Genomic DNA, 72,089 nt, shown 5'->3' on the forward strand with positions numbered 1-72,089 from the left:
TGGGAAATATGTCATCAACCAAGGCAGCTACTGCACCAAATGGGATACATATTAATGAGATTCTTAAGTTGAATGCAGGAGAGGTGTCTAGAAATGGCCAGACTTGGGGGAAGGGGGAGAGATATGCTGGATAGTAGTCTGGAATGAGAAAAGATAAAAGCAAGAGGTGGCGGATGTCATGGAGGCAAGGAGAGATTAGGGATGCGAGGGTATTTGCAAACAGAAAGGGTGAAAGGTTGACACTGGGGATGGAAGGAGGTTAGGGAGAAACACTAGGTTTTGAGGTGGAATGGAGAGATGGCATGTAGGTTCCAGCCTCCCCCCCACCCCACTGGTATGCATCAAGGAAAATAACTGAAAAGAGAGGGACAGATGTTGATGCATAGGGAGCTAGGTTGTGAAAGGTGGGATAAGAGGATAGCCCTAATGAGCATGCATGAGAGACCAGCATCTAATGGAGGTGTCAGCCATCAAATCTACCACTATGCATATCCATTAGGGGTATCCTCAAACCCTAACTGGCCTAGTGGTCGTTCATGACACTGTTGGGACATACCTCTGTAAACCATATGATACAGCAATGTAGCTCCGTGAAGCACCTAACGAATACAATATAAGCTGAAACACAAACACACTGTCAGCTATATATGTTTCATTTATTTGATGGATTTCATTGTAAAACATCAATCCATTGGCTTGCCGTTTTACATGATAGATGGTAAAATGCATAATACAGGATGCAAAGAGATGGCACAGGTAGCAGCTGGCTGAAGTGAGGCAACTGTCCAGGGTGCAAAGAGATGGCACAGGTAGCAGCTGGCTGAAGTGAGGCAACTGTCCAGGGTGCAAAGAGATGGCACAGGTAGCAGCTGGCTGAAGTGAGGCAACTGTCCAGGGTGCAAAGAGATGGCACAGGTAGCAGCTGGCTGAAGTGAGGCAACTGTCCAGGGTGCAAAGAGATGGCACAGGTAGCACTTGGAATGGTGAATGAAGGTGGCAACATGGCTCCTGGAGAGCTACAGATCCTTGGAAGGGTGTAATAGTTATTATCCAACTATGATGCCCTCGATGGGAGTTGAAGCTGATGAAGATTGGCACTCAGGCCAGGAGGTTATCTGGATGAAAGATCTGCAGTGACTGAACCGTGATATAGAGGCTGTGGCGTGTACATGCAGAGGAGGTCCAGCGGAGCCCCAGGGTCCATGCGGCATGACTGGCCTGGAGTGTTCAGAGGACATAGTGGGTCCTAATGGGGGTCCTTTCCTTTTCCCTTTCCCCAGCCACGGCCTCGACCCCGGGCATGGGTGTCCGGGGGGGAACCCTGCCTGGTGGGGGCCTGGCTGGAGGAGGTCTGGGAGGTGGATTGAGCTCCAGGATCCCCAGGGGAGGCAGTCTGGGTGATGAGCTGGGGGAGAAGGTGTGAAAGAATGCCACACATGTCCTCCAGAGCACGGCGTGTCCCAGCCTGCTCCTCCAGCATGGCAGCCTGCAGGGCTCGTGTCGCAGCCAGCTCGGCACGTGTCGCAGACTGCTCTGCCACCAGGGAGGCCAAGTGCTGGTTCATGACATGTGTGGCTTCTTTTATCTCAGCCACCTCCCTGATGAGCAAAGTTTGTCTTTGGTGGATGTGGTCACCCACCTCCACCAATTGACGAGTGACCTCATCAGGGGAGCCTCCAGCTCATCACCCTGATGGAAATCCTCCTCCCCCAGGGCTCCGACCTCACCCACCTCTTCTTCCCCCTCCAACTCTTCCCCCTCCTCTACTGCCCTGTTGTCATCGTGGGGATGAAGGGGGGGCGCCGGTGCAGGTTGCATACCACTGTTCTGAGGAGGAGGGGTGGCGTACGATGTGCCAGCCACTGCTTCCTCCTCCTCCTCCTCCTCCTCATCCCCTTCATCCCTATCAGCAGCAGAAGGAGGATGGGACGCCTCTGCAAAAAGACAAGAAAATACACATTGGTATTAGTTGAAAGCGGTAACATCTGAGAACATCATTTGAATTGCATCACAGGTCACAATACTGTACATCTGATCATTTACAAGGTATTATGCAGGCTAACATATGGAACATTAGCAACTTATTCCACATGTTAGGCTTCCAAGAGTATCAAAACAGGCAATGGCTTTTATTGTATTACTATGAATTGCATTGGTTGTATAGTACTGTTGTAGTTTAGAAAGATATAAAATATGAGTTAAAACACCAACAAGTCAATGACTTCTATGTAAAGTGATTTTACCTTGGTGCCCCAGGGAAGTATCAATGGCTCCCACAACAGGTGCTATTCCAGGACCCACTATGTCCATCACCTCACTCTCCAGGACAGTCAGTTGGAGGTTGCCGCAAGGACCCTGCGCATCAATCAGTTCCTGCTTCCGCCGGACCTCTCTCCGCAGGGCACGCCACCGTTTTTTCAGAGCCTCTATATCACGGCCCTGATGGTGTACTGAATCTATGTCACTGCAGATTCTTCTCCAGATAGCATGCTGGCCTTCTATCCCAATCCTATCAGCTTCCCTCCCAAAGAGGGAATCATAGTTGGCCCCAACTTGGGCCACAAGGATCTGCAACTCTCCATGCAAGAAATTCGATTTCCGTTTTGGAGCCATGTTGCAAGGTGTAGCCATCTTTTCAGGCTACTTGTAGAACACGTTCAAACACCCCCCCATAGGACACCCAATGAGGTGTGATGGGCGTGGGTAGGAAGCGGGACAAGCAACCGCACCCGAACGGTGCCCAATAGGCATAGAGAAAGTTCCCGCCATACTGACGTCAGACGCTACATAGGCGTGCATGGGTATAAGAAGGTCCAGGTGAGCAATGTTTCCTTTCTATTCTGTCCTATTGCTTATGCAGATGTTTGAGACTTTACTCTGTCTTAGTCTTTTACATTTTTTTTCCTATCTCTGCCTCCCATTTCTCTCTATTCCACAGAGCCATTAACAAGCTACATGTCATTCTAATATGTTGTTTTATCTTTTCTAGAAGCAGCTCAGATAGTAAGTCCAGGTGAGAATGATATTTTGTAAGCTACTTAGGTGTCCTTATGATAGAACCAAAGAAACCAACCAGCAAAAACTGACTTCTCTTTATGGGCTTTCATTGTGTGCTATTGTTTATAATAGTTATTTTATTTCTGATATCTCCTACTCTCCATTCCACAGGGCTGACAAAAATGACTGATAAGACTGATAAAGACCATGCTGGTAGAAATTTTGCTGGTAGAAAAATGGATATGTAAGTAAAATGGATGTGTTCACACATCTGAGAGGGTTTACTCATAGAGCTAAAGTTAATTCTTTGTAGAATCAAATTACAGGCAAGTTAAAATCAGGTGAGGATTGGTTCTGTGTACTAACTCATTGATAAGAATAGGTCGGGTGTGTTGGGGGGGGGGAAACACTGCCATTCAGTGGACATCCAATCAGTGTACATGGTTCAGGTGGAAAACTCCTAATGAGTGCCTAATGGCTGCCATTTTTAATAAAGAGTCTAAAGGTATGTTAGCACTTCTGTTACTTCTAGGTGTGTGTTCTGCCACAACTTCAGTGTTTAATTTTGGAGACATAGGTCTTTGTTAACAGTTTCTCTCTATTCTTCATTTCAGGTTAACTATGCTCATCACCCCAGTGTGTTTGCCAGAGAGAGACCAGACAAGCAGCTCAGCACACCAGCTTGCACCTAGCCAAACAGTTGTAGGTGAGAATGATATATGGTAACCTTTATTTGCTTACTCTACTATTCTTCACTTGAGTCACTCTTCTGATGAGTGAAATAAATGTTCATAAAGCTTCACACTTCTATTGTTCTCTTCACACAGGTATCCTTGATGACTTTCAGGAACAATAGTAAATTGATAATGTTGGCCTCATAGAACACCATGGCACGCATTCCTGCTGTTATATGCACACAAACTTTGTTTTCAGTTAGTCTATTCCCTCACATGAGTTCTAAACAGTAGCAGTGGAGGATTACAGGTGATATTAACCCACACCATCAGCGAGTTAAGGCTATTGCTTTAACAACTATACCACGGTGACATCTAAGCAGCTCAACATAAATGAGGTTAACACATTGCTTCAGGGAAGGGAGGACAGATATGGACCTTGGGGGTTGAACCCCCTGTTTGTGAACCTTGTGTAAACCAGCTTCTCCTCTTTTCTGTTATCAGGTGTCCTAGACAGGCAACTGTAGTTCTTCCTGCAGTATTGTCAGATGGAGTTTTGTATTACTGAGAGCAGTGCAGCTGTGAGCATCTTTGTGGTTTCCACACCTGCTTAACCAAAATAGTGCAGCTCAAGAACCAGGAGGATAGATTGAGGTATCTGGCCTTTACTTCCATCACCTTCTGCAAAAGTTAGAGGAATGGTCTAATGCCTGGCAACTAAAATTCAATGCAAAGAAATGCAGAGTAATGCATTTGGGGATTAATAATAGGAAGGAACCGTATATGCTGGGAGGAGAGAAGCTGATATGCACGGACGGGGAGAGGGACCTTGGGGTGATAGTGTCCGAAGATCTAAAGGCGAAAAAACAGTGTGACAAGGCAGTGGCTGCTGCCAGAAGGATTCTGGGCTGTATAAAGAGAGGCGTAGTCGGTAGAAGAAAGAAGGTGTTGATGCCCCTGTACAGGTCATTGGTGAGGCCCCACTTGGAGTATTGTGTTCAGTTTTGGAGACCGTATCTGGCGAAAGACGTAAGAAGACTTGAGGCGGTCCAGAGGAGGGCGACGAAAATGATAGGAGGCTTGCACCAGAAGACGTATGAGGAGAGACTGGAAGCCCTGAATATGTATACCCTAGAGGAAAGGAGAGACAGGGGAGATATGATTCAGACGTTCAAATACTTAAAGGGTATTAACGTAGAACAAAATCTTTTCCAGAGAAAGGAAAATGGTAAAACCAGAGGACATAATTTGAGGTTGAGGGGTGGTAGATTCAGGGGCAATGTTAGGAAATTCTACTTTACGGAGAGGGTGGTGGATGCCTGGAATGCGCTCCCGAGAGAGGTGGTGGAGAGTAAAACTGTGACTGAGTTCAAAGAAGCGTGGGATGAACACAGAAGATTTAGAATCAGAAAATAATATTAAAGATTGAACTAGGCCAGTTACTGGGCAGACTTGCACGGTCTGTGTATGGCCGTTTGGAGGAGGATGGGCAGGGGAGGACTTCAATGGCTGGGAGGGTGTAGATGGGCTGGAGTAAGTCTTAACAGAGATTTCGGCAGTTGGAACCCAAGCACAGTACCGGGTAAAGCTTTGGATTCTAGCCCAGAAATAGCTAAGAAGAAAAAAAAAAAAAAAAATTTAAATTGAATCAGGTTGGGCAGACTGGATGGACCATTCGGGTCTTTATCTGCCGTCATCTACTATGTTACTATGTTAGGAAGAAAAACCCACATGTCTCATTTGGATTCTCCTGATGTGGAGCCAACTCTTACTAGCAGTAACCCTATTCCTCAACAACAAATCTACCACAGTGACTTATATTCTCTTCCTTATGTAGCCATTTACTTTGGAACAGGGACTGGCTTACTTTGCACATCATAGCTGAGATGTCATCATCTACCTACAGTTGCATATACCCTTACATTCACTTGCTTCTTTCCTAGATTCTGCAATGATTTTACATCAGAGTGGCTAGCAGGTAATAGAATGAATGATAGACCCCAATAAAGATTGTCAAACTTTCTATATGTCACCTTGTTGTTTTATTGAAAAGGGCCCATTCAGCAGTCCCTCCTGAACCCCTATCTACCTTGGACTCTGTCCACTAAGCTGATGATGCTACAAGGCTAAAACCACACAGGAAAGTTTAAAGTAAATATAAACCAATATTTTTATTAAACTATTAAAACTTTTAAAAACTTAAACTTTTTTAAAAAAACTATTTACATATATAATATAACATATAACGCAGGGAAAGAGGGTGGGTGCCCCCCAAGAGCAGCTTGAGCTACCTCAGGCGAGGGGGGCGAAAGAGGTGCAGTCATTGAGAGGGTTTATGGCTGCTGGCACCATGCCCTCTTTCGGCTACCAGCCGCAAGAGGGCATGTTCCATCCTCTCCACACACCCTCTCAATACCTGCACCTCCTCCAAGAGGGCAGAGAAGGGCTCCATCTCCCTGACCGCCCCCTCCTGAGGCTGGTCGGGCTGCTCCTGGGGGGGAACAGCAAAGAAGGGGGGTGGGATGGGATCAGGAACAGGAAGGGCAGGAGAGTGAGGGGAAGGGCTATGGGTGGGGGAAGGGGAAGGTCCAACAAGGGATGGTGGTGGGGGTCCTGGAGGTAGTGGTGGGGCAGGTGGTGGGGGTCCAGGGGGTAGTGGTGGGGCAGGCAGTCCAGGGGGCAGTGGTGGGGCAGGCGGTCCAGGGGGCAGTGGTGGGGCAGGCGGTGTGGGTGGCTCAGCGAGGTGCCAAGGGGAATCTTCCTCTTCTTCCTCCTCCTCCTCCTCCTCCTCCTCCTCCGCCAATGACCAGGGCAGAGCCCCCTCCCTCACCTCCGGGGCCCAGGGTGGGGTCATGGGTGCCACCTCCTGAGGGGGTGCCTGCGCTGCTGCTAGACAAGAGGGAAACCGGATACAGTCAGATATGTCCACAACACTTTTGAACATGACATTCATTACTACTTTATTTTCTTCAAATGCTATTAACAGGATGCAAAGCACCTACTCCACTGTAAACATCAAAATGTAGCGTAAGTAAGTGAGGCAAGTAGAACACCATAAAGCCATTGTGACATGATATCACAATAGCAGTTTTACTGCAGATTTTATGATTAAGAATGGTTTACAGCTACTCAAGCATTTTCATCTATTTATTCTGGTAGGCTGATCACAAAGAAACACACACTGGACTCATTACTCACTGGCTTCAGCGCGCAATTCCTCCCTCACCCCCTCAAGGAAAGCCCGCCCCTGGCGCCTCAGCAGCCGACCCCGTTTCCTGAGATCCTCAACCTGGATAATAGAGAGAGAGAGAAAGAACGGAGAGAGAGGGATATGATGAGTGCAATCTAGCACTGTGGCATAACATGTTTACTTAAGTATTGACCTCTATAAGCACATAAAAATGGAGTACGCTGCCCTCCAAGAGCCCCTATCCACTTTGCTGCCTGCCTCCACCCCCTACTGCCACATGTTTTACATGAATGTATTCACGTACTCCAGTATTTTCCCCTTTCTGTGCTGGAGGCATCGCTATCTCTCTACTGTACCTGGGACAGTGGGGGGGGGGGGTTGAGGTGACATGGCCAGCATCACAAGGAGGAGTGTGGGATTGAACTCACAACCCCAGGGTGCTGAGGCTGTAGCCTATCAGCACTGCCCCACATTACAGTTTGCATGACTTTATTAATCTAGTCAAGCAATATTTCCTGTCCTGGTGAGCTTACAATCATGCAGCAGGGGCAATAAAATAGTTTGGTCAGAAGGAGCAGCGTGGCTTGAAACCCCTGACGTCAGGGTACTGACGCTGTCACTTTAAACGTCATGCCACTATCTCCCTAGACCAGCAGATTGATACATACGGGAAAGGAAAGTTGTAGGTACTTGAAATGACATAGCAGCACTTTAATATATTTGTTTTCCTTTGGCAAAGTTGATTTCAAGATGTTTCTATTACAAATGTGATGCTCGTGACCCTAAAATTAGTTGTGTGCATGTTGTGAATGGAATAGATGCCTTGTAGGAGCTGAATTTGTCATTTGAAATCCTACTACTGCTCCTTTGGGATGTGCTTTAATTTCAGTATTCAATGTAAAAGATTTATTATGCACAATTGTAGTTTTTAAAAGGAATCAAGATTTACCCACAAAAACATGACCAATTTGATTGAGACAGGTTTCCATCATCATTACTTTTTACATGATAATTTGTGAGGGCCTGACTTGGAATACTTACTTCCCTGGGACATGAGGCTCTTCGATTGTACCGCCGGGTCAGGCGGGTCCAGGAGTTCCTGAACTGCAGGTATGACCTGCAATGGCCAGGCACTACAAAGTAGTGATGCTCGTTTGCCAGGAACAGCCTGGCCAGCAGCCTGGAGTCCTCTGTGGAGAAATTTGGCTGTCTCCTGGCTGCCATTTTAGAAGAAATAACTGCGTATGAAGAACGGGCGATTCTATGACATCACAACGCAAAAAAATGCGATGACGTTTTTGTGCAGCTTGGGCGTGCTTGCAGCGGCCGCTCCGCGCTACAGCAACACTGTTGATTATATCCTAAACCACGCCGATATCGCTGTTATAAAAAAAAGTATAGCAGAACGCTTAGAAGCTTACCATGTAAACCTAATGAAACTTCACCTCCCCCAAACACAATGACAAGTTATAAATGAAATAAATGAAGATTGGGAAGTAATATGCATAATCTCAGGAGGTTCACATATTTTAACTTAGCTATGCATGTTTGGGTGGGTGGAAAAAAAAGAATATTATGTCTTTGGTAACCTTAGTCAGGACTTGAACCCCTGACCTTTGGAAGATACATGCAGTGCTTTTAAGCACTGAGCTATGTTGGGGATTTGGGAATGGGAGTCTCCCGAAATGGCTTTAGGTACAAGCTTTGACAAGGGGCAATCATTGCAAGTATCTACAGGTGTATTTGATCTGAGAACACCCAATGAACGTGCAAACAGATTTCAAAATTCTAACAGCTTCTATGACACCCTCAACTCCTTCAGCTGACACAATACTCATTTGAATAAAATTACAAGATACAGACCAATCACATCTCATTTTCATCTGAAACAGCACATTAACAATACCAGATACAAAACATTAGAGAAGTTGAATTTGCGTGTGATCTAAACAGCACTTTTGGACTATGTATTCAACCATACTTGAGAATATGGATTTCGGGTCAGTGAAAGCAGTGCTTTAAACCATTGAGCTACCACTTTTTTGTGTCAGCTAATTGTGATATGATAGCTAAGCTGATTATACCTTGGCACATCACTAAGGTATGATATGACAGGGGAGCCAGAGACATTGGAGTAAAAGGTGCTATAGCTCAGTGAGTAAAAGCACTGTAGTAATCATCCGTAGGTTGTGAGTTCAACCCCTGGCTTGTCTTTTACTTGTGGCATATCTACCTTCCAGAAGCACCTTGATTATAACATGAGGGGTTTATGCTGCAGGAGTGTGTTGTTGGGGTGTTGCAGGGGGTGTCTAGGATGACAGAGAACAGGCTGCTGAGAATTGTTTTACTTTTGCTTCTGTTTATTCTAGTTGTTATTCTCATGGAGCACACCTTACCACACAGCATGGATGGTGGCAGTGCCAGCAATGCCAGGAGCGGGCCAGGTCCAGGGCGACTTGAGGTGGGTTGAGGCAGCCGGCGTCGGTGCAGACAGCCTCAGAAAGAATCCCTCGAGTTGGATGATGGCCGCCGCAGCTGTGGGTGGCTGCAGACTGTAGTGCCTGCTGGCCGCGGCAAGCCACGGCGCCAGTTGGCTGTGGCCTGGCTGGAGGAGGACGAAGAGCAGCTACAAGAGCTACACTGAGGTAGGAGGTGAGGAGAGAGAGACAAATGGGAGGATGAGGGAAAGGGGGGGTAGGAGAAACACTGCAGCCCTTCTTCCTTTGTTTTATCTCCCCCTGACAAAAAAGGCCAAAAGAAGAAAGGGTCAAAAATGGAAATCTTAGGTTTAACATTCCTCCACTTTCCTCTCCCACACCCAAAACAGAAGCATCTCCCCAAAGTGTTATGAAGTGGCCAATTATTTTCATCCTGATATGTTAAGGCAGAAATGGGTACGCCTGTCTTCCTTGCATACCTTTCTACACCAAGCAAGTGACGGCTCTTACCCAACGGCAAAAGCAGCAGACGTCTAGGGTAAAAGAAGCCCTCGCCGGGTTCTAGAATTATATGGCTGTCTCTCTCCCTGACTGCTAGTCCTTTTGATGTTGGGAAACAGTAGTCAGAGATAAGTGTTCCACTAAATCCACACATATCTCCACCTGCTCAACTGTTCTGCCAATCACTCAATTCTTGCCAAATCTCTATCACGGCAGCCTCAAATTCATAGGTACCTCTTTCATATCAGAGTTTAGGGCACGGAATCAGAAATTGAAATCCTTTAGTAATGACCTCATCATCACTGAACACGCGGGGCAAATCATTGTCCTCTTCAGAATTGGACTGCCTCAATGTCATTTTGTCAGGCCACTCAATTTCTCTCCCAGCGTCCTCCGGTCACTTGCATTTTCAACAACGCATTTGAATTTCTTAAGACGGAACCTTAGTGAGCCAGGGGAGGAAGGTCACCGCAGCCTTGCGCCTCAGATGAAAAGGTTCATTTTTTAGGGACCGTGTAAGCTGATCTGGGACAGTCGTCAGCGACTTGGAGCCCTCCTCCCGGCTGGGCAGAAGGAGGAGGCTTTGGCGGTGGTGGTTTTGGTGGTGAGTGAGGGCAGGAGGGGGGAGTCGCTGGCTGTGCTGTGTGTCAGCGAGTTGCCTGGCTGCTGCATCTGCACTCCTGCAGGCCACAGACCTACTGATCACAGAGCAGAGATCACAGAAGCACGCAGGTAAGTGCGCATGCGCGGCTAGGGTTTTATTATATAGGATATACACCTATCACATCTCATTTTCATCACAAACACATTAGCAAGACTATACACAATACATTACAAAGTTGAGCTTGGGTTTGATAAAATAAACAGCATAATTTTGACTCTGTATTACATTTATTGAACCATACTTAAGAATATGGGTTTTGCATCCATGACAGCAGTGCTTTACACCATTGAGCTACCAGTCTTTTGCCTCAACTGATTGTGATATGATAGCTAAGTAGAGTATACTTTAGCACATCACTAAGGTATGCTATGACAGGGGAACCAGCGACACTGGTATAAAAGGGGGTGTAGGTCAGTGAGTAAAAGCACTGTATTGATCATCCATAGGTTGTGAGTTCAACTCCCGGCTTATCTTTTACTTGTGGCATATCTACCTTCCAGGTGCACCTTGATGATGTCACAATGAGGTCAGCATTGTGCTGCTGGCTACTTCCTCTTCCTGTGAACTAGAAGCCACATTCAGGTCTGATCTGTGTTTTGATTCTGTTTCTAAGTTGGGCCAGTGTAAGTTATGGGATTTACATTTGTTCTGAAGAATGAGCTGATTGTAGCAATGTTTTAAGACCAGGAGAGTGTTCTTTCGAGCAAGATATCACTTCTAAACTATCCTCTCTGAAATAATGTCTCTGGGAAATCCAGAGAAAGCTTATTGGATGACTTAGGGTGCCTTTCCTGCCAGTCTTTATGGAACTTAAACGAAGTTTATAAGAAGTCTATATGGTGTTCAAAGTCCTATCCTTTCCACTTATAATAGGAGGTGAGTATGACATTACTGTACAGCTTTCTGTGTAGCATACATCTACCGGTTCCCACCTTCCATACTGATAATGTAAGTTCAACACCCACTCGGTACATTTCATCTTCTAGCTCTCCTTTGAAACATAACATATTTTTTTACCTTGTATTAATGGTAAACTGTACAATTCTGATATCCTAGAGGAAAAAGATACAACACAGCAGTGTTCTCTGTCTGCCATTCCCTACCTCACTGATATTGCCAGATCAACTAATATATAGTTTACAAAATGGTATACTGTGTTTTGATTATCCTTTTCATCATCCTATACTTTGGGTTAATTATGTGAAAGCTTACAATGCTGAATGACTGATAATAAATCAGTAAAGAATATAAAAAAGTATAATTGAAAAAAAAATAAAACCATCATACCGACGTCTATCTGGCGTCTAGAAAGGGTCCATTGGAGACGTCTAGATGACGTTTCAGAAACCTGCGTCTATCCTGTGCCCAGCGGCTGTAGAGACGTCTACCGCAAAGCTAAGCACCGTTTGATTGACACTTGTGTTTTCCGGACGTCTAAAGCACGCCTAAGTTAGACGTAGTATAGAGAATTTACCCCTAACTGGCTCCACAAAACCAGATATTTAGTGCAGAAGCCCAGGCAGTGGGGATGGAGAGTAGACAACAGCTGGATTTTTTTCCAGGCTTGATCAATGGTAACTATAACTCTGGCTTTCATAGTGTATCAATACATAGCACAGGCTTGCAAACCCCTTGACTAGCAAAGCAATAACATAAGAATGATAAGAAGAAATCATTACAATCAAACTTTTATTCTTTTGCATTGCATATCTAATTCACCATTGTTTTTAAGAAAAATCGGTAGAGATCTTGAGAGCTCTTTATCAGCACATATTGTAATTGAAAACAGTGGTCAGCCTCCAAGTTTCATTAAAATTTGATATCCTGCCTATTGTTAATTCTAAGCGGTTTACAATAATAAAAAGAGGATAAGGCGAAAAGGGAAGTGAATAGGCAAGACAATGATTGTGAGGGAAAAAGTAGAACTATAATTTTTAGAGAAAACAGGGGATGGAAAATACAAATGGGAGGTCTCAAAGCCCAACCTGTGGAGGCAGGAAATGTTTTATTAAAACAGTCAAACATAGGTAACTCTAATTACTAGGGCTGCTATAATTAAGGCTGCAGAAAACCCACTGCATTAATGATGACTTAAACAGACCAGTCATTGGAAACACATGCACCATAATATAGTGTCTATATTTCTATATAGCTACTGTACTGAACATAGTCTATACTATTCAAAGCAATTGCAAAGGGGAAGAAAAAACAGCATCTGATCAAGAGATGAGATGAGATTGCAGAGATGCTTCCTATTGTGTTATGTACACTCCAGTCTCTTCTGTTCAACAATAGTCATCCCTTTCACCACTGGGAACCCAACCTCACAACCTCCAGCTCTAGTGCATCCTTTGATGGCCTGTGGTTGAAATTTTTGACCTGTTCACAGAGAAATTACAGGTTATTTTCAGTGGTTATAGCATATTCAGATGGGATTGGCCACCTGGCTATCAAATTATTCATCCTCTTATTAAATCATATCACTACCGTGTGTTCATTGAGTCAATCATTCAGAAATCTGGTCAGTGTGGTTATCTGTCCATCCGTCTATGATTTATTCAAGATGAACAGCTCATAAAGTGCATTATTCTTTTTTTTTAATCTACCTTTTTTGTTTCTGGGAATAATGTCATTAAGCATATACACTTTTTCGAAGGAATGTACACTCCGAAAGCAGTGGCATCCCTAGACAGAAATATTTGGAGTGGCAACAGGGGGGGGAGGGGTAAACTAGGCATTGAGGAGGCAAGTCAAAGAAACATTTTGGCAAATCATGCCCTCCACCACATCATACACCATGAATTTCTAAGAATAAAGAAACTCTCTCTCTTCAGCTAGTTTCAGCTACCAAGTAGAACTACCATAATAATTGATAACATCATTCAACAAATTCTTCTGTGTGGAGTGAATTCTAGAATTTGTACAGAATTGGTTAGAATTTCAATATAAACCCTGCACCTCCAGTTCTGTATTACAAACTCCATATTTTCCAACAGAGCTAATACATTATATTAAAGATGAACATGTGAAGGATCCCCCTTATGTTGAATGTTTTTCCCATATGAGTAACCATGGGATTCATTGAGATGGGCTTGTACAGTTTGTAAAAGAGTGCAAAGAGAGATGTTACATTAGTGATACAAGCCAGATGCTAAAAATTTAGGATCAACTTACATTGATATCATATTAAAAATTGCAATACCAACCAGGATATCACCTCTGTTGGACAACACTTTGGAAAAACTGATCAAGCCACTGAAGGCAGAAGGAGTGAGTGCGGCTCGAACAAGTAAGGGGGCACAATCTTTTTGGGACAAAGGGGGGGGAGTGCATTGGACCATTAGAGGGGCACGATTCTGGGACAATGGATGGAGGGAAAAGGGGCATAAACTCGACTAAGAAGGAAGTGAGATGGAATGAATATGGGATACAGACTGGAGGGAGGAAGGGGGCATTAACTTGGGACATAGGAAGGATAGAATAGAAAAGGAGAATTGTTGGGCATGAGTGTGTAGGTGAGAGGGAAAGAGATGGTGGCACATGGGGAAAGGAAGAAAGAGGAAAACTGGGTATAGAGAGAGGAGAGAGGTAGAGATGCATGGGGAAGAGAAGGATGAGAGGGAGAAATGTTGGCTATGGTGGTAGAACAGATTGAAGGGGATTGCATGGGGGAAGAATGTAGGACAAAATGATGGAGGGAGAGATGTGGTATTATGCTGGAGAGGGGTGATAGAAGGAAAAATTGGCATGAGGCTGGTGGGCAGTGGTGAAAAATGCTGCACATAATCTGGGGGATGAGAGAGGGAGAAATGTTGTATGTGGCAGTACAGGGGGTGGGAGAGATGCCTGGATTTCTCAAGACAGATAGACAGTGAGAGAGAGAGAGAGACATGCTGCCAATAGGGGTGGAGGAGAGAGGAAGAAAAGTTGGACTAATGGAGGGACAGAGAGATGTTGGTTGGAGGAGAGAATGAGGACCTAAGGAGAGGAAGCATGCAGGAGGCAGAAAGAAAGAAATATTGGATGCACAGTCAGAAGGAAGTGCAACCAGAGACTTATGAAATCACCAGACAGCAAAGGTAGGAAAAATGATTTTATTTTCAATTTAGTGATTGAAATGTATCATTATATCTACTGTCTATATTTTGCACTATATTTGTCTATTTTTCTATAGTTGTTACTAAGGTGACATTGCATATTTTAAAGTCATCTGCCTTGACCTCTTTGAAACCCCCCAAACATAAATGATGATTAACATTTTTTCTGCATACAGTGTGCTTTGTGTTTTTTTTAATGTTTTGGTTACAATTATGTATTAAGATTATATTGTGTGTATATGAAAAATGGATGGAAGAAATTACAATTAGTACTATTATTATGGGGGGGGGTCTGGGGCAGAGTCTGGGCAGGTCTGGGGCAGAGCTTGAGTAGGGGTACTCGGTTGATATTTGTTAGACTTAGGGGGTACTTGGCTTGAAGAAATTGAGAAACACTGCAGTACACCACCAGAGAAATAGAAAAATGTGTTTTTTCCCAAACTGTACAAAATATAGAAAGCAGATATAAATTCTGAAAACTGACATTTCAATCACTAAATTGAAAATAAAATCACTTTTTCTACCTTTGCTGTATGATGGTTTTATTTTTCTGCTCATCTTTTCCCAGTCTTGTACTTCCTTCTGTCTTTCCTTCTGTCTTAACTCTTGTTTCCAGGGCCTTATACATTTGCAGTTTTTTACTTCGCCATCTTTGGCATTAACTTTTAACATTCAACTTTCTTCTATTTTTCTACTTGTCCTCAAATCTATCTACTTTTCCATCTTCCCTTCCCATTTATCCATGCGCACTCTCTCCTCTCTCTCAATGCCCTTCTCCACTATCCATGTGTGCCATCTCCTCTCCTTTTCTTCTCCCTGTATTCCCGTCTATCCATAAACAGCATTTCTTCAATATCTCTTCCCTTCCCTACCTCTCCATTCATGTACTAGAAAACTTACACTGTATTAGACCCCCTAATATGTGATTAGCTAGGAAAAAAACTTGTATCGTAAACTTATACTGAAATTATGGCAAATACAGTGTAAATTGTAACCTAACTTTATACTATGTATGTTTAACATGTTCTGAGTTCTTTGGGATAGAAAACAAATTAAATAAAAAAAATGTCTTCCCTCTCTCTCCCTTTCCCCTCCATCCCTATGTACAATCTCCACCCTCTTTTTCCCTCTGCTGTGGTTTGACATCCCTTTTCCCGCTCCTATGGTCTGGGATCTTTTCCTTTCCTTCCCACAGTCTGGCATCTCTCTTCCCTCCTTACTTTTCCTCCTTACTTTGTGGTAAGGCATCTCTCTGTATTTCCCTTCGCCCACTGCTTTAGTCTGGAATCTTTCACTCTTCCTTACTTTCCCTAGTCTGACATCTCTCTCCTTCCATTCCATCCCTCTCATGGTCTGGCATCTCTAGCTGCCCATTCCCTTCCTTCCCCTGAAGGTCTGGTATCTTTCCTTCCCTTTCCTTCCCATCCCTGTGGTACAGTATCTCTTACCCTCCTCATGCTATTCCCTCCTCCCCTTCCCCCTCCCCCTCCTCCGGGATCTTGTGCATGCTCACCATTCTTCCTAGTGGCGTTGCTGTAACTCTTTGGGCCACCAGCAGCGAGAGTAAAGTAAACATGCTGCCTTCAGCAACCCAGAAACTTTCTCTCTGCTACAGCTTCCCGCCTATGCAGAGATAGGAAGCAGTAACAGAGGAAAAGCTTCCGGGTCACCGTAGGCATCGTGTTTACTTCACTTAAGCTGCCAATGGCTTAAAGAGTTAGAATAGCGCCACTGGGAATGAGGACGATGAGAAAGTACCAGATCTCGGGGGGGGAGGGGGACTCCAGATAGGTGCACGAGCCACTGAGAAGGTCTCTGCTGGCCACCATTGACTCATATGCCTTGCAATGAAGACCACTGGTCTAGTCGCTCCTCAACAACTCCAAGTAGCAGTCAATAACTGACCCCCTGATAAGTCTCTCTCATCCTTCCTCAATGACTGACTCCTGGCTCTCCTTCTTTGTCGAACCCTCAACTCTTCCCTCATTTTTGGAGATTTCAACATTCATGTCGATGACCCAACTTTTACACTTCCAAGTTTCTCAATCTAACATCCTCATACGATCTCCAGCTGTGTTCCACCAACCATATGCACCAGAATGGTCACTGCCTTAACCTTGTCTTCTCCTTCAACTGCTCTACCACCATATTCTGCACCTCTTCTCCTCTCTGACCATTATCTGCTAATGTTCAGAACCCATCACCCTCCCCCCTATACCCAATCAATTACTACCTTTACATGTAATAATAATAATAACTTTATTTTTCTATACCGCCATAGTCAAAGTGACTTCTAGGCGGTTCACATAGAAAGAAGGTGGACAATCAGCGAATTACAAAATGCAAGAAGAAGGATGTTACTTAATAAATTGGAGAAACATGGGGAAAGAATACATGAGAGAAGAAAGATGTTACATAATACATTGGGGTTATAAGGGGAAAGAATACCTGAGAGAGGTCATCTGATTAGGTAGGAACCTTCAGGCTACTGATCCAGACTCCCTTTCCACCACTGATTCATCTCTCCCTTCAACTACTATGTCATACATCTTTCTTGCTACACTGTAAGCCTGAATTATTACGTCAGGCTCCATCTCTTATAGTATTCAAATCCAAACAAAAAGCCCACTTTTTCGAGGCTACTTTCAACTCTTAACTCCCACTCACCGAAAAATTGCCTACGTCCTTTCTATCATTCTCTCTTCAAGGAACTCCCCTACCCCATGTGTTCTATCTGTCTGTTCAATCTAAATTGTAAGCTCTTCAGAAAAGGTACCATCTATTACATGTCAAATGTGTATGCATTTCAGCACTATAAAAATGTTAAATAGTAGTAATAGTAGGCTAACTTGGATATTGTTGCTATCAAAGAGACATAGTTCAATGATCCCCATGAGAGTGGTACTACCATACAACAACCACTACCAGGTTATAATCATTTTAACAAGGGCAGGGACAGCAAGAGGGGCAGGGACAGCAAGAGGGGCAGAGAAGTGGTGCTGTATATAAAAAATAATATTAAAGTGGCTAAAATGCAAGGGAACTGGGGAAAAGAGGAAGTGATGTGTATCATCTTAAAAAGAAGAAGGAACTTCTGTACACACAGGTGTCATCTATAAGCCTCTAACACAAATGGAGAAGCTGGACATAGACCTGGTTGTAGATATCCAAAAGTTAGGACTAAAAGGGGAGGTGGTGTTTCTGTGAGATTTCAATTTGTTGGATACAGATTGGAATGTCCCAGCTTCAGAATCAGAAAGAAGATGGGACTTGATATATCATGTTTCCTATGTGGTTTATGTATTTTCAACAGGTATTTATTTTCTACCTGGGGCAATGAAGTGAAGTGATTTGCCCATTGTCACAATGTGCTGCAGGGGGAATTGAACTTCTAATCTTAGGATGCCAAGGCAACTGCTCTAACCACTAGGCCACTCCTAGTGGTTATGGATTCCTTTCAAAGGACCCTATCAGAAACCATTAGAGAAGAGAGTGATGTTAGATTTAGTGCTCACAATTGGAGAAAGTGTGTCTAATGTTCAGGAGGGTGCCCACTTGGGCAGTACTGATCATCACATGGTATGGTTTGATATAAGTATTAAAGCAAAGTGCAAGCACACAAAAGTCAAAGACCTGGATTTTCAAACATGCTAACTTTAGCAAAATAAGAGTACATGAGGAAAGAGCTGATGGGGTGGGAGAATATAAGAGAGCTATATGCTTGGAGGAAAGAAAAGATGAGGAGCATAGTGCCTCAGGGTTTGGTACTGGACACGATTCTGTTTAATATATTTGTGAATGACATTGCCAAAACTTTAGAAGAAAAAGTCTGTCTTTTTGCAGATGACACAAAGATTTTCAACAGAGTGAATACCCCAGAGGGAATAGAAAACATGAGAAGAGATCTACAAACATAAGCAGAATTTAATGCAAAGAAGTGCAGAGTGATGCACTTGGGGAGTAGAAATCCAAAGGTGCTGTATGGGGGAGGGTGACATGCCACAGACCAGAAAAGGGACCTTGGAATGATAGTGTCAGAGAATCACAAGGAAGTAAAACAATGTGTGTTACAGTCTTTGCAAACATTAAGCTGTTTTTGGAAGTCAGAATATAGAACATCACTATAGAAACTGAACAATTGAACAATCTTCTTTAATGCTAAAATCAAACAGAAAATCATGACTTAGAAAAGCTGAACAAGAATCTTGTCTTTGCAGCTGGGAATCTGTCTAAACCAACTCTTTTTCTAGAATCATGAGAGCTGGGAAGAATTTAACAACAAATTGAGTGATACTATAAATAGTTTTCAATTGGTAAAAAAAAACTTGATGATGTTAAAAGGGTTTGCAGAGTAGCTAGATATTAGGAAAGCAAGCTATTTCAAACTAACAGCTTTAAGGAAGTGTGGGGGGGGGGGGGGAACTTGCAGGCCTAGAGAATCAGGCAAATCAAAAGAATGCAGTAACATAATCCATAGGAGCTGTTTATATGCTCTGAAGGAGCCTATTAAAAAGAGAATTACAATTGCATCATTTAGTAGTCCTATCCTATTTAAAAACACAGGTACTAGAATCTGCTATAGGCAATGCTTTAACATATACACTTAAACATACACAGCCTGCTTCCATGAATATGGGAGCAGTACACTCCCCATATGGTATCTGTAGATACCAATATTTACTTCTTACATATAACACAAGAACATAAGAGTTGTCATACTGTGACAGACCAAAGTCTATCAAGCCTAGTATCCTGTTTCAATCCAGGTCACAAATACCTGGCAAGGTCCCAAATAATAAATCAGATTTTATGATGCTTATCCTAGAAAAAGCAGTAGATTTCCCCAAGTTCATCTTAATATAGCTTATGGATTTTTGTTTTGGGAAATTATCCAAAATCTTTTAAAAACTCTGCTAAGTTAAGTTCTTTTACCACATTTGCTGGCTTTCCAGAGTTTCTAATTATACATTATGAAGACATTTTTTCCAGTTTGTTTCAAACCTATTACTTAATAGGGCAGAAAGTGGGAGTCCTGCCAGTGAGTGGGGTTCACTAATACAATTTCACTAGTGAGGGACAAGCAAACATACAGGATGTCAGAGAACCTGCTTGTCCCTAATGATTGAAAACACAATATTGAAGTAACACTCCCCACTGGCAGCAATGCAGTTGGAGGACTCCCGCTCATCTTAGAGGGAACAGAGGTGGTAATGGCACAATACAGTAGTGATTACTACAGCTTAGTAGAAGATCATATGAACATTTCATGAAACCATATCCTGAAACTTGCAGTATGTACCTGGTAACCTCATTTCGCCAGAAAAATCAAAACACTGCTCCTGAGTTCCAACACACTTGATAGTTTCAGTTGTGGTGCATTCAAAAGAACCAGAAATATAGCAGCTTGGGCACTCCAAGCCATTTTCAGTGGTGTTTATAGGTGGCACTAAGAATGAACAAACAGATTTCAGCAGATTAATGTGTAATAACCACCCTAGGTTTCATAAAGTGAAGGCCAAAGCCTTAATTAGATGTAAGATTTTACAGAGTTCTACTTTATATTCTAAATCTTTCTTTACAGTGCAGTGTTTCATAAGCACATATAGCATGTAGTAATATCTATTGCATAGTATTATTCAACCAGATATTCTTTTTTGGTTCCTTAAACCAGGACACAACCCCATAAGCCTGATGTCTCTGTACCAAACAGCTCAATAGAGCTGAATAGGGGAAAGAATGTTAGCAATCAGGTGGCAAGCTTGCAGACATGGTAGCTGCCTGAGAGTGAAGGTTATTAAAGAGAGCAAGAATAAATAATTGGGAAGTGAGAATGGGGGTGGGATGTTTGAGATCATAATGGGGCTAATATTCAGTCCACAGAGGTCAGCAATTTATGCACTGGCATTGGATATCTGTGCGTTATCCAGGTTCTGGTCAATATTCAAGCCACTACTTTGATAACTACCTAGATAAAGTTAGAACAGCCTTGTTGCTTTCCTACCTAAATCCATGTACTTATACAGTTGGTATATGGAAAATTGCAGCAAATTGGGTAGTCCTAACTCAGCCCCAGATCACTCCAACATTAACCCCAAGATTCTATCTACTGTGCTTGAAATTGTGTTCTCAAATTTCTGTGAATAATTTATTTGAGGGGGAGCGAGGTTGAGGCCACTCGAGCAGCAGGCACTTTCCTGGCCATCCCTGCCTGACATTGGAGGGACCTTTCCAGGCACTACATCTGCCGCCCGTCCCACAGTGGTAGCAGGAGCGGAGTTGAGACCACTCCAGCAGCAGGCACTTTCCTGGCCATCCCTGCCTGATGTTGAAGGGATCTTTCCAGGCACTACAACTGCCACCCGCCCCACAGCAGGAGCAGGGTTGAGACCACTCCAGCAGCAGGCATTTTCCTAGCCATCACTGCCTGACGGAGGGACCTTTCCAGGCACTACATCTGCCGCCTACCTCGTGGGACATGGGTACAGATGAGTGCCTGTGGGTGCATGTCCAAAGGGGAGTGTGTGGTGCAGTGGTTGGATCTACAGCCTCAGCACCCTGGGGTTGTGGGTTCAAACCCCATGCTGCTCCTGTGACCCTGGGCAAGTCACTTAATCCTCCATAGCCCCAGGTACATTAGATAGATTGTGAGCCCACTGGGACAGATAGGGAAAATGCTTGAGTACCTGATTGTAAAAACCGCTTAGATAACCTTGATAGTTGGTATATAAAAACCTAATAAACTTGAAACTTGTTTGTCCAAGGAGCATGCACCTTCAGAGCATTGAGCATAGAGCTCTGCCAAAATTCTGTTTTGATGGGGAAAAGAAAAGGTGTTAGAGGTAAAATTGGACCCAATGATCTTGGGGGTCCAATGGATAAACATCTGACTCCGGTAGATGTTCTTCCTCCGGTAAGTCCCTTCAACCTCCTAGAAACCTCCTCATCATTAGGAGGGCCTACCCCTCCCCCCAACCCTTAAATGATAGGAGTGGATTTTCAAGTTTAAATTTGGATGTTTCTTCTAGAATTGGTAAAGTCAAATTAATTGGAGATTTAGCCCAGTCTTCTCAGGCCAAGTTTCTATAATCCTTCCCCCAATTGCAGTTTCGACTTTTTCAATAGAGGATTCATTTACTGAAACCAGGGAGATATCTTTGAAAGATATGTTAGCCATTAAAAAGATGGATAAAACATTGCATGAAAATTTACAAAATTTCAGCAACTGAAAAGGGAGCACAACTGAAAAGGGAGCATAGCTATAGAAGGGCCTTGGGCGGTCAGGGGTGTTCACTAAAGATGCAAGCAGTATTAAATTTGGGGGGAATCTGTGCTGTCATCATGTGATGGGGCCAAGAGGTCAACTCCCATCACATATCTCCACTCTCCAGGTGTTTCCTGGAGACAACAAACACTATTAAAACATTTATAAATCCCCTGACCAAGTCCTTCCCAGAACTTCCTAGTATCCTCTGAGTCCTCCCTGACCCTCACTAGCCCTCCAGTCATCAGGCAGCTCCCGGTGCAATTACCGGTCCCTTCGCTGGTTACTTGTCAAACCTTCAGCCAATGGTCTCCAGGTCTATCAGGCTGCTTCCCTGGGTACTCTGACAGCCTCCCAGTGCCATTACCGGTTTCTCCACCAGTCGCCACCAGTCCTGCTGGTTCCTCTGCTGGATGTTTGTCAGACCCCCTCAGCCTAGGACCTTCACCCTTCTGGCTCTTCTTGTGGGACCACCACCAATCCCTAGGTTCCCCTGCCATGGATCCTAGAAACTTCACCCACTGCCAGTCATCAAACCTGAGCCCCTCCCTGAACTCCAGGCTCTACCGGGCCCTGCGACTACTTCTTCTGCCAGCCCTCTCACAGCCACTCAGTCATCTTATCCTGGATGCATGCTCTGAGGACTCCCAGACTTCTAGCCAGTCTCTAAGGGCTCTTCCTAGGACTTATTTCCTGTCCCTAAACTGCTCTCTATGAGGACAGCCCCATCACTCATTCCCCTGGTCACTCATACCAGCACCAGGCACTCTGCCAGTCATCAATCCTGGGGTACCCTTGTGATCACCCCCAAGACCTACTAGGCAGGGCTGGCCAGTCTAACAGGCTTACTGCGGGTTAGGCCAGAGGCCAGCATTCCTCCCCTCAAGGGTCACCTAGCTCCCAAAGGAGATTTTGCTTTATGGACTGCAGCTGAATGGAGGAAAAGGATTTTATGCCTCAGAAAAGATCTTCAGATTACCAGTTGGACAGACCCCGACTGAAACCTTCACCTCTCTGAATGTATCCACATGACCGGGGGCAGGAAAATGCAGCCCGAGCCCTGATACCCCAAGGACTATTACTCAGGACACACACAGCCTGTGCTTAAACCTCCCTCTCCCAGTCAGCCATCTGGCTGTGCAACTGAGCACAATACAAAGAGACCTGTGATGCACATATCCATTTAAATTTCAAAGTAAAATACCTTTTATTTACCTTTATTGTCTAGACATTTTACTTTTCCTCTTTTGCCTGTGTCTTCTGCTAACATACATAGTAGATGATGGCAGATAAAGACCCGAATGGTCCATCCAGTCTGCCCAACCTGATTCAATTTAAATTTTTTAATTTTTTCTTCTTAGCTATTTCTGGGCAAGAATCCAAAGCTTTACCCGGTACTGTGCTTGGGTTCCAGCTGCCGAAATCTCTGTTAAGACTTACTCCAGCCCATCTATTCCCTCCCAGCCATTGAAGCCCTCCCCAGCCCATCCTCCACCAAACGGCCATATACAGACACAAACCGTTCAAGTCTGCCCAGTACTGGCCTTAGTTCAATATTTAATCTTATTTTTGATTCTAGACTCTTTGTGTTCATCCCACGCTTCTTTGAACTCAGTCACAGTTTTACTCTCCACCACCTCTCTCGGGAGCGCATTCCAGGCATCCACCACCCTCTCCATAAAGTAGAATTTCCTAACATTGTTCTTGAACCTACCACCCCTCAACCTCAAATTATGTCCTCTGGTTTTACCATTTTCCTTTCTCTGAAAAAGATTTTGTTCTATGTTAATACCCTTCAAGTATTTGAACGTCTGAATCATATCTCCCCTGTCTCTCCTTTCCTCTAGGGTATACATATTCAGGGCTTCCAGTCTCTCCTCATACGTCTTCTGGCGCAAGCCTCCTATCATTTTCGTCGCCCTCCTCTGGACCGCCTCAAGTCTTCTTACGTCCTTCGCCAGATATGGTCTCCAAAATTGAACACAATATTCCAAGTGGGGCCTTACCAATGACCTGTACAGGGGCATCAACACCTTCTTCCTTCTACTGACTACGCCTCTCTTTATACAGCCCAGCATCCTTCTGGCAGCAGCAACTGCCTTGTCACACTGTTTTTTCACCTTTAGATCTTCGGACACTATCACCACAAGGTCCCTCTCCCCGTCTGTGCATATCAGCTTCTCTCCTCCCAGCATATACGGTTCCTTCCTATTATTAATCCCCAAATGCATTACTCTGCATTTCTTTGCATTGAATTTTAGTTGCCAGACATTAGACCATTCCTCTAACTTTTGCAGATCCTCTTTCATCTTTTCCACTCCCTCTTCGGTGTCTACTCTGTTACAAATCTTGGTATCATCTGCAAAAAGGCACACTTTTCCTTCTATCCCTTCAGCAATGTCAATCACAAACATATTGAACAGGATTGGCCCCAGCACTGATCCCTGAGGGACTCCACTAATCACCTTTCCTTCCTTCGAACGACTTCCATTAACCACAACCCTTTGACGTCTGTCCGACAGCCAGTTTCTGACCCAGTTCACCACTTTGGGTCCTAACTTCAGCCCTTCAAGTTTGTTCAACAGCCTCCTATGAGGAACTGTATCAAAGGCTTTGCTGAAATCCAAGTAAATTACATCTAGCATATGTCCTCGATCCAACTCTCTGGTCACCCAATAAAAAAATTCAATCAGGTTCGTTTGGCACGATTTACCTTTTGTAAAGCCATGTTGCCTCGGATCCTGTAACCCATTAGATTCAAGGAAGTACACAATCCTTTCTTTCAGCAAAACTTCCATTATTTTTCCAACAACTGAAGTGAGGCTCACCGGCCTGTAGTTTCCTGCTTCATCCCTGTGACCACTTTTATGAATAGGGACCACATCCGCTCTCCTCCAATCCCCAGGAATCACTCCCGTCTCCAGAGATTTGTTGAACAAGTCTTTAATAGGACTCGCCAGAACCTCTCTGAGCTCCCTTAGTATCCTGGGATGGATCCCGTCTGGTGCCATCGCTTTGTCCACCTTCAGTTTTTCAAGTTGCTCATAAACATCCTCCTCCGTGAACGGCGCAGAATCTACTCCATTTTCCCGTGTAACTTTGCTAGACAATCTCGGTCCTTCTCCAGGATTTTCTTCTGTGAACACAGAACAGAAGTATTTGTTTAGCACATTCGCTTTCTCCACATCACTTTCCACATATTGGTTCCCAGCATCTTTTAGCCTAGCAATTCCTTTTTTCATCTTCCTCCTATCACTAATATATCTGAAAAAATTTTTGTCTCCCTTTTTTACATTTTTAGCCATTTGTTCTTCCGCCTGTGTTTTCACCAGACATATCTCTCTCTTGGCTTCTTTCAGTTTCACCTGTAGTCCTTTCTGCACTCCTCTTCTTGGTTTTTTTTATATTTCTTTCACTTTTATTTTCTCCGCCACTAGTTTGGAGAACCATATCGGCTTCCTTTTTCTCTTGTTTTTATTTATTTTCTTCACATAAAGGTCCGTAGCCATTTTTATCGCTCCTTTCAGCTTAGACCACTGTCTTTCCACTTCTCTTATGTCCTCCCATCCTAACAGCTCTTTCTTCAGGTACTCTCCCATAGCATTAAAGTCCGTACGTTTGAAATCTAGGACTTTAAGTATCGTGCGGCCGCTCTCCACTTTAGCCGTTATATCAATCCAAACCGTTTGATGATCGCTACTACCCAGGTGAGCACCCACTCGAACATTAGAGATGCTCTCTCCATTTGTGAGGACCAGATCCAATATCGCTTTTTCCCTTGTGGTTCCGTCACCATTGTCTGAGCAGAGCCTCTTGAAAGGCATCCACAATCTCCCTACTTCTTTCCGATTCCGCAGACGGAACATTCCAGTCCGCATCCGGCAGGTTGAAATCTCCCAACAGCAGAACTTCCTCTTTCCTTCCAAACTTTTGGATATCCACAATCAGATCCTTATCAATTTGCTGCGATTGAGTCGGATTCTCTTTCCAGTGGCTGATATCAATTTACGCCTTTTCTTATTTATTTGCTACACCGATCTCTGATATACTAATCATTCCTTTTAGTTCTTTACTCCTGCATCCAATTATCTCTCCTTTCCTCTTCCCTACCATTATCCATCATCTTATCTCCCCCCCCATCATTTCTTTCTCCAGTCCCCTTTCACCACCTCTGGTGCAGCATTTTCCCTTCTCTCTCTCTCTCTCTCTCTTATCCCCTGCTCCTGAAACTAGCTTAAAATAGCTCCAGGGGGCTCTATAGCCTGCATCTCTTCCCCTTTCCTCTGAACAGCCTGACATTTCTCTCCTTTCCCCTCATCTTCAAGTCTATGAAAATCATTTCCTGTGGCAGGAACTATGATCAGCTGCCTCCCACATCCTTATATGTCCCATCTGTATCTCTGTCCCTTTCTTTTCTCATTTCAGTATCTGCTCTCAAAGTGTCCTGATCCAGCTGTTATATTCCTGTTTCCCCTCTGTATCTTTGTCTTGCTCTGTTCTGCATTTCCCTCTTTGTCCCTATCCCCTCCTGTGATCAGCATTGCTTCCATGTATCCCTATTTCCCCCATTCCCTCCATACCTAGAATATTTTTACTCTCTCCCTGTCCCTCCCTTCCCCCCTTTCTCTTCCCTTCTTCCCACCCCCACCAAGGGCCAAGAATCTCTCCGTTTCTCATCCCACTGCCTCCCCCCTAATTCTGTATATCTCCTTCAAAAAGTTTCCAGGGTGTGTCCTCGCTCTTCCATTCAGTATTTTTTCCCCTTCTTCCACTAGTCAGTCAGCCATTCACACTCCTCCCCATTACAAGTTGGTTTCAGCATCTTTCCTGTGCTCTCTCTCCATCACCTCTTCATATTTGTCCTTCCCTCCTCCCTCCCATTCCAGAGAGTGGCATTTAGTTTGCTTTCCTTCTCCCCTGCAGGTGATTTCTTCCCCTTCCTCCCTCCTCACAGTTCCAGCGTTTCTTCCTCCCGCCAGCTCTCCAAGTTCCAAAGTTCCTAACGTGCTTCATTCGCTAACGGCAGACACACTGCAGTGATTGAAAGGAACTGTCCCAGATCTTCAGTCTTCTCCATAATGCGTCCTGCCTATGTGGAACAGGAAGTTGCCTCCTCAGACGCAACTTCCTGTTCTGGATAAGTAGGAGTATTAAGGGACATATTGAGGTCCCAGAGCAACTCCTTTCAATTGCTGCAGTGTCTCTGCCAGCAGCGATTGAATTAGGTTAGGAGCACTAGTAAACCTGGAAGGAGAGAGAGAGAGGAAAGCTGCAGGCCGCATATGTTGGTCTATGCTGGGGAAAAGGTACCAGACCATGGGGCCCCCCTGGAACTAATGCCGACCCTGTTCCCATGCATCTCCAGCAGAGGACTTCCTCCCCCTCAGGCAGCCACTGCTCTTCTAAGCAGCAGCTGGCTACACAGTCCTCAAGCTGACATTGACACTGGACCCTCTGTGCATGCTTAGTTTCCAAACATGTGCAAGCCCTAAGCCTGTGCAACCCGCTGACCATGGCGACAACCAAGGAAGAGTTCTGCCAATAGTCACTTGAAAGAACATTGGCTGCATGAGTAGGATGAGGCCTTTGGCTAACGTGACCATTTATTTTTTTCATCAAAACAGGACATCTATTAATTGTCAGTCTCGCCCCTAGTCCTGCCCTAGCCTCACCCTAATCCTGCCCTAGCCCTGCCCCAATCCAACCCTAGCCCCACCCCAATTTCTTCCATTCATTTTTAATGTACACATATCTTATTAATTCATAATGGTAACCATAAAATTTAAAAAAATACAAAGCACACTATACGCAGAGAAAATATTAATTATCATTTATATTTGGGGGGTTTCAAAGATGTCAAGGCAGATGACTTTAAAATATGCAATGTCACCTCAGTAACTATATAAAAACAGACAAATATAGTGCAAAATATAGACAGCAGAAATAAATTCTCAAAACTGACACATTTTGAGCACTAAATTGAAAATCATTTTTCCTACCTTTGCTATCTGGTGATTTCATGAGTCTATGGTTGTGTTTCCTTCTGACTGCATCCTTTCTTTCATTTCTTTCTGCTCTCAGGCCCAACAATTGTCCCTTTCTATTCCCTCCCTCCCTCCTTCCTTCCTATGTCTTTAGTGCTCCCAGTGTCTCCTTCCTATGTCCTTAGTGCCCCTTCCTGTGTCCTTAGTGCTCCAGTGCCTCCTTCCTGTGTCCTTAGTGCCCCTTCCCATGTCCTTGGTGCCCCCAGTGCCCCCTTCCTATGTCCTTAGTGCCCCTTCCTATATCCATAGTGCTCCCAGTGCCTCCTTCCTATGTCCTTAGTGCCCCCAGATCCAGTCTCAGTTCTCCTTTGTACCTTGGTCCCCCTCACTGCTTCCAACCTTTATCCCACCCCCTTCCCCGAAGCCAGCCAGCCTACCTCCCTCCCTGCCACGCTAAAGCCAGCCAGCCTGCCTGCCTGCCTGCTTCCCTCCAGTGCTGAAGCTTGCCCCCTCAGGACCGTCCCCCCACTGCGGTTTGCTACCTGTTTAAGCCTACCGCCGCTTCAACCCTACCCCCTCTGGTCTGCCGCCATTGCCACCCGCTGCAACTAAAAAAAAGAAGGTCCAGGCGTTGGTCCAGAAAATTTCTTCCTGACGTCAATTCTGACATCGGAGAGAAAGTTCCAGGCCAGCGATTGGCGCTGGAGGGAGGCAGGCAGACAGGCTGGCTGGCTTTGGTGCTGCAGGGAGGGAGGGAGGGGAAGCGATCGCCTATCCCGTTGACCCAAGCACAGCTTCAGGATGCTGTCTCTGAAAAGGGGACATTTCAGCATCCCGAAGCACTGTGTGGGGACAACAGGACAGGTAATCTAAAAACGGGACGGTCCCATTCAAAACGGGATGTATGGTCACCTTACCTTTGGCTGGCAGGCCTTTGGATCCCTACCAGCTCAGATATTTAATTTTTTATTATTGTTGTTGTTTGGGGGGGGGGGGGGGAGAAGAGACAGAGAACAGTAAGCAGGGGCCTACTCATTTTGGGCTCAGGCTCACCCAAAGTTGGCCATCTTGCTATGTCACTGATTCACAGAATGATAGAAAGAGGCAGAGCTCATACCTATGACTTTTCGACTGTTACAGTTGTCTTCCTTGCAACACACAGTATAGAAAATAAAGCTAAATCCAGTGCTATTGGAATCCAGAACATTGCCACAGATCCTGGGGTCTTCTTTTTCACACCCTTTGAAAATCGACAGATAAGATTTACCTCCTATAGGAACAAAATTTTTTTTTAAAGAGTTACAGTTGCAGAAGTTCAGATTGATGAAAAGGATGAGCATATCATTTGGGGGATCTTTAGTTCAGTGTATAAAATTTACATTTTGAAGGATTTTTTTCTTTTTTACAACACAGAGACCTGGAGCACAGTCAGTAATGGAGCAGCCTCTGACCCATTAGCCTCTCCTGAAAGGCTGGAACTTACCCGCAGTGGCATTTTCCAACTTTATTACACACATATCTCCCTCATTGCATTTTTTAGAGATTCCCGAGCATGAATCTCTATGAATATCTATGCAATGTTCACAAATCAGACAGAGTCCTGAGGAAAAGGAGAAACCATGTTATTATACACACACTGCTACATTCTAGTCAAGTTCAGCTCTCTTCCTCCTTCCTCCATAATCCCTCCTATAGCTCTACATCTTTTCTTCTAGTCTCTTTCATTTTTTCCTCTTTGTCCCCCACACAACTTATTTGCTGCACCTCTTTATCTCCCTTTTCCACTTACTGAAAAATAGTGAACATTCACTATTCATCCTACCAAAGAAAATATGTTTGAATTTGATCCATTATATTAATACAGTGATACCTTGGAATCCGAATACCTCAGTACTCGAACAGCTTGGAATCCGAACTAAAAATTCAAGCAAATTTTGCCCCAGAGTCCTAACTCTGCTTTGGAATCTGAACGCCCTGCACATTGTAATTAGGAGGTAGTTAGTGGGTGGGCCATAAGTGTGGGCAGACTAGATGGGCCGTGGCCCTTTTCTGCCGTCATGTTCTATGTTTCTGTGTTTCTATTGTATGTGTGTGTTTGTGCCCCAGAATCTGAATGCTGCTTTGGAATATTTGTTAATATTTTACCTTAAAATCCAGTGTATTTACTGTTAAAATTTGAGTTTGTGGGACTCAGGAACGGATTAATCCAGTTTCTATTATTTTCAATGGGAAAAATCATCTTGGAACTCGAACAGGGTTCTAGAACGGATTAAGTTTGGATTCCAAGGTATCACTGTATATTCACATATGGATTGGGAGATGAAGCAACATGCCCCACAAAACATTCATGATTAAAATACTCTAAGATAAGGAAAGACTAGGCTTTCATTCTTAGGTTCCCTTTCACAAAGCTGTGGCAAAAAAAAAAAGTAGCCTTTATACAAGTCTTTCCAATGTGCTAAGACCATTTTTCCATGGTCAGTAAATGGCTGATTTTCTATTTTCCAAAACAATAAAGTATTCTACAGAGAGAAATTACTTTCAACACAAATATATAGTTCTGTGCTCCACATCTGTGAAACATTGCATGAAGGATATAAGTACATATTTTAAAGAACTTTTTTTAATTTTTGAAAAAAGGAGGACTTCTTAGTAATATAAACAGTTTATAAACACTCAAGGCGCCAAATGATTGTGTTGTCAACAAGCCCTTAATTTCTTAAGGCTTACTGATGTCATCACCAGCTACCATATCTACATAAGCGAAATCGGGAATGCATGAATAACGAGAACACAGTCTGTTCTCGTTATTCATGCATTCCCGATTTCGCTTATCCGTGCTTGTATGCATTGTAACCACAATGTGCCATTCACGCTGTGTGTTCACACATTTGCAGACCTCCGACCTTAGAAAAAAAGCTTTGTTTCATTTCTTCTTTCTTTTTAAAAAAAAAATATGTTTATTGGCAATTGCAACAGAGATCATACAACTATAAGAGCATAAGAATTGCCGCTACTGGATCAGACCAGTTGTCCATCATGCCCAGCAGTCTGCTCACGCGGCGGCCCTTAGGTTAAAGACTAGTGCCCTAACTGAGATAAGCTTTACCTGCGTACGTTCTGGTTCAGCAGGAACTTGTCTAACTTTATCTTGAATCCCTGGAGGGTGTTTTCCCCTATGACAGACTCTGGAAGAACGTTCCAGTTTTCTACCACTCTCTGGGTGAAGAAGAACTTCCTGACATTCGTACGGAATCTATCTCCTTTCAATTTTAGAGAGTGTTTCTCATTCTCCCTACCTTGGAGAGAGTGAACAACCTGTCCTTATCTACAAAATCTATTCCCTTCAGTACCTTGAATGTTTCGATCATGTCCCCTCTCAATCTCCTCTGTTTGAGGGAGAAAAGGCCCAGTTTCTCTAATCTCTCACTGTATGGCAACTTCTCCAGCTCCTTAACCATCTTAGTCCTCTTCTCTGGACCCTTTCGAGTAGTACTGTGTCCTTCTTCATGTACGGCGACCAGTGCTGGATGCAGTACTCCAGGTGAGGGCGCACCAACGCCCGGTACAGAGCATGATAACCTTCTACAATCTGTTTGTGATCCCCTTCTTTATCATTCCTAGCATTCTGTTTGCCCTTTTCGCCGCTGCCGCACATTGTGCAGATGGCTTTATCAACTTGTCGATCATAACTCCCAAGTCTCTTTCCTGGGAGGTCTCTCCAAGTACCGCCCCGGACACAGGGCAGGATTAATTCATTGAGGACCCCTAGGCACACAAGTACATTGGGCCCCCCCTACCCCGTCCCACCCCACTATGCGCCCAGCGGAAACAGGAAGCTGTGTCAGAGAGAAGCTTTGGGCAAGCAGCACCGCTTGCAAAATTACAGTTACCGTTGCCTTTCTTACACATGTTGCTTGCTTGTCTTACTTTCCGTTGATAGGGGGGAGGTGCGTTGCTAACCGGGGAGACCCGTGTTGCCGATCGGGGAGGCCCACATTGCCAATCGATCCTGGAGGGGTCCATCGCTGTTTGGAAAAACAATGTTGATGCCCTCCTTCATCGGGCCCCCCTGACCATTTCGGGCCCTAGGCACGTGCCTACTGGGCCTATTGTTTAATCCTGCCCTGCCCAGACATCCTGTATTCATGCATGAGATTTTTATTACCTACATGCATCACTTTACACTTTTCCACATTGAACCTCATTTGCTATGTTGATGCCTATTCCTCGAGCATGATTATGTCGCGTTGCAGATCTTCGCAATCCCCCTGTATCTTCACTACTCTGTATAACTTTGTAGTGTCCACAGATTTAATCACCTCACTTGTCATACCAATGTCCAGATTGTTTATAAAGATGTTGAAAAGCACGGGTCCAAGCACCGAGCCCTACGGCACCCCACTGGTGACGCTTTTCCAGTCCGAGTATTGTCCATTTACCCCCCACTCTCTGTTTCCTATGCTCCAACCAGTTTTTAATCCACGTGAGTATTTCATCCTCGATTCCATGGCTCGCAATTTTCCGAAGTAGTTGTTCATGCGGAACCTTGTCAAATGCCTTCTGAAAATCAAGATATACAATGTCGACCAGATCGCCCTTGTCTATCTGTCTGTTTACTCCCTCAAAGAAGTGCAGCAAGTTCGTCAAACACGATCTGCCTTTGCTAAAACCGTGCTGACTGGTCCTCATCAGCCCGTGTCCATCAAGGTGATCAATGATGTGGTCCTTTATCAGCAACTCTACCATCTTTCCTGGTATCGAGGTCAGACTCACCGGTCTGTAGTTTCCCAGATCAAAACGTTCAAATACTGAAGAGAGTAGACTTAGTAGATAAAGACAGACTGTTCACCCTCTCCAAGGTAGGGAGAATGAGAGGGCACTCTAAAGTTGAAAGAGGATAGATTCCGTACAAATGTAAGGAAATTCTTCTTCACCCAGAGAGTGGTGGAAAACTGGAATGCTCTTCCGGAGTCTGTTATAGGGGAAAACACCCTAGAGGGTTTCAAGACAAAGTTGGACAAGTTCCTGCTAAACTAGAATGTACTTAGGTGAAGCTGGACTCATTTAGAGCACTGGTCTTTGACCTGAGGACCGCCGCGTGAGTGGACTGTTGGGCAGGAAGGACTTCTGGTCTGACCCAGCAGCAGCAATTCTTATGTTCTTATGTTCTGACTGTCTAACTGGAGCAGTTGTTTATGTTGCCATTTGCCCCTGCAAGAAGGTGTATGTGGGGTGCACTACTAGACCAGACTACCAGACGGACTCCACCTAACCAGAAGAGGTAGAAACGTATTTGGACATCGATTGGCCCGCCTACTCCATAGGGCTTTAAACTAGGTAAGTTGGGGGAGGGTACATACTTATATCCCAGAGCAGTAAGAAACCACCCTGAGGAGGCAAGCCGCACTCACACTACCAAGTCTAAGGTAAGTACCAATGACATCCACATTAATTCAGGGAGAAATATCATTGATAATTTAGGAGCCACACTAACTCATAAAGTAAACTCTTCACAGAAATGGAGGGCTATGTATGTTAATGCGCACAGCCTGGGTAATAAAATTCTAGAATTAGAAACTGAGATAACTAACGCCGATCTTGACGTGATAGCGATATCCAAAACCTGGTTCACGGAATCGCATGGGTGGGATATGGTTATACCAGGGTACAACCTACTTCGTTGCGACCGAGTGGGTAAATTGGGAGGAGGAGTAGCGCTATACACTAAAGAAAGCATCAAAACCACCAGAATCACTGATGTAAGATACACCGGGGAATCCCTCTGGGTGAATCTGACCAGAGGGAATGAAAGATGCCTATACCTTGGTGTGATATATAGACCTCCCAGGCAACAGGAGGACAAAGACATGGAATTAATCGAGGACATAGAGAATATCACTATGCGCGGGGACTCTGTAATGCTAGGAGACTTCAACATGCCAGATGCAGATTGGGACACACTCTCCGCGACTACGGATAGCAGCAAAAGAATATTAAACTCCATAAAGGGCGCACGTCTCAAGCAATTGGTATTGGAACCCACCAGGGACAAGGCGTTACTAGACCTAGTTCTCACCAACGGAGATAGCGTCACGGAAGTCTCAGTAGGAGAAACACTGGCCTCCAGCGACCATAATATGGTATGGCTCAACCTCAAGAAAGGATTCCCGAAAACAAACACCACAACAAGGGTTCTCAACTTTAGAGGCACAGACTTTAACCGCATGGGAGATTTCGTCCATGAGGAGCTACATAAACAAGCAAAAACTGATAATGTGGAGGATATGTGGTCGTCTCTGAAGTCCATACTACACGAAGCAACAGACCGATACATAAAGACTGTAAGTAAACGCAGGAGAAACAAAAGACCCCAATGGTTCAGTAAAGAAATTTCAGACCTAGTTAAACAGAAAAAAGACGCATTTATCGCCTACAAACATTTAGGCAGAGAGGGGGCAAAAGAGGACTATCTAGAGTTTCTAGACAGATCTAAAGCTGTCAAAACAGCAGTCAGAGAGGCCAAACTCCGAATGGAGGAAGAGCTAGCACGGAAAATTAAGAAAGGGGATAAATCTTTCTTCAGCTATATTAGCGACAGAAAAAGAAACAAAGATGGGATAGTACGCTTGAAGCAATCGGACGGTAACTTTGCAGAATCAGACTCTAAGAAGGCAGAATTACTAAACCAATACTTCTGTTCAGTGTTCACCCTTGAAGCGCCGGGAGCTGGTCCACAGCTGCAGACGGGAGATAACCGGAAAGACCCGTTTCAAGATTTCGAATTTACGCCCAGTAGTGTCTATAGCGAACTATCAAGACTCAAAGTAAATAAAGCCATGGGACCAGATAACCTACACCCCAGAATGCTCAGGGAGTTAAGGGAAGTCCTGGCAGAACCATTATCTGTTCTTTTCAATCTTTCCCTAAGCACAGGAAGGGTCCCATTGGACTGGAAAACCGCCAATGTAATCCCACTCCATAAAAAGGGCTGCAGGACAGAGACAGCAAACTACAGACCAGTGAGTCTCACGTCTATAGTGTGTAAACTGATGGAAACACTGATCAAACAGAATATTGACACAATCCTAGATGAAGAAAAACTGCGTGATCCACACCAACACGGGTTCACCCGGGGCAGATCCTGCCAATCTAATCTGATTAGCTTTTTTGACTGGGTTACTAGACAACTGGACGCCGGAGAGTCACTGGACGTGGTATATTTGGACTTCAGTAAGGCATTTGATAGCGTCCCTCATCGAAGATTGCTGAACAAGCTGAAATCAATAGGATTAGGAAACACTCTAAATACATGGATTGGAGATTGGCTGAGCTGTAGACTTCAGAGGGTGGTGGTGAACGGTACCCCATCCGAAGCATCGGACGTGATCAGTGGAGTGCCGCAGGGATCGGTCCTGGGCCCGATTCTATTCAACTTATTCATAAGAGATATGACGCAAGGACTTAGAGGAAGGGTATCACTGTTCGCCGACGACACCAAACTTTGCAACATAGTAGGCAGATGCTTATTACCTGATAATATGACACACGACCTACTGCTACTGGAACAATGGTCAAATACTTGGCAGCTAGGCTTCAATGCTAAAAAATGCAAGGTAATGCACCTGGGCAAAAGAAACCTGCGTAGAACTTATGTACTAAATGGTGAGACCTTGATCAGGACCACGGCAGAACGCGATCTAGGGGTGATCATTAGCGAGGACATGAAGGTTGCCAATCAAGTGGAGAAGGCTTCCTCCAGGGCAAGACAAATGATGGGGTGTATCCGCAGAAGTTTCGTCAGCAGGAGACCTGAAGTTATGATGCCGTTGTACAGAGCCATGGTGAGGCCCCACTTGGAGTACTGTGTTCAGTTTTGGAGACCACACTACCGAAAGGACGTACTGAGGATCGAGTCGGTTCAGCGAACGGCCACCAGGATGGTCATGGGGCTCAAGGATCTCACGTATGAAGAAAGACTAAAGAAATTGCGGCTGTACTCACTTGAGGAAAGAAGAGAACGGGGAGATATGATTGAAACGTATAAGTACATCACGGGACGCATTGAGTTAGAAGATGATATCTTCTGGCTCATAGGACCCTCAACCACCAGAGGGCACCCGCTGAAAATCAGGGGAGGGAAGTTTCATGGCGACTCCAGGAAGTACTTCTTCACCGAAAGAGTGGTGGATCATTGGAACAGACTCCCACTCCAGGTGATAACGTCCAGCAGCGTGACGGATTTTAAGAAAAAATGGGATACTCACGTGGGATCTTTAAGGGAGTAAATTCAGGGGGGGGGATACTTGGAATGGGCAGACTTGTTGGGCTATAGCCCTTTTCTGCCGCTTTTTTCTATGTTTCTATGTTACTAGACCTATTAGAGCACATATACATGAACATCTAAGCAGAATTTGCAAAGGAGTAACAGAAGCCCCTTTGATGCAGCAGTGGAAGGATTTATGCCACCAGTTATCGGATTTAAAATTCTTAATTGATACAGTTATATTATCCCGTGGTGGGGATGTGGCCAGAACACTGTCGAGGAATGAACGGCGGTGGATCTACCGCCTACAGTCTATATACCCCAAAAGCTTGAATAGAGAAGTGGAGTGGTGTGTGTGTTTGTAAGTTTACACCACTGGTTCTGTTTGCTGGCTCTGCTCTTGTTTGTCACCTCCTTGTTTGGGAGGTTTTTCAAATCGGGGTTTTTAAATTGTTTATTTTTCCTGCATAGATGGCTTGCTCGAGGGCGAGCCCTGCCCCCTGAGTGGATGACATCATTTTATTCAGATACATCTTAGTAAGGAAGGCAGGTCTATTGCTCCCTGTGGTAAATGACGTCAGCTTGGCTACCTTTTTTGTAGCCTTTTTTTTAACTTCGAGTGTGTGTGTGTCAAAGGATTCAGGTACCTGCCTTTCAGCCATACTAAAGTTTTGTATGTTTGCTGAATGATATTGTACTCGTAGTGACGTTTTTGTTTCTGAAGTTTTGAACACTGTTTTATAGCATGTTTTTGTTCTTCTCAGGCATTGCACAATGCTTATGAAAATAATTTAAAAAGCTCATTCCTCCGGCTTCCTGATGTAGCCATAGCAAAACACATACTGTGTTGAAGCCCTGAATCAATCTCTCAGATAAGTGGTCTACTTCTAAAATTTTTGTATCACCATGTAACTGCCATAACAGTGGAAGCAATTTTTTCCCCTATTTAAATGTGATATGATTAAATTATATCGCTGTTGTGGCACCTTGCTGAAGAGCTTATGAACACATTTAAAACAAAAATAATTTGCAAGTGAATCAGTTGATATTGCCTTTAAAGATTAGCCCAGCATTTAAAAGAAGGGTGTTTTGTTCTATAAAGATGGATGTAGGGCAGAAAGTGAAGGAAAGAAAACCAGCACTGGATAAGAAGGCCCTGGAAACAAAGTTAAGAGTATAGACAGAAGGATGTGCAACCAGAGCCTGGGAAAAGATGAGTAGAAAATAAAATCACCAGACAACAGTTTGTGATTCTGTATTTGCATAGGGTTTATCTGTGTTCTGGTAGGAATGAATGTCATGAAGCATTATTGGTATCATGGCCCCAAGTAGGAAGATATTTGTCAGCTCTCCATCAGCCCTTTTAGATCCAAAACAGCCCTAGCTTAGAAATTAGCAAAGACCACTACAATATTCTAAATGAAGTCCCACCAGAGTCTTATACAGGATCATCAATACCTATTTTTTCCTATGGGCCATGCCTCTCCCTATGCACCCTAGCATCCTTCTAGCTTTCACTGTCACCTTTTCAGCCTGTTTGGTCACCTTAAGATCATCACATACTATCACACCCAAGTGCTGCTCCTCTTTCGTGCACAAAGGTTCTTCACCCCCTAAACTGTACATTCCCTTGGGTTTTTGCAGCTTTACATTTCTTAGCATTAAATCTTAGCTGTTTTCAAAGTTTAGGAAAGCCGTAGAATTGGGCAACAGTGTAATGGGTGATTTCAATTCCCTCAGCATTGACTGGTTAAATGTTACATCAGGGAGTGCTAAGGAGGTAAAATTTCTAGATGTCATAAATGACTGCTACTCAGAGTAACTGGTCCGGGAACCAACAAGGCGGGGAGCTATTTTAGATTTGGTCCTTAGTAGAATGTAAGCCATAGTAAAAGAATTAACTGTGTTGGATCTGCTGGGAAACAGTGATCAAATTTGAGTTGAAACCTGGAGTGATGTTGCAAAAGAAATCTACTGTAGAGGCGTGTAATTTTTGAAAAGGCGACTATGATAAAATGAAAATGGTTAAAAAGAAGCTAAAGGGATCAGATGAAAAGGTTAGGACTGTAAACCAGGCATGGATGTTATTTAAAAATACCATCGTGGAAGCCCTGACTAGATGTATTCCAAGTATCAGCAAAAATGGAAAGAAGAAGAAACGAGAGCCGGCATTGTTAAAAGGTGAAGTGAAAGAGGCTATTAGAGCAAAAAAATACATCCTTTAAAGAATGGAAAAAGGATCCAAATGAAGAAAATAAGAAGAGACACAAGCACTGGCAAGTTAGATGCAAAGCATTGATAAAGAAAGCTAAGAAAGCCTATGAAGAGAAACTTGCAAAGGTAGCAAAAACTCATAACAAGTTTTTTAGGTACATCAGAAACAGAAAACCTGTGAGGGAATCCGTGGGACTGTTGGATGGTCAAGAAGCAAAAGGGGTGCTCAAGGAGGATAAGGTCATAGCGGAGAGGTTGAATGAATTCTTTGCTTCGGTCTTTACAGAAAAAAATGTAAGAGATCTACCTGAACCAGAAATGGTTTTCAAGGGTGATGATGTGGAGGAACTCTCGGTGAATCTGGAAGATGTACTAAGCCAAACTGACAAGTTAAAAAGTTATAAATTGCATGGAGCAGATGGTATACATCCCAGGATACTAAAAGAACTCAAACATGAAATTGCTGACCTGCTGTTAGTGATCTGTAACCTGTCACTAAAATTGTCTGTAGTACCTGAAGATTGGAGGGTGGCCAATGTTATGCCAATATTTAAAAGGGTTCCAGGGGAGCTCCAGGAATTATAGACCGGTATGCCTAACTTCAGTGCCAGTCAAAATTGTGGAAACAATTATAAAAAATAAAATTGCGGAATACGTAGACAAACATGATTTAATGTGACAGAGTGAGCATGGGTTCAGCCGAGGGAGATCTTGCCTCACCAATTTGCTTGACTTCTTTGAATAAACATGTGGTTCAAGGTGAGCCGGTTGATGTAGTGTATCTAGATTTTCAGAAAGCTTTTGATAAAGTTCCTCATGAGAGGCTCCTGAAAAAAATTAAAGAGTCATGGGATAGGTGGCAAAGTTCAGTTATGGATTAGGAATTGGTTATCAAATAGAAAACAGAGGGAAATGGTCATTTTTCTCAATGGAGGAAACAGTGAAGTGCCACAGGGATCTGCACTGGAACTAGTGCTATTTAACTTATTTATAAATGATCTGGAAATTGGAACGAGTGAGGTGATTAAATTTGCAGATGGCACTAAACTATTCAAAGTTGTTAAAACTCGTGCAGATTGTGAAAAGTTGCAGGCAGAGCTCAGGAAATTGGAAGACTGGTTGTCCAAGTGGCAGATTAAATTTAATGTGGACAAATGCAAAGTGAAAAATATCACTCCAAAACAAAAGCGCCACACAAGCCAAGAAAGCTAGCTTATTGCTTAAGTGAAAGAAAAGCCTCAGACAAACGGAGAGGTGTACCCACACTCTTCCACCAAAGCAAAAGTTTTTTGCCTATGATGCTTTGGTGGAAGAGTGTGGGTACACCTCTCTATTTCTCTGAGGTTTTTCTTTCGCTTAAGTAATAAGCTAGCTTTCTTAGCTTGTGTGGTGCTTTTGTTTTGGAGTGATATATATATATATTTTTTTAGTTAATTTTTGTACTATACTTCCCTCCATTCCTCCCTGTTTTTTGCAAATGCAAAGTGATACACATTGGAAAGTATAGCCCAAATCACAGTTACCGGATGCTAGGGTCTACCTTGGGGTTAGCGCCCAACAAAACGATCTGGGTATCATTGTAGATAATATGATGAAACCTTCCGTCCAATGTGCAGCAGCAGCAAATAGGATAATAGGAATTATTTAAAAAAAGATGGTTAACAAGACTAAGAATGTTATAATGCCCCATGAGATTACTTCATCTGGAGTATTGCATTCAATTCTGGTGTTCTTATCTCAGGAAAGATATAGCGGCACTAGAAAAGGTTCAAAGAAGAGCGACCAAGATAATAAAGGTGATGGAACTATAAAGGTTAGCTTGGAAAAGAGACGGCTGAGGGGAGATATGATTGAAGTCTACAAAATCCTGAGTGGAATAGAACGGGTACAAGTGGATGGATTTTTCACTCTGTCAAAAATTACAAAGACTAGGGGACACTTGATGAAATTACAGGGAAATATTTTTAAAACCAATAGAAGGAAATATTTTTTCACTCAGAGAACAGTTAATCTCTGGAACACATTGCCAGAGGTTGTGGTAAGAGTGGATAGTGTAGCTGGTTTTAAGAAAGGTTTGGACAATTTCCTGGAGGAAAAGTCCATAGTCTGTTATTGAGAAAGACATGGAGGAAGCTACTGCTTGCCCTAGATCAGTAGCATGGAATGTTGCTACTTCTTCTGTTTTGGCCAGGTACTAGGGATCTGGATTGGCCACCGTGAGAATAGGCTACTGGACTTGATTGACCATTGGTCTGACCCTGTAAGGCTATTCTTATGTTCTTATATTAATTTTCAGATTATTCTTCAAGCTCCATTAAGTCCCTCCTCATGTTATTCACACCCTCAGGGTGTCGATCATCACATACTATCACACCCAAGTCCTGCTCCTTTTTCATGCACAAAGGTTCTTCACCTCCTAAACTGTGCATTCCCTTGGGTATTTGCAGCCCAAATGTATGATCTTACATTTCTTAGCATTAAATCCTAGCAGTCAATTTTGAAATCATTCTTCAAGCTCCACTAAGTCCCTCCTCAAGTTATTCATACCCTCAGGATTGTCTACTCCAGTGGTTCCCAACCCTGTCCTGGAGGACCACTAGGCCAATCGAGTTTTCAGGCTAGCCCTAATGAATATGCATGAGAGAGATTTGCATATAATGGAAGTGGAAGGCATGCAAATCTGCTTCATGCATATTCATTAGGGCTAGCCTGAAAACCCGATTGGCCTAGTGGTCCTCCAGGACAGGGTTGGGAACCACTGGTCTACTCTATTGCAGATTTTGGTATTTATCCACATACCTGACATCCCTTCAGCAATATCACTTATGTTAAAAAGAACAGGCCCAAGAACCAAAACTTGAAGCACACCACTAGTAGCATCCCTTTCCTCAGAGCGATCTCCATTGACCACTGCCCTCTGCCGCCTTCCACTCAACCAGTTCCTGATCAAGTCTATTACTTTGGGGCACATACAGAGGGCACTTCGTTTATTTATTAGATACATGTTTGGAAGACTGTTAAAGGCTTTTCTAAAATCTAAATACCGTATTTTTCGGACTATAAGACACACTTTTTCCACCTCCAAAAAGGGGTGTGTTTTATGGACCGAATACACTGCGCCCCCTCCCCCGTACCTTTTTTGGTGGTGGTCCAGCACGGTCTCTGGGACGGCTGCCTGTGTCTTTAGAAGAGCAATGCACAACGCATGAGCGCAACCTTTGCACTTCCTGCCTGGTTGTGCTGCTCTGTGATTGGCTGTAGTCAGTTACTGACTGCAGCCAATCACAGAGCGGAGCGGGACCAGGCAGGAAGCGCAAAGGTGGCGCTCCTGCGTTGATCTGCTAAAGACACAGGCAGCTGTCCTGGAGACCACGCTGGACCACCACTAAAAAAGGTACCATGGGGGGGAGGGCTGCGGGCGGTTTCTGGCAGCTTTGGGCAGCTGTGACTTTGGGCTTCTTGCGGCTGCGGGCAGCTTTGGGCTTTGGGCGGCGGACAGCTTTGGACTTCCAGCACCAGACGCACCAGACCATCAAAGACACCTACATGTAGAGGAGGAAAAACCAAGAAGAAAAAAATTCTGAACCAAATTTTTTTTTTCTTGGCTTTCCCTCCTCTACAGGTGGGTTTGTCTTATAGTCGAGTACGTCTTATGGCCCGAAAAATACAGTACACAACATCTAGCACACTCCCTCTATTCAATTCTCTGGTCACCCAGTCAAAGAAATTGATCAGATTTGTCTGACAAGACTTGCCTCTAGTGAATCCATTTGTCTCAGGTCTTGTAATCCACTGGATTCCAGAAACATCACTATTCTCTGTTTTAAAAGCATTTTCAAGTTTATTAATTATTTATATACTGTCTTTCAATGGAGGTTGTCTAAGCACTTTCACATTCGGGTACTCAAGCATTTTTCCCTATCTGTCCCAGTAGGTTTACAAGCTACCTAGCACACCTGGGGCAATGGAGGATTAAGTGACTTGTCCACGGTCAAAAGAAGTATTGAGTTTGAACCCACAACCTCAGGGCGCTGAGGCTGTATCTCCAACCACTAGGCCACTCTTTCCTCCATTAATTTACTTACCAGCCTTTAATTATATTGTACTACTAATTAATTGTGTACATCGATTGTATGTTTACCTATTTAAATTGTTTTATTTTGTCCTCCCCCCAAAATTTTTTATTGTTATACGCATTGAAAATTTTTGATATTGCGTTTATATCAAAATTTTAATAAACTTAAAACCTCTAGGGAGGTGGCAGACCATGGCTGGCCACTAATATTTGACCTCTGCCTTCCTTCCAGATGTTATCTAAGTGCATGCTAGTATTGTAAGACTACAATTAGAGGTTTCAGCCACTATTTTGAACCCAGAACCAATGCAGGCAGTAGGAAATAGGGATCAATTATGTCTAAGGTGACCATACGCCCCATTTTGAACGGGACCATCCCATTTTTGGATCCCTTGTCCCGTTGTCCCCAAACACAGCTTCGGGATGCCAAAATGTCCCATTTTCAAGGACAGCGTCCCGAAGCTGTGCACAGGGACAACGGGACAGGCGATCTCTTTCCCTCCCTCCCTGCCGTGCCAAAGCTAGCCTCCCTCCAGTGCCCGATTCAACCCCCTCCCCCGGTCTGCCGCTGCTTACCAGCCTCCATCCAGCACCAATTCAAACCACACACACCCTCAGTCTGCCGCCGCTGCTGCTTGCCACCCAGAAGCCTTCTTCCCAACGTCAATTCTGATGTTGGAAAGGAAGTTCCGGGCCAGCCAGGCAGCGATTGGCTGGCCCGGAACTTCCTCTCCAACGTCAGAATTGACATTGGGAGAGGGGGCGTAGAGAAGACTTGTAGGCTTGGCGCTTGTGCAGTGCAGTCGCTGCACGCACCTTGATGTTGCTGGGTCAGGGAAGTAGGGTGTGGGGGCAGGGGAAGAAGGGTGGCTTGGCTTGTCGGGGGGGGCAGGGAAAGCAGGGTGGCTTGGCTTGGCTTGTAAGGGGACAGGGGAAGCAGGATGGCTTGGCTAGTGTGCGTAGGGGAAGCAGGCTGACTTGGCTTGTCAGGGGCAGGGGAAGCAGGCTACATCAGGGAAGCAGGGTGGCTTGGCTTGTGGAGGGCAGGGAAAGCAGGGTGGCTTGGATTGTGGGGGCAGGGGAAGCAGGGTAGCTTAGCTTGTCAGGGGGCAGGAGAAACAGGGTGGCTTGGGGGGGCAGGGAGACAGAAAAAAAGGATGCACAATCAGAAGGAAGTGCAACCAGAGAGTCATGAAATCACCAGATAACGGTAGGAAAAATGATTTTATTTTACATTTAGTGATCATTTTGAGAATTTATATCGGCTATCTATATTTAATGGGATCCGGGATCCGGGGGGGAATGGATACAGGGGTCCTGTCCAATGTTCCCTCTAAGCTGAGCGCATGAGCGATTGCTCACTATTTTCATTGGCGTCGCTCATAATTTTTCTCGTGTCACTCACTAAAATATGCAGTGGGAAACTGAGGACTGCATAGTAAGATCCCCGATGCACTTCCGACGCAGGTGGGGATCGTGAGAGGAGCCGCTGCCAAGTCTTCAGTGGCGTAACAAGGGGGAGGCGGGGGTCGGTCCGCCCCGGGTGCAGCCTTAGGGGGGGTGCACATCTGGCCAGGTCCGGATCTGGCCGGCTGTGCACCCCCCCTAAGGCTACTGTTGGAAAGGAAGTTCAGGCCAGCCAATCGCTGCCTGGCTGGGCGGAACTAGCTCTCCGACGGCAGAATTGACGTTGGGGGAATGCTGGTCGGCCCAACGGTGGGAAGCAGAGAGAGCTTGGGGCAGCCGCGGCGGTGGCTTTGCGGCCTGTTTCCCCTGATGGTGGCTTTGAGGAGGGTAGGGAGGAAGAAAGAAAGAAAGGGGGCAGGCAGGGAGACAGAAGGGAAACAGAAAAAAGAAAGGGGGCATCAAGAGAGAAAAAAGAAAGAAAGGGCAGGGAGAGAGAAAGAAAAAGTTAGGGGAGGGAATGAGGTCTGGAGGAGAGGAAGCAAACAGGCTGAAAGAAGGGAAGAAAGATTGGATGCACAGTCAGCAGATGAAAGTGCAACCAGAGACTCATGAAATCACCAGACAAGGTAGGAAAAATGATTTTATTTTAAATTTAGTGATCAAAATGTGTCTAAATTTATATATGCTGTCTATATTTTGCACTATGGCCCTCTTTTACTAAACCGCAATAGTGTTTTTTAGCACAGGGAGCCTATGAGCTTCGAGAGAAGTGCTGGGCATTTAGCGCAGTTCCCTGCGCTAAAAACTGCTATTGTGGTTTAATAAAAAGGAAGGGGGGTATATTTGTCTATTTTTATAAGGTTGTTACTGAGGTGACAATGCATAGAGTTATCTGCCTTGACCTCTTTGAAAAAAAACCAGAATAGGAATGATAATTAACATTTTCTCAGGGTATAGTGTGCTTTGTGTTTTTTAATTTTATTGTTGGTAGATCATTTTGACTTGGTCATTTTAAGTAGCTCGCAAGCCCAAAAAGTTTGGGCATCCCTGAGCTAGAGCATTGAAGCTGTGTATTTCTATTTTATCCCCCCTTTTACAAAACTGTAGAGCGTTTTTTAACGCCAGCCATGGTGGTAGCAGCTCTGATGCTCAGAATTTTATGAGCATCAGAGCTACAATCTGCAGGATACTATGGAACAGGACTTCCGTACTTTAGAAAGTTGGTCCTCTGTCTGGCAGCTGGGCTTCAACGCCAAGAAATGTAAGGTCATGCATCTCGGAAATGGAAATCCATGCAGAACTTACACCTTGAATGGAGAAACTTTGACCAAGACTACGGCAGAACGAGACTTGGGAGTGATCATCAGTGCAGACATGAAGACTGCTACTCAAGTGGAGAAGGCTTCATCTAAGGCACGGCAGATGATGGGTTGTATCAAGAGAAGTTTCGTCAACAGGAAGCCTGAGGTCATGATGCCATTATACAGAGCCATGGTGAGACCTCATCTAGAATACTGTGTGCAATTTTGGAGGCCACATTACCGTAAAGATGTGCTCAGAATTGAGTCGGTTCAGCGGATGGCCACCAGGATGGTCTCGGGGCTAAAGGGTCTCTCGTAAGAAGAGAGACTGAACAAATTGCAGCTCTATCCTCTCGAGGAGCGTAGGGAGAGGGGAGACATGATTGAGACATTTAAGTACATCACGGGACGGGTCGAGGTGGAAGATGATATCTTTCTTCTCAAAGGACCCTCGAACACAAGAGGACATCCGCTCAAACTCAGGGGAGGGAAGTTTTGTGGAGAAGTCAGGAAGTACTACTTCACGGAACGAGTGATAGAGCATTGGAACAAGCTTCCAGTACAGGTGATCGAGGCCCGCAGTATCCCAGACTTCAAGAATAAATGGGATACCTATGTGGGATCACTGCGAGAGTCCTACCAATGAATAGGGTTGCTAGGATATAGACTTAATAGAGCAGGTCAGTAGAGTTAAGGGGGCCAGTAGACTTAAAAGGGGGTCAATGGTATGGGCATTCTTGATGGGCTGTAGCCCTTATCTGCCATCATCTTTCTATGTTTCTATGTTTCTACCACCGTGGCTAAAATCCACACTACAGTTTTGTAAAAGGGGGAGGGGTTAGTTTGTGATGAAATATTCCATACTAGGCGAAGGTGTTTTCTGTGTTCTGTGTGTTCTAAAGATATGGTTTTCTGTTAGGATTGACGGTGTAGGATTGATCTGTGCTGATCTGGCTTGTTTAGTTTTACAATGGGTGTATTGATGTACAATGCAATATGTAAGATGCTGCCTTTTCCTAGGTACTCATGTTAGACATGTGGCTTGTTACTAAAAATCATGTTTTTCGTACAGATGGGAGGGGGGGTACCAAAAAATGATGGGCCCCCGAGTGTTACATATGCTAGGTACGCCACTGTATTTAAAGATACCAGAAAGCTGGCGGAGCAAAAACTTTAAGTAAATTGTTATTCTTCTAAGTTTTGAGTATAACCCTCCCACAATCTCACGGGCACTCGTCCTCCGCGCCTCCTCATAAATTTGTGGAGTATGTAACTTGTCGCTCATGCATATTTTTTTTTGCACACACCTCATCAATCCTTAGAGGGAACATTGGTCCTGTCCTGTTTTGAGGAAAAAAATAAATGGTCACGTTAATTATGCCTGGACCACACTAGATCACCAGGGATTCCTTCAGGTAGGCCTGGAGAGACTACAGGGTCTAGAGTGTGGGGTGTTGCATGATCTCATTCTGTTCTCCTTTGCTAACAATTTTGAAACAGTGATATGGTAACTTGTACTGAATTCACTAAGCTATTGAAGTGGCAGGAAGGATCATATTTGTTAAAGGGGATCAACTTATGAACGGAGACAGAATGCTGCGAAGGAGTTCTCTTACCTGTGGTTATCAGAGCAGAGAACATGCAAATGCTGGTAAGAATAGCCCTCATGATGCTAAAGAGAAAATGGAGCTGAATGCAGTGTATGACAGGCTCTGAAGTCACACTCTGGTTCCTAGAACACTTCGTGCTCATGATTCAGTATTTATACCCTGGTGTATAAAAGGAAGGATGGGAGTCTTGCACTGTTTTTTTCTGTGTGGTTTATACAAAATAAACTGGTTTATGCATTTTAAACGGATACTTATTTTGTACCTGGAGCAATGAAATATTAAGTGACTTGCCCAGAGTCACAAAGAGCTGCAATGGGAATTCAACTTACCAGCTCAGGGTGGTGAGGCAGATGTTCTAACCACTAGGCCACTCCTCCAGGACATTTGTTCGTGAGAAATGTCTACTGCTAAATATAAAATCTAATGTAAGATTTCTGCATCGCTCTAATACCATTTAAGTTTAAGACGATTTACATAAAAAAGAAGCCATTCTATGGGAAAATAAAGTTCCTTGGATAATAAGATAATAGCTTTACAATTCTTTACAATCTACCATATAAAAATGCTTTCAACATTCTATAAAATTTCCAATCATTAACTTCTATCCTTATTTGCAAAGTTAATTCATTCAAAATAACAAAAGCAGTATACGTTTGTCAAAGAAGGGGAAAATATTTGAGTACCTGAACAAATTCATTGTAAACCGATCTGAGCTCCCCTGGGAGAAAGGGATAGAAAACTGGATAAATAAATAAAGAGTTAAATTGACGTTTAAAATATATAAAAGGGTGAACTGCTATAAAAAATGTATTAATCTATTAGATGAATAATGCATATCTGAAAAGAACAAATTGAGATGATCGGAATCCTCTGCCTGTATAATATGATTAATCAGACAGTTTAAACTCTCATACACTTTTCTATAGGCAACCAATGAAGTCTCTAGAGAATACAGAAACACTATCATATGTTTTAGACCATTTTTGAGTTTAAGTTCAAATACAAAGAATTACAATAACTGAGTTGTGAAAATATTAGCATCCGATTGATCTAAATAATCCCAATGACTATTCTATCATTAATCAAAAGTTGGAAAAAATTAATAACTGGCTCAGTTCCAATATGCTTTCCCTCAATGTAAACAAAACAAAAACTATGATCTTTCCAGTTAAAAATGGTCTAACTTTACTTTTTTCAATCAAAATTAAGTCCACCTCTATCAAGCTCTTGGGTATTACGTTCGACAAGAAACTCTCCTTCCACAATCATATCAGTTCAGTTCTACGTAAAAGTTTTATCGTCTGCACATGATACAATCGCTTGCTAAATTGCTGGATCAGGCTTCCCTCAACACTCTTATTCATTCCCTAGTCATTTCCTGTTTAGACTATGGTAATGCCCTTTATAAGGGAATAACAAAGAAAGAGATTAGATGTTTGCAAATAATCCAAAATATGGCCGTTAAAATTATTTTCAATGCTAAAAAATCAACCGTCACTCCTCTTTTGATCAGAGCACATTGGCTTCCAATTGAACATCGCATCTCCTACAAAATCATGTTGTTGATGTTTAAAACTAGACAAACAGGGCTCCCAGAATTAATTAATAGACTTCTTATACCCTACTCCATTAATCATACTCTACGATCATCCAATCAAAACTTACTTGCAAGGGCAAAACTTTGCCGTATAACTGGGGGAGGAGTCAATTAAGATGGCGGACTGAAGTCGTTTGGCTGAACGCTCCTGAGCCTATCTTCCTAATAATGGTGAAGCGCAAGTCCAAAACTTGGGTTTTTCCTATTGAACCTGAGTCACAGCAATTACCTGGCTCTATGGATGCATTCGTCGAATGCCGGGCCCAACGAGATCCGGTGAGAGCCTCGGCGCAAGGTGGGGGCGTTTCGGAAAACCCTTCCACCTCTTTTGAGGCGGTCAGCTTCTCTCCGGAGGAACGAGACACGCCGGCGCAGCCACTCCCTCAACTGTGTTTGCAGGGTGAGGAGAGTGAAGAGAGCGTGGCGGTAACTTCCGGGAGCTGTGAGGAGGAGGAAAATGAAGAACTGGCAGCCCGGAGAATGTCTACAGCATTTCCAACGCAGGAGGTCTTGGGGAAAATGGAGGAACGGCAAGAATCACCATTACCTTTAAATTCTCAAACAGGTACTGAGCAACTTAAAGATTTGGATATTAAATGTTTCCTAGCTCCTCTAGAAAAGCCTTCAGTGGTGGATTTAAACTCAATTTGGGAGGCAATCTCAACTATACAGATTTCCCTGGGAAATCAATTGCAAACTCTGTCTACTCATTCTGCAGGGATACTTTCTGAGACTTTAAAATTGCAAAAAAAAGTGGGCAAATTGGAGGAAAAATCATTAGAACATGAAAGAAAATTGGAAGTTATGGTGAACATTGAGAAAAAATCACTTGAGCAGGAAAAAAAGTTGGAAATATTGGGAGCACAAAATCAGCTCCTTATGAGGGATAATGATAATATCAATTTCAAGATGGAGGTTCTTGAAAATGTAGTACGGAGACAAAATTTGAGACTGATTAATTTTCCAAAGTTAATATCCACTACAGCTCTTGATATGTTTAAACGGTATCTTTCGGAGATTCTAAAAGTCCCACAGAGTTCCTTTCCACCAATTTCAAAAATATACTATATTCCCTTGGGAAAGAAGAAGACTCCGGAGGACAAGCAAGAACCAGTAATAGATGTATTGGACTTAACAAACTTATTAGAGAAGTCAGAATCAGAGGAATTAATGGTTGCCACACTTTTTGTACAATTAGCATTAGATTCAGATAGAGAATGGCTTTTGAAGTTGTTTTTTAAATATAAAGATGTTTTGTTTTTGAATCAAAAAATAAGAATGTATCCAGATGTTTCTAGGATAACTCAAAAAAAAAGGAAACAGTTTTTGCTCTTGAGACCACAGGTGTTAAAAATTGGAGCTACATTTATTTTGAGATACCCCTGTAAATGCTTAGTTAATTATAGGGGAGCTAAATATATCTTTTTTGAATCTGCACAGTTATCGAGGTTTATATTAGATAAGGAGGTGATGTGTGCAAGTACCCCTATTTGTAACCAAGAAAATGTTCCAAGTTAGTTAATTGGGTTCACTTCAGTCAGCCTAAATTTCTTATGATTTGTTGGATTAATTAATTAGTCTCCGATTTGTGATACTTCTCCCTCATTATTTGTGGACTAATTAACAGTAGAAAGAATGTTAAAATTTTCCTTATATTCTTTTATGTTATGTACTGTAAGGTGGATACTGTTTTATTCATCATGATTGTGTTAACATATAATTTAAACTCAATAAAGATAAAATTTTAAAAAAAAAAACTTACTTGCAATCCCATCCTTAACTCATGTCAAATTTCATGAGAAATACTATCCTCTCAGTCACTGCCCCTTCGGTGTCAGGTCAAAAGTGCGCCAGGACAAAGGCACGCGCAGACAACTGAGCACAGCGCGGAGGCGCATGTCAAAGAAAATGACTGTTTTTAGGGGCTCAGATGGGGTGAGTGTGGGGGGAACCCCCCACTTTACTTTATACAGATCGCGCCGCATTGTGGGGGCGTTGTGGGGGGTTTGGGGGGTTGTAACCCCCCACATTTTACTGAAAACTTCACTTTTTCCCTAAAAACAGGGAAAAAGTTAAGTTTCTAGTATAATGAGGGGGGTTGCAACCCCCCAAACCCCCCACAACGTCGCCGCAAACTGTATTGAGTAAAGTGGGGGGGGGGCTCCCCAACAAAACCCCCCGTCGGAGACCCTAAAAACAGTCATTTTCTTTGGCGCACACCTCCGTCTTGCGTTCAGTTGTCGGCGCGCGCCTTTGTTTTCCGCGGTTTTGTCTATGAATCGCCCCATCTCTCTGGAACTCAGCCCCAAATTATTTACATGAGATTACCATAGATAACTTTAAGGGCTCCTTTTACAAAGCTGCACTAGTGCCTTAATGCGCGGAATAGCACACGCTAAATTGCCATGCACGCTAGCCGCTACTGCCTCCTTTTGAGTAGGCAGTAGATTTTCGGCTAGTGTGCGCTAATCCAGTGCGTGCGTTAAACCGCTAGCACAGCTTTGTAAAAGGAGCCCTAAGTCTAGCTTAAAAATTATGCTTTTCAAAGATACTTATAAGGATGATTTCAACACTTCAGTATCCAGTATTGGGTTTTAATTTTCAGTTTCCATACCCCTTCGTTTTTCCCTCTTTTTGTTCTTTCCTATCATTGATTGTAGTTCTTGAAAAGGCTTAGGTCCCAATTCCTGCCCCATACTTTCTCTGTCATTTGGAAGACAGATGCACCTGGGGACATATTGTAGAGGCAAGAAATGATCTCCAAACATGTCCGCTTTATTGAATATTCGGTACCTCCTTTTATATCATTTTACATGAATCAGTGTTGTCAGCATGTGTCAGCATGTGACGTAAACACAAACCATATATGGACACAGGTCACATGAAACTTTAAACACATCAGCATTTTTTCTATCTGGAGATTGGAGTCCACAGAGGGTGCTGTGGTCAGCAGTGCTTTTTTCTTATCTAAAGCTGTCTGTAAATACGGCTTATAAAAACAATTGAATTCACTTCACAACAAGTTAAGAACATCTCTGTTCAAACATAAATGTCCTTGTAGTATTTTCAAAGAGGGAAAGACAAACAGGGTCTGGCTTTCTTACAGCTTGAAAACATGGCCTAAGGACTTGATACGTGTCCCTTCAATCCCCTCTTACGTCATGAAAATGACATCATAAATACACAGCATGAGCTGGAAGGGAGTGATACTCTAGATATGTCTCTCAAGGAGGGGTTTTTTTAGGAGTTGTAATACGAATAACACAGTACATGAGCAGTCAAAAACAAGAGTGCAGATAATAATAGAGATTATAACAATAAAAAGGTCTTTTACCCAACCCTGCATTCAACTAAAGTGCTGATCCCAAGAATTAGATAAATCAGAGTTACATTTGAGCTCAGCAAAGAGGTCTGCTAATTTCTGAATGTCCATAGTAGGACCTATATTGTCAGAAAGAAAAGTACAACAGCTTTAAGTACTGAGGAGAATTTAACAGAATTCTCAGCTAGAATCATATCTAGAGCCACACGATTTTGAAAACCATCTGAGAAGTGGAGCCTAATTGATAAGTAATACTTCTTGCAAGGCGTCCCTAGAATAGTTCACAAAGCGTTGCTGATTATAATAAATTTAATTAATCCGATCAACATTCTTATTAATAGTAATAAAGGGAATAAGGAACTCAAACCCAGCCTTAACCTGAGCTCGGGCCTTAAATTCATCTGGGACCCCTCTTGGGACTCCTATAGCATCTATGCATACATGCGATCAGATTTATATAGAGACAAATAAAAGGAAAAACCATGTGAATAGGAAGGATGCCTTTCAGAAAAATATGCAGGAGCATGGTAACCTTAACTAAAGTGCACTGGCCTATCCACTGGCTGGGTAGCTTAACAGGGAGCCAAAAGTCTCCATAAAGCCAGTAAATATCACCTAGGTTGAAAATCTGATGTAGCAACAATGGGGCATACCTATGAGCCAAGACAGAACAATAACCTGGGGGTAAATTACCTACAAAACTATCCTGTGTCAGATTAAAAACATGACATGTGTAATTGCCCTTATAGATGGTAACGGCAATATCAAGCTTTTGCTGTCCTGGCAACAAAGGGTATTTAGAACACCACAGTGCTCAAAGGGGATAGGTAAAATTAGAGGAGGTAGATAGATCCCGTGAGAAAAACTGATGGGTCGGATAGCTAGACCCACCCTTAAATCACATGTCCATAATGTACATACCTTCATCAATAGGTCTAGGGTTGTCAATAGTAAGAGAAAGCTTAATAATTTGTGCAGGAACAGTTTTCCTATAACAGTTTCCAACCTTATGAAAGGTCATACAAGTAAGCAATGATTTACCATTTTGGTCCACTTTTTTCAGAGTACTTTCTGATTTATAAACCCAGTATCAATATTCCACCCTACCGCTCCCCAGAATGCACACTTATCCCCCCAACATGAGTCAGTAACACATATATATACATATGTCTTTAGTTTTTTTAGGAATCTCTGAGGACCAATGGCACAGCCTTGGGATATCAATTGATGAACAGTCCACAATGTCACAATACTCAAAGGAGAAGGTGGCAACTTGCACACTGCTGGAATTATACCAAAGGGTAGCATACTGTCTGTCTTTCTGGATTCCAATTGAAGGACAGCCTTTGCGAGGGAGTAGTCCAGCTTAACGTGTGTTCGCAAAGAGGTGCTGGGGGTGCTGTTTACAGCAGAAGTGTCATTTACAGATGGGTATGGGCAGAAAGTGTTGTGGACCCAAAACACATCATCCCTGTAGACCCAGTTAGAAATGATCCATACAGGGAGAAAAACTAGCAGGAACGTTGCCAGTAAGAGAATGATAAAGTTGGTAGAATGCTGCAATGAGATCATCATGTTGTTCCACTGGAGGAGGTGAAATCTGCGCAGGGAAGACTTGCTTCTGGGGTTTTAGGTTAACCCTCTTCAAGCGACTTGCATGGATCCAAACAGGAAACTCCTCAGTGAGTGCAGCGGGCCTGGTCACAGCGATCACAGTAGTGAGAAGGCCAAAGGGGAAATCCGTCTGCTTCCGATCCTTGGAAAGCTTCTGGACAATCACCAGGCTGGAAAAAATGGGTAGGAATCTGTGGAGAGAAAGGAGAAGTGCAAGACACGTTTCTTTGAACAAGCCCTAATATTTCAATTAGCTTTTGGACGTATTCCTCCTGTATCAAGGGAAACTCTACCCATGGGGCGAGGAAAGGTCATCCTGTGAGAATCTCAAAGGGAGAGCAGCCAGATGTCTGTGCATACAGAAAGAGATACTTGAAAAGAAATGCTTGAAAAGCATTCCAAATATCATTCAGCAGCTGTACTCCAATGTGATCCAAATAAGAGATAGAAAACAAGAGAAACCATGTTGCCTGTACTGAATGTGGCAACATGTAACAATACCAATTCATTTACTTGATATAGCTATGGCAAAAGAGAGACAATACTCAGTTACTTAAGGTTCTTAATTGAACAATCCAAAAAGATATGTTTTTGCGTGCTGCATATAACTATTATGCACCTCAGAGAGACCATACTGATGTACTGAATGTATTCAGAAATGTATACTGAATGGATCATATGTAGGGAACACCACGAAATAAACGCTGTATAAAGTAAAGCTTTTTCTTAAACATATAACCCTTAACTAAACTATATTCAGAATATAAAAGCTATAAGTAAAAGAACATTGCGCAGTTAGGCTAGTAAGAAGTGGAAAAAGAGCTCTAAAAATGGCCAATGTTATGTATCCTGGGGTACCCACTAAACTAAAACAAGTAGACATGACACAGACAAAACATAAAGTTTTAAGCGTGGAGCTATTACTCCATCTGTCAAGTGTGCAGGGCTGAATTTAACTCTGCAAATAAACACATTGATATAAAAAACCAAAACTACAAATAATGTATATCATAACCATCTCATATTTGGAAAAAGGCATAAAGCTAATGTCTCTTTGGAGCGTCTCTATCTCTGCAGTGATAAAGAGGACCCGTGGAAAACATTAGAAATATCTGTGCCAAAACTGATCTGGGATGGCTATGTATACATCCGGAAAAAACATTTTAAATTAGCAACATCCTAATTTCAGCTAAAACAATAGAAAGGAATTGTATTTTCCAATTTGTTTTCAATTCACAAACGTGCCAGCTGTAATTATCGAGCTATATATATCTGTATCAAGGAGCAAAAGGTCAAGAATGAAAATATCACTAGCAAGAAGTTAAAATGTCGAGCGAGTACTACAATAACCAATACCATGATAGTGGGCAATTGAATAAGGGAGAGCTAGCAGCTGGTATCCAGGGTTTCCCCTCTTTGCACCAAAGTCCGTCCAAAAGGCGGCTTTGGGCACCTGCCAAACGCCAGGCATCAAGTTCAGAGGGGGGGGGGTAACAAAGGACTAGAAGGGAAGAGAATCCTGTTCACCCGTGAGACCCAGGAGCCCATTTAAAAGAAGGGCTTGTACATCGTGAAAAGTGTGAAGGGTAATGGGGTGACCAAGGGTCAGAGGAGTAACCATCTCTACCACCATAGCACATGCAGCCAGGGAACTTGAACAGGAGTGACTATAGAAAAAAAGGCAACAGAGCGTAACTTACCGCCATATTCTCCCTTCATGGTGTTACAATAGTCCCAAACAAAGAGATAAACATATGGGCATAAGCAGGAGAACCCAGACCTGAGCTAGAAACCAAAGCACATTTCATGAGTCCATCTGATAAGAGCAGTCATTTCAGAAACCAGGGTCTGTCTCAAAATCTGGTCATAGAAGGAACAAGCAGAGATCCATTGGCGGCAGTGACCAATCATAGCAAGAAAAGTAAGCATGTCTTTCTTGGTAGCTGGGCGGGGCAGACCCAGAACAGCAGCAGTGCGGAAAGTGCAGATTTTCCTCTGACCATGAGACAGGACAAAACCCAGGTATTTCACTTCAGATTTATACCAGTGCAATTTTATTTCGTGACACCTTGTGACCACACACAGACAACCATTGTAAAAGGTACAGGTCTCCTGATGTACAAAATAAGGATAGGACCATGAGGGGCAGTGCATGACTGTAGAATAGCCCGAAGGACAATGAAGTCAACATAGCCCTGGGGCATTCCACACCAGGTATACTGTTGCTTAAAGGTGAAGGCAAAAAAGAGCTGAAAAGCCTCACCAACAGGGACAAAAATAAAACATTCTTTAGGACAATGACAAAGAAAAAAATCATTGGCTGCCGGTGGAATGGTGAAAGAAACATAAGTGCAATGAGAATTACCAAAACACTAACAGCCCTAAAATCTAGGACGAAACGGGGAATGCCATCAGCTTTGACAACAGTAACAAGCAGTGGAATCATGATTCTCACCGTACTGCTTGATAAAAACAAGAATGAGTAACTTCAAAGAAGAACTATAGGGGGTCAGTGTAAGCCCAAACTGAGAAGTCTGGGGGAAGGGGCAAAAGCATTCATGCACGGACCCTGATAATGAAAGCTGCTTGTATACAAGCTGCGAAGGAAAGATCTTAGACTGATTCAAACAGCGCTTTCAATTCATTCCACATAACAGCACGTCCTACCTCAGTGTTAAAGATTGGTGATGTGAGCTGAAGGAAGAATGTCATACACACACAGCCGTACAAGTCTCATTTGTCTAGGAGAATCCTAAGTGCCTTTATGACTCATTACAAAAACAATATAACAATGCAAAAATATTCGCTTATCTTACCTTATAAGCGAGGTACAGTAATAAGAAACAATAAAATCTTATACTCTATAAAAGTTTTAACCTTACAAATGACAGAGTGGGCAGGGGGGTTCTATAAATAATTTCATTCTTCCCGAAAGAATGGCAGCTGCTTATATTCACGAGGGGCGCTTACCAAAAGTACCCCGAGATTTTTCTCAAAAAAAACTCCATAATAGAACCCAAAGCTTGAACTTAAAATAAAGGGTGGGTACAGGTGTGAGTATTAAAGAACAGAAAAAATTCAGAAATACTCACAAAATATCGGTGATATCATCTGCCCATCCCGGACGAGCCCCCAACTGAAAAGGCTTACCGTATTTTCACGCATATAACGCGCGCGTTATACGCGTTTTTACCTACCGCGCATACCCCTCGCGCGTTATATGCGTGAGCGCGGTATACGAAAGTTTTAAAACATAGTTCCCACCCCGCCCGACGCCCGATTCACCCCCCCAGCAGGACCACTCGCACCCCCACCCCGAACGACCACTCGCACGCGCTCCCACCCGCACCCGCATCCACGATCGTAGCAAGAGGGAGCCCAAGCCCTCTTGCCCGGCCGACTCCCCGACGTCCGATACATCCCCCCCCCCCGGCAGGACCACTCGCACCCCCACCCCGAACGACCGCTCGCACGCGCTCCCACCCGCACCCGCATCCACGATCGGAGCAAGAGGGAGCCCAAGCCCTCTTGCCCGGCCGACTCCCCGACGTCCGATACATCCCCCCCCCGGCAGGACCACTCGCACCCCCACCCCGAAGGACCGCCGACTTCCCGACAATATCGGGCCAGAAGGGAGCCCAAACCCTCCTGGCCACGGCGACCCCCTAACCCCACCCCGCACTACATTACGGGCAGGAGGGATCCCAGGCCCTCCTGCCCTCGACGCAAACCCCCCTCCCCCCCAACGACCGTCCCCCCCAAGAACCTCCGACCGCCCCCCAGCCGACCCGCGATCCCCCTGGCGACCCCCACGACCCCCCCACCCCCCTTCCCCGTACCTTTGGAAGTTGGCCGGACAGACGGGAGCCAAACCCGCCTGTCCGGCAGGCAGCCAACGAAGGAATGAGGCCGGATTGGCCCATCCATCCTAAAGCTCCACCTACTGGTGGGGCCTAAGGCGCGTGGGCCAATCAGAATAGGCCCTGGAGCCTTAGGTCCCACCTGGGGGCGTGGCCTGAGGCACATGGGCCCAACCCCAATGTAGTGCGGGGTGGGGTTAGGGGGTCGCCGTGGCCAGGAGGGTTTGGGCTCCCTTCTGGCCCAACTACCAAAGGTACGGGGAAGGGGGGTGGGGGGGTCGTGGGGGTCGCCAGGGGGGTCGCGGGTCGGCTGGGGGGGGCGGTCGGAGGTTCTTGGGGGGGGCGGGCGTTGGGGGGAGGGGGGTTTGCGTCGAGGGCAGGAGGGCCTGGGATCCCTCCTGCCCGTAATGTAGTGCGGGGTGGGGTTAGGGGGTCGCCGTGGCCAGGAGGATTTGGGCTCCCTCCTGGCCCGATATTGTTGGGGAATCGGCGGTCCTTCGGGGGGAGGGATGTATCGGACGTCGGGGGGGGGCATCAGGCTTTCAGGATGGGGACAGACCTTCAAGGGGGGACAGTGCACGGAAGTCAGGGGGGGTGAACGGAGAGTCGGGACAGCGCACGGAAAGTCAGGGCGGGCGAAAGGAGCGTCGGGCAGCATGCGCGGTATACCCGTGAGCGCGGTATACCAAAGTTTTTGTACATATCATCGTGATTTCTGCGCGCTATACCCGTGTGCGCGTTTTATACGGGTGCGCGTTATTTGTGTGAAAATACGGTAGGTCCCAATTCCTGCCCCATACTTTCTCTGTCATTTGGAAGACAGATGCACCTGGGGACATATTGTAGAGGCAAGAAATGATCTCCAAACATGTCCGCTTTATTGAATATTCGGTACCTCCTTTTATATCATTTTACATGAATCAGTGTTGTCAGCATGTGTCAGCATGTGACGTAAACACAAACCATATATGGACACAGGTCACATGAAACTTTAAACACATCAGCATTTTTTCTATCTGGAGATTGGAGTCCACAGAGGGTGCTGTGGTCAGCAGTGCTTTTTTCTTATCTAAAGCTGTCTGTAAATACGGCTTATAAAAACAATTGAATTTCACTTCACAACAAGTTAAGAACATCTCTGTTCAAACATAAATGTCCTTGTTGTATTTTCAAAGAGGGAAAGACAAACAGGGTCTGGCTTTCTTACAGCTTGAAAACATGGCCTAAGGACTTGATACGTGTCCCTTCAGTTCTTCCCTTTTTTCCTCTTTGTGCCAGTTTGTTTCATTCTGGTTAGTCACGTCAGTCAAGAAAGTTTGTCTCTTGATGTTTCTTTGATGTAATGTATTTGATGTTTATTTGTTTCCTGCATTTTAAAATTTTTATTATGCAAAATCGCTATGATTACAGATAAAGTGGGATAACAAATTTTAATAAACTTGAAACTTCATTTGAACTACCAATGCAAAATGATGTTCCAAAAAATAAGATTTTACTAATCACACCTGTCTCATTACATACATGATTTTCTTTCATAAATTTGCAATTTGATCCTTGTATATCAAGGAGGGGTCCAAAATAACCCCTAATAGTTTGGTTGTTTTTTCAGCTTTAAGAGAAGCTCTAGATTCCAATGTGATCGATGTAACTAACTGATCATTAAACCATATAACTTTTTTAAATCTTGTTTGTATTTAGTTTCAGTTTACATGATAGAGCCCATCTTTCAATTTTCCAATACAATCCTTGATCAAAATATTGACATTTGCACTATCCTTATACACTGGAATTAACCAAAAAAGATGATATCAGCATAAGAGAGTAAAAGATCTTCACCTGACAGAACTAGACTCTGCACAGAATTCATACGCACATTAAAAAGTACAGGAGAAATAGAAGACCCCTTTGGAACTCCATAAAAAGAGTTCCAACTTTTAGAGAACTCCATCCTTGATCCCACAGTACCTCTAAGCAAGTAAGGGACCTTTTTCTATCGCATATTTATTTAATCCTTGTTTTTTTAATCCAAGAGCCAGAAATATACACAATACGTGTAAATGCCAACCAGCTCCTAAATAAGAGAAGGCATAGGAATAAATAAAAGTAGATATATAGACCGAGGTTAAATTATTTGTAAAGCATCACATCTCATGTCCTGTAAGCTCCTTCTTGTAAATTCTCTGAATCCTGGGAGGTGCTGTGTTCAGAGCCATGGCACAAATTACTTCCATATAGTGGCTTTTCTAGACAGAATTATTTAGGGTGACAATAAGGGAGCAAGCTAGTAATGGAGGTATATTTTATATATCACAAACCAATCCAGCCACTTTTAAATTAACACTATGCCATCATTCAACAAATTCTTCTGTGTGAGACTGGTCTGAATTTTCTACAGAATTGGAGAGAATATCAATATAAATAGGGTTACCATATAGCTCAGAAAAAGGAGGCCGGATTGAGATCCGGGTTTTATTTCCATTGAAAGCAATGGAAGTAGGGAGGATAGATTGAGACATCTGGTAACCAGTGGCATAGTAAGGATGAGAGGCACCACTCACCTACCCTCAACTCTACCTCCCCCCCCCCACCTTCCATTCCTTCATCCTTCTAGTTCAAGTTGTTGCTAGTGACGGTCAACAATGTTCGCCTCAAGACCCCATTGGCTCTCTCTCTTTGAAATCACTTCTTGTGTGCAGCACCCTGAAGTGATGTCAGTGGGAGAGCCGATGGGGTCGTGAGGAGCACACTAGCAACAACTTGAATTAGAGGGATGGGGAAAGTATGGAGTTGCGCACCTGGAACCTCAACACTCCATCATGACACCACCCCAAACCTCAAAACTCCACAGCGACACCTCTAAGCCACCCTGGCATCTCCCCCCCCCCATACCTTTTTGAAGAAATTCCAGCAGGAGGGATGCTTAGTCCCTCCAGATAGCAGGCCTGCCTCTTTAAAATGGTGGGCCTTCCCCTTCCTGGTGCATCCTGGGATGCACCGGGGAGGGTCCTAAGGCCTTGATTGGCTCAGTTGCCTAAGGCCCATCCCACTGGGGTCAGAGTCTTAGGTCATACCTAGTGCATCCCAAGATGTACCCTCCTATGGGAGGGTCCTTAGGCATCTGAGCCATTCTGAGCTTTAGGCCCCTCTCCAGTGCATCTTGGGATTCACTGGGTGTGGCCTAAGACTGGCCCCTGTGGAATGGGCCTTAGGCAACTGAGCCAATCAGGTCCTTAGGCCCCTCCCCAGTGCATCCCCTGAAAGGGGAAGGCCCACCATTTTGAGGAGGCAAGCCAGCTGGAGGGAATAAGCATCTGGAGGGTATCAGCAGTTGGGGGGGAGTCAGGGGGTTTCAGGGGGGTGACCTTGTCCTATGCCTTAAGTAGACCTGAGGAGAGCCAGCTTGGTTTACCTGGACAGGTAGGTGTGATGAAATGAGCAAACATAAAATAATAAAAAATTCAGCCATTACCCTTTCTCACATTGCACCAGGATTTACTAATTAGAAAAACCTGTTGATAGATAGGGCCTAATCCAAGAGCAGGTGAGAATGTGGTATTAGTAGCTAAATATGTGAAAATTAGATAAGCTAGAATATAATAATCAGAAACACAAAAGTAAAAGACAGGAATCTAATTTAACATATTGATTTGACACATGTTTCATGTGCTACAGGAAGGCAGGCTAAGACATTCTGTGATTGATAACCACCATAGCAAATTTACCCCAGATGGCAAAGCTTAAGTTTTATAGGGCTTCTTTGTTCTGAAGAGTGACCAGCCTGAACTGGGTCGGTCCTCAGGGAGTTATAGGCAGACAGGAGTTGGCTTTTGACCTGGTATCCACATTCCAAGAGGCCCTGAGTTTGCAATGGCCTGAGTTTACAGTGGGAAAGACAAATCAAATCCATATGTGTATCATTGTATGTATAGATCCAGAATTAAGTTTTAGTAAGTCAGTAAAACTACACAATAGGAATTTATTTATGTAGCTATAGATAACAAGTGTAGATTAGAATATATTTTATTTTGATTTTCATATATCTGAAATCCTGAAGAAAGTCTGATAAGGCTACATCTGGTATTTAACCTCTGACCTTGAGTAACTTTTTTCTACTCTTTAAAATTCTGATGGGAAGGGGAGTTAACTGCTCCTTCCATTTTTCTTTGTTTGGTCTTAGTGAGACAGAGATGATTTTCTCAGTACAGAGAGGGCACGCTGATTTTAGCAGGAAAGGATTTTAAAGCTGAATAGTTTTTGTGAGTACATTACAATATCTGTCTATGTATTTCTTCTTTTTATAAAATATGTAAGCTTAATGTGAGAATGTAACTTTTTAGGTATAAGAATGTAATTTTAGGAATGCTTTTGTGACACACCCATATGAAACTAGCCTTATATGGAAACAAATAATGTGGACCAGTCAGATTGTAACGAAGGAATGTCATCATTTAGGATATATATGGATTTGTAACTGGTAAAACGTTGGAATTTGTTACAAGCAAGGCCAGATTTTGGCTTCTGTAATAATTCTCATGATGCAACTGATAACCAATTAATATCCTTATGATCAAAATTTGATAACAAATAAATAATAATATTTTTGATTTTATTATAAATATTTGCATCATTTTTTCATTATTCATTTTTACAACCCTAGAGTAGCTATAAGTACGCTTGTGCACAATTATCCTCGTCAGGGGCCAGTGACAGGAGGGAATGGGCATCCCGCCTGCCAATCTTCAATGGGGGGAGGGTTTGGGGTATCAGCAAGAGGGAGTAGGCATTCCTTCTGTCATTTGTGATGGGGTGTCATGCAGTATTAGGCAGGAGGGAGTGGGCATCCTTCTTGACGATTTCAGGGGATTGGTGTGGAGAGTCCTCTGTCACAACCAGCTCAGCTGATCGCAGCAGGGGTATTTTCCCCCCAATCAGCTGAGCCAGCAGGACTCTCCAAACTGCAGCTTTGGGGAATCCTACCAATACAGCTGATTGGGGAATCCCTTGCTGCAATCAGCTTAGCTGTCCATGTCTACTTTTAGGATTTGAAATGTAGGCCAGCATTTTGCATGCCTACATTTCAGGTGCCTTTTGTGACTCTAGGGAGATGCCTAGGGCCACTTGCACTCACTCAAGGCCTCATCCAGGTAAAACCATGCCTACGCTCAGCCTTGGGCGAGCTTAGGTGTCCCTATGCATCTCCCTAGACCCGTGACAAATGCCTACAATATAGGCGGTCTGCCTCAGGGAGTTTTTTTCTAAAAAGGTGCATCCCGATTGGCTGCCAGACAGTGGTAGGATGCCTACTGCCACCTACAATCGAGACACCCATTTATAGAATCACCCCCCTGGGTTTTTCTTCCATTGAAAGTAATGGAAGTAAAACCTGGATGTTTCAAACCGTCCACCTTTTTCTAGAGCCATATGGTAACCCTAAATATAAACCCTGCACTCTAGTTCTGTATCACAAACCCCATGTTCCCCCATTAGAGCTATCCCCCTTACAATTCACCATACAAAAAAAAAAAAATTCAAATTGTGATCCCCACCTCAGGAACAGCACACACACCTTTCTTTGGAACACGCTTTGTTTAAAAACAGATGGATTTGTGTGGTGACTCTACAGCAGTGCTTCTCAATTGCAGTCCTTGGAGTACATCCAGCCTGTCAGATTTTCAGAATGTCCACAATGCATATACATGAATAGATTTGCATATCAAGAAGCAGCGAATGCAAATCTCATGCATATTCATTACGGATATTCTGAACACCTGACCTGAGTGGCTGGGCATGCCTCAAGGACTGGATTGAGAATCACTGCTCTGCAGGATGTGTAAACCATAAATCTTGAATATTTTTAAGGTGTGGGAATAGCTTGTGGACATTATAGCATCTACATCAGACACTACAGATGTTCAAGATGCTATTTTTAATATGTTATAAACTGTACTGTCTTGTCCAGTTGCTGATGAAGAACCACACCTCCTCTGTTACACTAACCTGGATTTTTGTCATGATATCTGCCAAGATGACTGCCAGAAGTTATGATTGCAGTGTTGTGGGCATACTTTTTTATTATTATTTTACTGTGATAAGTAGCCTATGAAGAATACATATATTTTGTAGAATTATTTAGTAACTTTGTTGACTCAAAATAAGAGAGACAAATAATAACATATTTAAAATGTTTTTAAGCTAGGCAGATGAAAGAAGTTATGATTATAATACTTTAATTCAATGCTGCTGGTTTTTCACCAACACTTATTTTTTCCATGAATACCAAATATACTCTTTGTAGTAGAATCTTACCTCCGAGTTCTCATACAGATAGACCAATGTTGGGATAAAAAAAATTTCCAAACCTACTGAAAGCAGGTAAAAAAAAAAAAAATCGCCCCCCAGGAGGGGGTGGGGGGAGCAGCCCAAAAGACAAGCTCTGCTCGAGCCTGTTGCTGTGCTAGAACAAGAGAGGAGAAAGAAGGAGTAACATAGCTTTTTGCACAGCCAGTTTTTCAGTATTGCAGCTAAAATATATATTTTAAATTTAAAGAAGTTCTATGCTTGTCACAGGATTGGCCATGAAAGCAAGTAAGCTTATGGAGATGTATGAGTGATGTATAAGTGGTGGTGTGCATGTGAGAATTCTAAACGGTTTGCAGTAGTGGTTAAAGATAGGATTTCAGGGAGACCAGACCTGTTTTGCTTGAGTAAGGTCAAAAGGAGATTCTTTTGGCTAATTTTGGGTGTGCGTAACCACATTTCCCCCCTCTTCTATTAAACTGCGCTAGCAGTTTGTAGTGCAGAGGGCTGCGCTGAATGGCCCACACTACTCCCGATGCTCATAAGAACTCTATGAGCTCATAGGAACTCTACAGGAACTTCCGATGCTCATAGGAACTCTATGAGCGTCGGGAGCCGCACGGGCCATTCAGTGCGGCTCACCGTGCTAAAAACTGCTAGCACAGTTTAATACAAGAGGCCCTTAGTGAATTTGGTAGTTGAGAAGAATAAGAAGTTATGTTAAGAAATTTGAAGAGATTGTAAAGCAATTTCTGAGGTTTTAAGAAAACATTTGAAGAAGAGAAATTTTTGAAGTCTGAAACAGTAAGGGGCTCATAATATTAAAAAAAAAAAAAAGTATAAAAAGTGGCCTAAATCAGTACTTGGATGATCAAAAAGCCAGATCGTCCAAGTACTGATAATCAAAGCTGGTTTTAGACGTATCTAAACCCAGCTTAGGCCTTTCCCCTGCCTCTAAACGCCTAGAGCAAAAATAGGCGTTATTAGAGGAGGGGACAGGGCGGGAGGAAGGCTGACCTAGACTTAGTCATACAGCAGGTATAACCAAAAGTTTTAACAGGTTGCCTAGTCGGCACTTATACATGTTGACTTAGACCAAGTCAAAACAGGTACAAGTGCCGAAAAGGGGCCGCAGAACTGATCACGGCTGCTGCAATCAGCTCAGCAGCCCCGGGAACCTGCATACCCCCTACTGCAACGATCGTGGCAGGACAGATGCCTCATCTCCCCTGCCGTGATCCTCCCCCCAAAGTGCCACGATTTGGGGGGGTAGGGGATCGCCATCGTGGCAGGAGAGCCAATCTCTCCTGCCGAGACACAACACCTCACCCCCCCATCCGATGTGGGCAGGAGGGAGCCCAACCCCTCCTGCCTCTGCGACCCCCCCCTGAAGATTTTAGGTTTTAAAATTAGGTCTTTTTTAGACAGGATGCTTGCATTTCAAGCAAGTAAACAGTCCTGGTTGGATAACTATATTAGCGAAGCCATGCTGTCCTACGGCGCCTTCCGAAAATATATTAAGACAGTACTATTTGATAAATTTATCTCTTAATTTGAGATTTTATTCACAACATAATAATTTTACTGTATTAATTTAAATTTTTTACTGTCCTTTTAGTTAATATGCTGTATTCTTACCATTACTATTTTTTATTTCACTGATTATCCAGTTTTTATCTTTTGTGTAAACCGCCTAGAATTCTTTTGATTGAGGCGGAATAGAAAAATAAAGTTATGTTATGTAATGTAAATACCCGAGTAACTATTACAGTTACTACACCAAGTGGACAAGATTAAAAATTAACATATTTATGGGATTAGAAGAGCACCTCAGTCAACTGTTTGAGGGCCGCAATGGAGAACTTTGGGGGCCATGGTTTGGAGACCTCTGCTCTAAGAGAAGTTGTTGCTGGACATATTATGAAGCTCTATTTCATGCACCCCCTATCGTGCTTCTATGAAATTACTCACTCCCGTTTTCATCAAGCAGTACCCGCTCTCCTGGGAAAAGGAGAGGGCCATGATTCCACTGATTGCTTCCTTTCTTTCCTCTGGTAGTATTAAAACCACCATCTCCTCCTACAATACGCCCATCAATCCTGTTGTTAAAGCTGATGGCACCCCCCGTTTTGTCCAAGACCTTAGCGCTGTCAATGCTTTGGTGATTCCCATTGCACCCATTGTCCCTGACGTTCCGTCCCTCTTTTCCTCCATTCCACCTGCAGCCACTATTTTGTCTGTCATTGACCTGAAAAATGCTTTCTTTTCTGTCCCTGTTGATGAGGCTACTCAGCCCCTTTTTGCCTTCACTTTCCAGCAACAGCAGTATACTTGGTGTAGAGTGCCCCAGGGCTATGTTAACTCCCCTGTGGTGTTCTCCATTATCCTTCGGGCTACTCTGCAGCCATGGATGGCCTCTCATGGTTCTGTCCTCATACAATATGTGGATGATTTCCTCCTATGTTCCATAACTCAGGAGACCTGTTAGGCTGATAGTTTGGACCTTTTACAATGGTTGTCTGCGTGTGGTCACAAGATGTCACAAAAGAAACTGCAATGGTGTAAATCTGAGGTGGAATACCTGGGTTTTGTCCTGTCTCATGGTCAGCGGAAAATTAGCACTTCTCGCATTGCTGCTGTTTTGGGTCTGCCCCGCCCAGCTACCAAGAAAGACATGGTTACTTTTTGTAACCCCTCCCTCTTTGAAACTCACTATTTTCAGTCTCTTGAGAGGGAAAAGTTAAACATAAAATCTAAAATTACCTTTAAAAAAATTTACAAGAAATAAAAGATTTTGTTATTTTATTATTACAGTTCTAAAAGATATATATCCAAATATAAACATAAAATCCCAAATAAACTTTTCCTCATAGAATTTAGTCCTTTCAAAAGATTTTTCTCACAGATTTCAAATGTAAATTTTCTCACAGGACTCCGTTGTTTATTTTATACAGCCGTTGGGTACCAGCGCTTCTTTTTTCTTCTTTTGAGATTCAGTTTTGATCAACAGCAAACCTACTTCCTAACATAAGAACATAAGCAATGCCTCTGCTGGGTCAGACCTGAGGTCCATCGTGCCCAGCAGCCCGCTCACGCGGCGGCCCCAACAGGTCCAGGACCTGTGCAGTGATCCTCTATTTATACCCTTTTATCCCCCTTTCCAGCAGGAAATTGTCCTTTCTTTCTTATTGGGGTTTAAGAAAATCCTTTCTTAAACCCCAATACCGTACTCTGCCCTATTACGTCCTCTGGAAGCGCATTCCAGGTGTCCACCACACGCTGGGTAAAGAAGAACTTCCTAGCATTTGTTTTGAATCTGTCCCCTTTCAGTTTTTCCGAATGCCCTCTTGTTCTTATATTTTTTGAAAGTTTGAAGAATCTGTCCCTCTCTACTCTCTCTATGCCCCTCATGATCTTATAAGTCTCTATCATATCCCCTCTAAGTCTCCTCTTCTCCAGGGAAAAGAGACCCAGTTTCTCCAATCTCTCAGCGTATGAAAGGTTTTCCATCCCTTTTATCAGACGTGTCACTCTCCTCTGAACCCTCTCAAGTAACGCCATATCCTTCTTAAGGAAATCAAAGGGAGAAAAACCCTAACCCCCTGAAAAATATGTTTGTTGCTTTAATTTTCTCTAACTACCCATAGAAAAGAAAAAATAATTGAAATTCCCTAACTTTTCCAATCCTGATGTATTTTAAACTATTCTCAAACAAACCCCAGACCAACCTGTCTTTCAAACTAACTCTTCCCAACTCTTTTTTTTCTCTCTCTGGCAGTTATAGAATCCTGACCTGCACTGCTCACTGCTACGTGATCTCATCAGAGCTGATGCAGACATAAACATTCCAGAATTCTCACTCTCAGGCAGGCAAATACAGCATTAAATTACCCAGCTAACAAACAAAACTTTTCACTTCAAAATAAAAATTTCTATCTGATCTTCTGCCCTATAAACTATAACATATTTCAAACTTATTTTTGTAACCCTTGGTTACACTTTCTTGGTATGATTGGTTACTACCGCCAATGGATCCCTGATTGTTCTTTCTATGACCAGATTCTGAGACAGACCCTAGGTCCTGAAATGACTGATCTTATCAGATGGACTAAAGAAATGTTGGATGCTTTTGGACATTTGAAATGTGCTTTGGTTTCTAGCCCAGGCCTAGGTCTCCCTGATTATGACCAAATGTTTCACCTCTTTGCTCGAGACAATTGTAAAACCATGGCGGGTGTCCTGGCACAAGATCATGGCGGTAAGTTAAGTCCTGTTGCCTTTTTTTTCTAAAGTCACTCCTGTTCAAGTACAAGGCCTGCTTGAGAGCCCTGGCTGCATGTGCTATGGTGGTAGAGATGGCCACTCCTCTGACCCTTGGTCACCCCACTACCCTTCATACTTCTCATGATGTCCAAGCCCTCCTTCGCAACATTCATGCCCAGCACGTCTGCTCAGCGCCTTAGTGGTTATGAGGTTATCCTTCTTTCTAATCCCAATCTCACCATCAGATATTCTGCCCCAATTAACGGCCCCGCCCTCCTTTTAAATGGTCTTTTGGGCCTCAAGGGTGAATAGGATGCCCTTCCTCCTGATCATTCCTGTGTCTCTCTGATACACCAAGACACTTCCCCCCACCCTGACTTGTCCTCCACCCCTCTCCCTGATGCTTTCTCCATTTTTGTTGATGGCTCCTGCTCCCGCACCTTCCACACAGGATATGCTGTGGTTGAACTCCCTGACACTGTCCATGAGGCCTCTTCCCTCCCCTATCCCTCGGCCCAGGCTGCTGAACTCATTGCCCTTACTCGCGCCTGCCACCTTTTCTCCGGTGAACGCGTTAACATTTACACTGATTCCAAATATGCCTTTGATGTTGTACACGACCACGGTGTTATCTGGCAACGTCATGGCTTTGTGGCAGCTGGTGGTAAGACCATTTCCCATTCTTCCATTGTTTCAGCCCTTCTCTCTGCCTTACTCCTGCCTGCTGCAGTTGCTATCATTCATTGTCGTGCACACACTGGTCTCCAGACCGAAGTTGCCAGAGGTAATGCTCTGGCCGACCGCACTGCTAAACAAGCTGCTTTGGACCCCCCTCCCTCCTCCTTCCTCTTCTTTCCCCCCTGCTTTTCCCCCTTTCTCTCTGTTTTCTCAGCTTCAATCCTTTGTTACCCCCTCTGAACTTGATGCCTGGCAACTGGCCGGTGCCCAAAGCCACCCTTCGGACGGACTTTGGTGCAAAGAGGGGAAATCCTGTATACCATCCGCTAGCTCCCCCTTATTCAATACCCAATATCATGGCATTGGTCATTGAAGTGCTCGCTCGACATTTCAACTTCTTGCCTGTGATTTTTTCATTCTTGACCTTCGCTCCCTGATACAGACATATATAGCTCGATGTCTAACCTGTCTCCGTGCTAATCCCAACATACCCCATAAAGCATCACACCAGCACCTTACTTACCCCACTTCTCCTTTTACACACTTACAGATTGACTTTACTCATATTCCTCATGTCACCGGGACCCGACAGGATTATGCCCTTGTTATTGTTGATATGTTCTCCCGATGGCCTGAAGTTTTTCCCACTGTGGTGAACATTTTACTTCGCAAAATCATCCCTAGGTGGGGATGCCCCACACACATTAACTCAGACAATGGTCCTGCTTTCACTGTCAGAGTATGCAAAGATTTAGCTACCGCACTCCGCATTGAGTGGAAATTTCATCTCCCATATCACCCACAGAGTTCCAGTATTGTCGAACGCATGAACAGAACTATCAAAGACAAAATCAGGAAAGCTACAGCTGGCACGTTTGTGAATTGGAAGAAATTCCTCCCTATTTTTTAGCTGAAATTAGGATGCAGCCTCACTGCACCACTGGCTACTCTCCCTTTGAGATTCTCATGGGACGACCTTTCCCTGCCCCGTGGGTAGACAATCCCTCAATAATTGAGAGTAGTGATCTCCCCTTGATACAGGAAGAATACGTCCGAAAGCTCATAGAAACATTAGGGCATGTTGAAAGAAACGTGTCTTGCAGCTCTCCTTTTTCTCCATAGATTCCTAACCATTCCTTCCAGCCTGGCGATGTAGTCATCGTCCAGAAGCTTTTCAAGGATAGGAAGCAGACAGATTTCCTCTTTGGCCCTCCCACCACTGAGATCGCTGCAACCAGGACCGCTGTACTCACTGAGGAGTCTCCTGATTAGATCCACGCAAGTCGCTTGAAGAGGGTTAACCTAAAACCTCAGAAGCAAGCCGTCCCTGCGCAGACCTCACCCCCTCCAGTGGAACAGCAGGATGATCTTGTCACGGCATTCCACCAACTTTATCATTCTCCTCCTAGCAGCGTTGCTGCTAGTTTTTCTTCCTGTATGGATCATTTCCAACTGTGTCTACAGGGATGATGTGTCCTGGGTCCATGACACTTTTTGCCCATACTCATCTGTAAATGATACCCCAGCACTGTACTCATCTGTAAACAGCACCCCTGGCACCTCTTTGTGAAAACGACGTCAAGCTGGAATACCTCCTCGCAAGGACTGCCCTTCAATTGGAATCCAGAAAGATAGACAGCATACTACCTTATGGTATAATTCCAGCAGTGTGCACGTGGTCACCTTCTCCTTTGATTATTGTGACATTATGGACTGTTCATCAATTGATGCTGCATGGCAGTGCCATTGGTTCCGTGATATTACTAAAACTAAAGACATAGACATATGTGTTACTGACTCACATTGGGAAGATAAGTGTGCGTCCTGGGGAGCGGTAGGGTGGAACACTGGCACTGACTGGGCTTATAAACCGGAAAGTGCTCAGAAAAGAGTGGAACAAAATGGTAAATCTCTGCTTAGCTGTATGACCCTTCATAAGAAAAACTGATGGGGCTGATAGCTAGATCCACCCTTAAACCACATGCCCATAACGTACATGCCTTCATCAGTAGGTCTAGGGTTTTCAGAAGTAACTGACATTTATGAAGGCAACTAGGATTAGTGCCAACATTCATGCAGCTTTCTGTGTCTAAAGGTTGCCCACACTCGCTCACCAAACCTGCACAGCCTTTCTGTGCTCAAGTTTTGGAAATGGAGGCTACTATATTATCACAAGGATGGTAATGCATGAATATGGAATAGTGATTCTATGAGAAAGCATCATACTCTCATAATTATAATTAAATACAGGCATTTGTTTGTTAATCATATTCTGGAAGCATTGCGATTTTAAGATCTGAAATATGTTCCAAAAAATATCCTGCTTTTTTTTTTTTTTTTAGTCTTAAGGGTCCTTTTATCAAGCTGCGGTAGGGGTTTAACGCACGTAATACCGCACGTTAAACCGTCTGCCGCGCTAGCCGCTAACGCCTGCATTGATCAGGTATTAATTTTTTAGCCATCCGCGGGGGTTTGCGCATCATATAATGTCCGACGCGCTAACCCCTCTAGCGTGGCTTGATAAAAGGACCCCTTAATTTATTGAATTTTCATACAGAAGTAATAAAAGTAAGAAACAAAAGTATAACCAAGGATATACATACTTCATAGACATAGTTACACAAAAAGCTATGTACTGGAAACAGATTGAGTCATACAAGAACCAGAATTCAACTTCAAGTATGCTTTGAGATCAGACCCATTTCTTATATGAAGACATTTGAGCATTAACCAAGCAGTTTCTCTTAATAGAATAACATTCATATCTATAAATGAGGCACAATAAATTCCACCAGTGTGTGTGAGAAACCTTCAATAGATCCATTGTATACCTAGACTTTCAGAAGGCGTTCGACAAGGTCTCACATGAATGTCTACTTCAAAAAATTGCAAGCCATGGAATCGAGGGTGATATACTCACGTAAATTAAAAACTGGTTGGCAGATAGGTAACACAGAGTTGGGGTAAATGGACAATACTCGGACTGGAAAAGCGTCACGAGTGGAGTGCCGCAGGGTTCGGTGCTTGGGCCTATGCCCTTCAACATATTTATAAACGACCTAGATATTGGCACAATGAGTGAGGTGATTAAATTTGTAGATGATACCAAGTTATTCAGAGTAGTGAGGACACAGAAGGATTGCGAAGACTTGCAACGTGACATAAACAGAACATAAACGTGACATAAACGTGACATAAACAGAAGAATGGGCCATGAAATGGCAAATGAGGTTCAACGTGGATAAGAGCAAGGTGATGCATGTCGGTAATAAAAATCATATGCACGAATATAGGATGTCCGGTGCTATACTCGGAGAGAATCCCCAGGAAAGACTTGGGAGTACTTGTAGACAAGTCAATTAAACCATCTGCACAATGTGCGGCGGCGGTGAAGAGGGCAAACAGAATGCTAGGAATGATTAAGAAGGGGATCACAAATAGATCTGAGAAAGTTATCATGCTGCTGTACTGGGCCATGGTACGCCCCAACCTGGAATACTACATCCAACATTGGTTGCCGTACATGAAAAAGGACATGGTACTACTCAAAAGGGTCCAGAGAAGAGCGACAAAAATAGTTAAGGAATTGGAGGAGTTGCCGTACAATGAGAGGCTAGAGAAACTGGGCCTCTTCTCCCTTGAAAAGTGAAGACGGAGAGGGGACATGATCGAAACATTCAAGATATTGAAGGGAATTGACTTAGTAGAGAAAGAGAGATTGTTCATCTTCTCCAAGGTGAAGAGAACGAGAGGGAACCCATAAAAGTTAAAAGGAGATA

At 43.7% G+C, this 72,089-nt stretch overlaps 1 protein-coding gene across 1 annotated transcript; it reads right to left on the reverse strand.

Annotated features, from left to right (window-relative positions):
* Window positions 1-12,208: 12,208 nt before the first annotated feature.
* Window positions 12,209-46,790, reverse strand: LOC117369053 (phospholipase A2 inhibitor and Ly6/PLAUR domain-containing protein-like). The gene is made up of 5 exons (XM_033962963.1): window positions 46,686-46,790; window positions 29,290-29,406; window positions 28,924-29,076; window positions 19,861-20,007; window positions 12,209-12,843 (listed from the first exon to the last, which is right to left on the reverse strand). Exons 1-5 carry the CDS (start codon window positions 46,735-46,737, stop codon window positions 12,725-12,727), a joined length of 588 nt encoding a protein of 195 aa, XP_033818854.1. The 5' UTR covers window positions 46,738-46,790; the 3' UTR covers window positions 12,209-12,724.
* Window positions 46,791-72,089: the final 25,299 nt, after the last annotated feature.

This window comes from Geotrypetes seraphini, chromosome 11, assembly GCF_902459505.1.
Source record: "Geotrypetes seraphini chromosome 11, aGeoSer1.1, whole genome shotgun sequence".
NCBI classification, from domain to species: Eukaryota; Metazoa; Chordata; class Amphibia; order Gymnophiona; family Dermophiidae; genus Geotrypetes; species Geotrypetes seraphini.

Coding starts and splice junctions, on each gene's coding strand:
- LOC117369053 (XM_033962963.1), bottom strand. CDS start 46,737: ATGAGGGCTATTCTTACCAGCATTTGCATGTTCTCTGCTCTGATAACC. Junction 29,407..46,685: donor CTCTGCTCTGATAACCACAG/GTAAGAGAACTC, acceptor CCTTTTCCTCAG/GACTCTGTCTGATTTGTGAA. Junction 29,077..29,289: donor GTTGGAAAATGCCACTGCGG/GTAAGTTCCAGC, acceptor TTGTTCCTATAG/GAGGTAAATCTTATCTGTCG.